The sequence below is a fragment of the Marmota monax genome, unplaced genomic scaffold (assembly GCF_021218885.2).
Source record: "Marmota monax isolate L192 unplaced genomic scaffold, Marmota_monax_Labrador192_F-V1.1 WCK01_AAM20220418_F8-fsc00191, whole genome shotgun sequence".
Classification (NCBI taxonomy): Eukaryota; Metazoa; Chordata; class Mammalia; order Rodentia; family Sciuridae; genus Marmota; species Marmota monax.
The window spans coordinates 2,698,006-2,766,732 of NW_026693537.1; the positions used below are offsets into that span (position 1 = coordinate 2,698,006).

At 38.7% G+C, this 68,727-nt stretch overlaps 1 protein-coding gene across 3 annotated transcripts; it reads right to left on the reverse strand.

Moving 5' to 3' along the window:
* Positions 1-19,638: 19,638 nt before the first annotated feature.
* On the reverse strand, positions 19,639-48,262 carry Tfap2b (transcription factor AP-2 beta). Of its 3 annotated transcripts, XM_046458585.2 has the most exons (9): positions 48,015-48,262; positions 43,275-43,733; positions 38,539-38,599; positions 30,894-31,113; positions 28,874-28,992; positions 26,723-26,864; positions 23,745-24,004; positions 22,646-22,708; positions 19,639-21,437 (listed from the first exon to the last, which is right to left on the reverse strand). In XM_046458585.2, exons 1-8 carry the CDS (start codon positions 48,093-48,095, stop codon positions 22,647-22,649), a joined length of 1,404 nt encoding a protein of 467 aa, XP_046314541.1. In that variant the 5' UTR covers positions 48,096-48,262; the 3' UTR covers positions 19,639-21,437; position 22,646. The 3 variants fall into 3 exon arrangements, with proteins under 3 accessions (XP_046314541.1, XP_046314542.1, XP_046314543.1); XM_046458586.2 differs by lacking the exon at positions 48,015-48,262 and adding an exon at positions 44,917-45,790 and having other exon boundaries at positions 19,639-22,708; XM_046458587.2 differs by lacking the exon at positions 48,015-48,262 and adding an exon at positions 44,917-45,785 and having other exon boundaries at positions 19,639-24,004.
* Between the last annotated feature and the right edge of the window lie 20,465 nt (positions 48,263-68,727).

Genomic DNA, 68,727 nt, shown 5'->3' on the forward strand with positions numbered 1-68,727 from the left:
CTATCCCCCCTCCCGTCCCCTCCCATCTTCTCTCTCTACCCCATCCACTGTAATTCATTTCTCTCCTTGTTTTTTTCCCATTCCCCTCACAACCTCTTATATGTAATTTTGTATAACAATGAGGGACTCCTTTCATTTCCATGCAATATCCCTTTTCTCTCCCTTTCCCTCCCACCTCATGTCTCTGTTTAATGTTAATCTTTTCCTCCTGCTCTTCCTCCCTGCTCTGTTCTTAGTTGCTCTCATTATATCAAAGAAGATACATTTGGCATTTGTTTTTTAGGGATTGGCTAGCTTCACTTAGCATAATCTGCTCTAGCGCCATCCATTTCCCTGCAAATTCCATGATTTTGTCATTTTTTAGTGCTGCATAATACTCCATGGTGTATAAATGCCACATTTTTTTATCCATTCATCTATTGAAGGGCATCTGGGTTGGTTCCACAGTCTAGCTATTGTGAATTGTGCTGCTACGAACATTGATGTGACAGTATCCCTGTAGTACGCTCTTTTAAGGTCTTCAGGGAATAGTCCGAGAAGGGCAATAGCTGGGTCAAATGGTGGTTCCATTCCCAGCTTTCCCAGGAATCTCCATACTGCTTTCCAAAATGGCCGCACCAATTTGCAGTCCCACCAGCAATGTACAAGAGTACCCTTTTCCCCACATCCTCGCCAGCACTTGTTGTTCTTTGACTTCATAATGGCTGCCAATCTTACTGGAGTGAGATGGTATCTTAGGGTGGTTTTGATTTGCATTTCTCTGACTGCTAGAGATGGTGAGCATTTTTTCATGTACTTGTTGATTGATTGTATGTCCTCCTCTGAGAAGTGTCTGTTCAGGTCCTTGGCCCATTTATTGATTGGATTATTTGTTAACTTATTGTCTAATTTTTTTAGTTCTTTGTATACTCTGGATATTAGGGCTCTATCTGAAGTGTGAGGAGTAAAAATTTGTTACCATGATGTAGGCTCCCTATTTACCTCTCTTATTGTTTCTCTTGCTGAGAAAAAACTTTTTAGCTTAAGTAAGTCCCACTCTTATTCACCAGTGAGAGCTAGAAATTTATTAGTTATAGAAACACAGATGAAATGCATGATTCAATTTTGCTCTTTTCAATAGGAAATAATTCTCTCTGGAAAAAAAAATGCTTCTTCCAGTTTTAAGAAAACTTTTTATGTCCAGATATTACAAACTTAAGTGTTGCAAGAAGAAAACAAAGAACTGTGGTGTTCAGCCAGATTCACCATTTTACCTCATTTGTTACCTTTTTTCCTTTATCTCTTTCCTCTCTCACTCTTTCCTAAAATATTTAATAAACTTCACATTTTATTCACATACCAAGATATCACATGGTACCCACAAATGAGCACAATTATGATTTGCCAATCAAAAGTAATATAAGCAAAAAATAAGCTGTACACACCTTTTTCATCATTGTACAATTATTAAAATCAGAAAACTTAACATTGATGCATTATTATTTTCTAATACATTGACCATATTTAAATTTAGCAATTTCCCCCCCCCCCCAAAAAAAAATCCTTTAAACAATTTATTTGGGGGCAGGGGAGTAGCAGGGATTGCACCCAGGGGCACTTAACTACTGAGCCACATCCCTAGCCCTTTTTGTATTTTATTTCTCAACCAATATTACTAAATTGCTTAAAGCATTGCTAAATTGCTGAGGCTGGATTTGAACTTGTGATCCTCCTGCTTCAGCCTCCCAAGTTGCTGGGATTACAGGTGTGTGCCACCATGCTTTACAGCCATTTCTTCTTTAGCCATGAGTTGCATTTAATTGCATGTCTCTTGAGTCTTCTTCAATTTGAAACAATTTCTTGGTCATTCTTTATTTTTCATGGCATTGATATTTTTGAAGAGTTCACACCACTTGTTTGTACAATGTACTTACATTTGAATTTATTCAATGCTTTCTTGTGATCAAAATCAGCGTACATATTTTTCACAAACTGCCAAACAGCATAGTGATAAATTAGCATTATTTTACACTCTAGCTACCATATTAGGAGATACATGCCCTTTTACAATTCATAAGAGATTTTCTTTTGTAGTTAATAAGCAATTAGTGAATTCATACCTTAAGTCTATGTAAGTAGCCTGACCTTCCTCAAATGGTACACATTAGTTTTAGGCTTCACTGATGACCCTTTGCCAAATAATTATTACAATAATGTTTGCAAATTAGTAATATTTTTAAAACTCTATCATTCCTCTTACATTTATTCATTGGCATCCTACTAGTCAGAAGAACCTTCTGCTCTCTCTCTCTCTCTCTTTGGCATTTATTAATTAATTGATTATTTGTATGAATTCATCAATTCTTGTATTTCCATGGATTATAACCTATTACACTCCTGACACATTTTGGTAAAAAAGTTATCTCAAATTTGGTCAACAGGAGCACCTCAAGCTGTCCCTTTTCACCCGTTCTTAAGTAGGCAAAATTCTAAAACTATGTTTTTTAAAAATTCAGTGTTCTGGGTAACACTAATTTTATGTATGAGCTATTTGTGTGAAGGGGGAAAATGTTTCCATTTTGAATAATTCTTGGATAAACAGAGATAAATAAGTTTCTTAATGGAAGCATTTCTCAAAACACTTAATATGCTAATATGTATGCTGAACTTCTAAGAGAAGAATATCCCATTAGTGGTTTCCAGGAAACTTTTTCCACAGGTGCATCTGGAGGTGCAGATTCTTCAGAACACTTTTTATTCATGATAAATTCATTGAATCTGAAAAGAATGTCTTATTTCCAACTTAACTCAAATTCTGGTTTAGAGAATAAGCAAAAAACAATTAATTATAACCTAAATCTAATGTGTTTTGTTAGACAGGCAGTCTCAATCCAGAAACCACTTCTAGCATCTACTTATTACTTTATGCATATAATTCTCTGATTTCTAAGGCTAATATCTCAGAAAAGATATTGTCATTAAACTTTTCTTAGCATTATCCTAAGCAGAATTGACATCAATCATGCCTACAGGTAAGATGAGATTTTTCTATAAAATACCAGCTAGATATTAAGTAGGAACAATGAACTCTAGTTTGGTAAATTTATTTCCCTCATGCTGGGGCAGTGAGTTGGATCTTCAGTATGAATCAGAATCTCCTGGGGCCTTTCCTGAGCTTCATTCACATGTTTCACCTCCAGAGACTCTTAAGTCTGTGAACTTATAACAAGGTTCAGAAAAACTGCGTTTTTAACATAAAACCCAGTTTATTCTAACTCAGGTGGTTCTTGGCCACCCATTGAAAAACAATATTCTCTCTCTCTCTTTTTTTTTTTTTTTTGGTACCAGATATTGAACCCATGGGCCCTTAACCACTGAGCTACATCTCAGCCTTTTCTATTTTTATTTTGAGAAGGGGTTTAAATAAGTTGTTTAGGGCTTAGATAAGTTGCTGAGGCTGGCTTTGAACTCCCAATCTTCCTGCCTCAGTCGCTGGGTTTCAGGCATATGTCACCACACCTGGAGAGAAACAATATTCTGCCACCTAAGTTGGGTGTACTAGTTTCCTTGAGCTGCAATAACAAATGACCAAAAATTGGGTGGTTTAAAACACCAGAAATATATTCTCTCACAGCACTGGAGTTCAGAAGTCTGAAAATGATATGTTAATCCCAGCGGCTCAGGAGGCTGAGGTAGGAGGGTCACAAGTTCAAAGCCAGCTTCAGCAAAAGCAAGGCTTGCTAAGCAACTCAGTGAGACCCTGTCCCTAAATAAAATACAAAAAGGGCTGGAAATGTGGCTGAGTGGTTGAGCGCCCCTGAGTTTAATCCCCGGTACCATCCCTCACTCCACAAAAAATGAGATGTTAACAGGGTGGATCTTTCTGAAGGTTCTGGTGGAGAAAACACTCTATGTCTTTCTCCTAAATTCTGTTCAGCAATCTCTGGCATATCTTGGGTTGAAAACAATTGGTTTAATCCCTGCCTCTGTCTTGACATGGATTACTCTGTCTGTATCTCTGTGCATTGTCTTCCATCTCTGATAAGGAAATCACCTTTGATTTTTTTTTTTTTTAATGTGTGTGTGTGTGCGCGCGCACATGCACATGGGCACTAGGGACATGCTACAAATGAACTACACTTTCAGGTTTCCACTAATGAATTTAAGATTCACCCTAATTTAAAATAATCTCATCTCAAGATCCTTATCTAAACTACAAATGCAACAATCTTTCCTCTGTATTGAATTACATTTATGGGTAGTATGGATTAGGACTTAAACTCATCTTTTGGGGACACAATTCAATCCACTCCAGCCAGGACAATAAAACATGTAAAGGCCATTTGCCTTCCTGTTTATGGCTTTATGTATAATCTTAGCCAATTAAATTTATATTGTTCTTCTTTTGTATGTAAAATATAAAATTGATTGCTATTTATTTATTTTTCATTTCACAGAAAGTGCTTGCTATGCTAATAAGTGAAAAAATCCATGGGTTGGGGATGTGGCTCAAGCGTTAGCGCGCTTGCTTGGCATGCGCACGGCACCGGGTTCGAGCCTCAGCACCACATACAAATAAAGATGCTGTGTCCGCCGAAAACTAAAAATAAATATTAAAAAATAAATAAATAAATAAATAAATAAGTGAAAAAAATCCAGATTTCTAGTACTCTAGTGTTGATAGCACTACCACTGAAAACTTTTCTATTTATTAACTTTATTGACCATCATTGCAATTCTAGGATGAAAATATAAAATGATTATGTCCATTATATAAATGAGTACATATATATTCGCTTAAAGCCAAAAATAGCTAGTAATTGGATTTAAAATCATTACCTAGTCCTTTGTACTTCAATATTTTATGTCTTTGGCCTATTCTACTTGGGTATGTTGACAATTGCATCAACCTACCACTGAGGCCTTTGTTTTCTGATTTGACCATTCTTTCTGGAACTAAGTATCAACTCTAAAAACTGAGGTTTGCCAGAGTTGCTGACTTGCTTCAGAGTAGAAACAAAACTGATACCCACGGAAATAAATATACAACAACAACAAAAAGATGAATAAATGGAAAGAGAGGAAAAGAAGGGAATCCAACTTAGTATTAAATAATCATTGTATTTTACTTCTCATTAAATCATCCAGCTTAAGAAATTGTATCACTTAGAGTGCTTGCTTCCCATGCACAAAGCCCTGGGTTCAATCCCCAGCACCACCAAAAAAAAAAAAAAAAAAAAAAAAGAAAAGAAAAGAAATGGTATCACTTTCCCTAGTTCACTTCTATGTTCCTCTGAAGGTATGTCTTTTCACTTTTGATATCCTCTATAGCAGGTAGTACATTGCCCCCTATATAACAGAGTTTCTTAACTGTGGTGAAATTTATTGAGTAATTCCCTCAGGCTAATAAAAATATTCATCAGCTAGATATAAAGTTTTCGGAATCTTTCTTCTTGCTTTGGAATTTCCTTTTGTTTAGGGAAACCATTGCCTTCTTAACTCATTTATACCTCTGAGAGAAATCAGAAGGCTACTTGAGAGTAGAGTTTGTCATATGTCACATTCACTAAGATCTAAGAGTATACTGCGTGTCCATAAGTAATTGCAGGTATGTAACCTGATGTGAATTGTGAAATCAGTAAACAGTATCTTTAAACTCCAGTGATTTTTCTACACCCTCTTTCACTTTGGTAGTAATTCCACTCCATCATCCAAAGCACAAGGAATATTTTATTATGAATACTACCCTTATAGCTAAACAGAAAATAAGCTGCAATTATCAATTAGACAACAACTGAAAATCATCCATACTAATATGCTTATTTTACCTGTATATTTGGATTTTTAAAAATCTTTAAATTATAATAGAAAATTGAGAACCGTTTCATGTCAAGGAAATCAAGTAGAAAAGATATCTTAGGAGAAAGTAGTCTTTCTTTTTTAAAAAAAATCTTATTAAATATCTGGATGATTTAATTTAAATATAATTATTTAGGGCCTCAAACATCACATTTTCAATCAGAAAGAGGTATTACCAGCTATTTTACTTAATGGCCAACTCTTCAGATCACTCTTCCCTATTTTCTCATTCTGTTTTTTATTCTTGCTGTCCTTTACAACTTTATATTTTCTTAATTCATATCTTTTTTTGGCAATGATTTAACATCTCTATCTTACTATGTTCTAAATCTTGATATCAAATATTAGAAAGCAGAGATTTAAAAAAAAAAAAAAAAAAAGCTCAGTGCCCTCTCTTCCTCCTGTATTTTCACCCTCCGTCTGGATATGTATTGTCCCTTAGGTACCAGAGGAGTTGAAACACACACACACACACACACCCCTTTAAAAATAATCTAATTCTTTATCTTATTATCTATCTGAATTATTGGAGCCAAATTAGTAAGTGCATTTTCTGTTATAATTTAGAAGACTTTGGTATGGCAAAATGTTCACTAGCAATTAAAAGACTTCCAAAGAGTCAGTTTAAAATCTCTTTTTAATTGCTTGACACTGCACTTTCCTCAACTTCCCTTTGCTCAACTATACCCATGCAGTCCATAATAGTCCACAGAATTCATTGTAGGGAATAAATGAATCAAAATATGTGAAGGCACACTATAAGCTATTAAAAGCTAAACAAATACAAACCATTGTCTTATTATACTTTTTAATGTTTTATTAGGGAATTATATTTATAAGCAATAGCAGGGTTCACTTTGACATATTCATTCATGCACGTAATATAATTTGCTCCATTGCAATCCCTAGTACTTCCATCACCCTCAACTTCCCCCCTGCTCTCCTTGCTCCACTCTACTGGTCTTCCTTTTGTTATTTTTTTAATTTTTGATTTATAGGTAAATAGAAAGGTAGAATTCACTGTGGTGTATTTGAACATGTTTCATAGTATAATTTGGTCAACGTCATCCCTCTTTTTTCCTATCCTTTGTTCCTCCCTTCATTTATTATACTTTTTTTTCTGAGAGAGAGAGAGAGAGAGAGAGAGAATTTTTTTAATATTTATTTTTTAGTTTTCGGTGGACACAACATCTTTATTTTATTTTTATGTGGTGCTGAGGATCAAACTCAGTGCCCCACACATGCCAGGCGAGCGTGCTACGGCTTGAGCTACATCCCCAGCCCTTATTATACTTTTTGACCAAAAATTTTTTTCAAGTGGTAGAGTGCTCGCCTAGCACGTGTGAGGTACTGGATTCCATCCTCAGCACCACATAAAAATAAAATAAAGATATTGTATCCACCTAAAACTAAATATTTAAAAAAATTCTTCAAGTTCACTTATGCACTAGTTCTGAAAATACCAATTAGAAGGACAATGTCTAAAGTAGAATTTTGTGATACCGAAAGTATATTAGATTTCCTCTATGTATTTCCTGGAAGTCCTAATCTGTAAATGAAGATGTGATTGGCTCAGGGATCTATATAAAGGGGAAAAGAGAACATGGAGAGAGAATGAGAATGAGAGAGAGAGAGAGAGAGAGAGAGAGAGAGAGAGAGAGACAGACAGACAGACAGACAGGAGGGAGAGACAGATTGATTTTCACTTAAGTCTCTGTATGAAGAAGTAAGAGGAGGACTATGAAAAGCCAGATATATTCTTAGATCTTATTGTTCTAATGAAGAACTCTGAAGATTTTTCATCCTGAGGGACCAACTTTAATGCTACTTCTACAGTATTTCTGATGACCCAGTGTCTTTTGACCAATATTAGGTGTTTATGTGCTTGTTTTTCTTCCCTAAACAAAGAGCCCGAATGCAACGCCTGTGCTTTGTTTTCTTTAATGCCACTATTGTGCATGAATTCACTCAGCAAGCTAGGGAAATAGCGTGTGGGTATTGAACACAAAGAGGCAGCAGTTTCCAAATGCAGCATCTGAAAGACAAGGCTGTCTCCACACTCTGCATGGGATGGAATGAAACTGTGTTTTGTCCAAAATTAAAAAGCCTGACCTGTGGGTCCTCAAAGGAGAAAAAGATTTCCTGTGAAGGTGACATCTGGATTCTCTCCTTGCTTCTGCTACTACTGCTGTTTTTACCACTATTTTCTATATTCCCATTTCTTTGCTGCAACTGTCAAAATTTAAGTTTGAAAATATTTATCCTGCCTTTTTGTGATAAATAGTTCAGGAAAGGAGGAAGCTTGTGATTTCTCAAATGGATATAGTCATCTTATTTTAAAAGGGTTTTAAAGGCCCCACTATTTCTTCCAGAAATTTTAATAAGCATATAGAAATAGCCAGCTGGCTAATCCTGGGAATATCCCTCCTCCCTGTTCATTTTATAGAAAGATCCTGTGGTCAGGAAATATAAAGCTTTCAACACATTGACCACAGCTAGGATTATAGCCTCATATGGTAGAGCTTTTTCCCACTGTCTTTTTCTGGGTGTTGGCAATATCCAGCCATCCTCTCACGGGTGTTGAAGTCACCTTCACCCTTCTCACCGGGGAGAACTTCAAGATTGACTGCACTAATGAGGGAGTCTGGAATTGAGACATTACATGTAAATCCATCAGTGTGATTGAACTTAGCATGCACACTGTGTGTGCTTGGTAGTTTCAAAGAGCCTAGCTATTAAAATGGCTTCATATTTTTATACCTTTTGGCACCCTCATAAAAGGACTTAAGGAAACAGAATTTTCCTTCCCCTGCTACAGATGGACTAAGGCAACTCTATGCTAAGAAGCTATAAAATAATTTGAAACATCTTAGGTTCATTGATAAATCAAATCAGTAGCTCTATAGATACTTTTAAATGTATAAAACATATATATTAAAAAGGTTATACATGTATGTAAGGGCAGATATATGGTGTAAAACCTATTAAGTTGCAAATAATATAAAATCTTGTTAATTTACATTCACTCACACTGGAATTTCTGATCTACTAAAAGTCTGACTAAGCAGAAGCTTGCCTTTACCATATCAATGTAGAAAAAACTTACTGAAAAATCAGTAGTACAAATAAAGATTACAGAGAGAATGTATAAACTCTTAAAGAGAACACACTGTTTTTAGTATCCTCAAGCACGTGGGGAGCACCCTTTATACATGGATAATTGTAAGTATACTTAACAGCATTTTTATATATTAATCAAAGTAGGCACTCTAAAATCCGCTGAAAATATATTAAAGTCAAGTTCGTTCCTTTCAAAAAAAGAAAAGAAAGAAATGAAATGAAATAAAATCCTCTGAAAGGAATCTTTATTATTGCAGCCCATTTATTTTTATACTTGAAAAAGGAAAGGCTGCATCATTTTTTAATATTCTATAGCTCAAATTTTCACAAATGTATGCACATCTTTGTTTAGATAAGGTAAATTAATAAGCTATTTATCATTTATGCTGTCTTTGTTGTTTTTGCCTTTCAAGTACTTTGAAAAACTTAGTACTTTATACTCACATGAAGTGTATAGACACATGCCTACATTTAAATTGTAATTACAGAAATTTGAAATGATAGGAGAACTAAGGATCTTATCAGCTCTGCCATATCCTAAAAGTTGAGGTTGACTTTCAACTTGAGCTTAGACTTCTTCCTCTGTAAAATCAAGGGAGGTGATTTTCCATCTCAGACTTTGTTAGGGTCTGTAAACAAGTCAGGATGGTGCCTGACTTGTTGCAAGAATCAAAACAGATGATGTTTTTTTTAAGCTAAAGGAAGTACTTCATAAAATGAAATGCAAATTTTTTATAATTATCTTCTCTATATAATGGATACTTACCTTTGATTTGAAAGGAAATGTTAATGAGGCATACTATACTAAAACATCCAGGTTTCAAGTTAATCAACTTGAATAATCATTACCTGAAAAATATATTGTGTCCTAGGAAACCAAGCTAAGTAAAAATAAAGGAATCTATAAATGCCTGCTTATCTATTTACTGTCAAGAGTACAGAGTTAGGATTTGAAACCATATTTTAGAAATATTTTAGATTTACAAACCTTTGTGGTATGTGTATGTGCGTATCAGTAAGTGAAGTTTAATGAAACTTTCACAACTGTACAGGATTTAGGAAACATGGCATGGGCCAGTCCTAAGAACAGAAACAATATTCCCAAACCAACACCCCTGCTACCTGGTTCATCTCCCTAAATGTAGCCAAAGCCTAGTCTGTTGAATGACACAGAGGTGGTACCCAAGAATTATTTGTTGTGCTATTATGCCTCTTGGTGAACAATCAGCTAACCTTAGGTAGACTTGGAAATGCACAAACAACATCCTTGTCCTTAAGGACAAAAGTACTGTAAATTTTACAAGGTAAAAACCAGGCCCATCTTGTTTACAGATATATCTTTAGAGTCTAGAATTTAGTGACTGCTAGGTAAAACTATGTTGGGGAGAGAGAAGAATCTCTTGAATGAATAAGCAACTACTATATGTCATGTTTTATGTAAGTTGGTTAAGATGTAGTTTTTAAATTTGAAATTTATAATACAAAGCGGCCAGAGACATTATAACACTCTAGAACAAATGAACAAGTGCCACGTTATGCAATAAGCTCTGCGAGCATGAAAACTTGTTTTGCTATCTCAGTTGCACATCAGAATCACCTGGGAATCTTTTGAAGCAATACCCATGTCTCAGATCAAATAAATCAGCGGATGGGACCTCAACACTGATGTTTTTATAAACTCTCCCTAGATTATTCTAATACATAGTCAGGATTGAAAACCATGGGCAGGAAATTAAAAATACATAATAATAATAGGAGGTAAAGAAGTTAGAAAGGAAAGTTTTCTCGGATGATATGACATTTACACTGGGCCTGTTTGTCCCTAGAAAAACGCTAGTTTTTTTCCCATCCAACTTTCCAAGTGTGTCTGTTTTTCAGTGACTATGAAGATGAGTTCTTCTCGTGCACTGCTCTTCCCAACCATTTGAAGTTCTAAATCCCAAGAACTGAAAATGGTATCAAAGAATTTGAGAGTCCCATATCTCACCGCACTTGGAGAAAAAATTCAATATCTCAATCTGAAACAAGGCTAGGAGAGAAAGAATGGGGACCATGTGGTTCTCAAGTAAATGGATTGCTTGGCATTATTCAATAATATTCACTTTGGGAATTGTTCATATATGGCCATACCTAAAAGTGGAGTTCTCATGATTCCATGAAGGATAGCATGATCCTAAAAATAAAAACATTATATTTATTGGTCATAATTTTCAACCACATTCACAGTTACAGTAACTTATGTTTACTTTAATTTATAATAATAAATGAACATCCTGGTCTACCATATTGGAAAGGGAAACCATGGGGTTATTATCTTATTACCCTGACCTTACAATCCCAACCAAATTAGAAAAACTATTTTCATCCTCTCCTTAGTATGCCAAAAATTGTGATACCAATATCTGATTTTAAAATACTGAATTTCAGTCCTGTGAGATCTGAATACTTTTAAGCTTTCTTTCTTCAAAACTACAGAAATATATGTAGAAAAATTGACACTGATATCTAAAATAAAAACTGAAGCTCTAAGAGGAAAGGGCACTTCAGATTCAGAGTTCTAATTGCAGTTCTGTCAGGAGGTACAGACATGAAGTTGGATATGAAATTCTCTAAGTTACTTTAAGATGAAGAGATTGGAATGGTAATGTTAAAAAAATGCTTTCCAAGCTAACAATAAATTCAGCATATTAGCAATAGTTTCCCAATGCATCCAAAGCAAGCCAGAGAATGTCATGAGGTAAGACAACACTAAGCATCTACCTGGTATTTCCAAACTACGTTTACCAATGCTAACATTAAAAATCACTTGAGGTGAGACTGGGTATGTAGATCAGTGATATAGTTAATGCCTAGTATGTACAAGGCCCTGGGTTTGATCCTCAGTGCCAAAAAAAATTAATATATAAAAATCATTTCAAGTTCAATCTTACTATACCACCTTTTCACATGTCACTCTAAATATATTAGCAATGAGGAAGTTCTACCTGGATAAGTTACAAATAATCCTGAAAAAGTTTCTCACACACACACACACACACACACACACATATATATATGTATATATAGGCATATGTATATATACAAAAAGTTATTTATATATACATATATATGAGTTATATACACACACATATATATACAAAATTTTGATGAGTATAGGCAGTCAACATAGATTTTATTTATCCCTAAACTTCTTTCCTCTATAACTATTTTTTATTTGAATGAGAAGGCCACAGCTCATGCTATACCTCTGCCTAAATAAAGCTGCATGTGCATAAAATAGATAGGTTACTAGGCAGTAGAAAGCAACATACAAAAGATACCATATTATTGCTGTTGTAGGTCCCATCATACTTATTCAAATACTATAAATCAGAGGATTAAAAAAGATGCATGGGTAAATTGACAGAATAGTTTAGTTCTAAAGACAGGGTACTTTGAAGCCCACCATCAAGGAATCTAACAGGTATATTCAATTCAGTTGCCTACTTATAAACTTAAAGGAAGCATGAGAGAATTTATGACCATTATTACCTGTGTAAACTCAGAAAAGTTGCTACTGAAGTAGTGTAAATTGTCACTCCATCCATATGTATTTCATAATTCCTTCTCTGAAGTTAATAAGATTTTAAATATTATCTACATGGCCCATAAACTCTTGTTTATGCCCTTTGTGGCCAGGTGCTTTTGGACCCAAAGACTTGTCAAGAAACAGAAAAGAAATATAACATGTGTTTGATTGGCATCATAAATTATATTATTAAACCAATCCAGGGTATGGATGATGGCAGGTCCAAAGAATTAAAATCACCCACATCTTCCCCTTAGCTGAGAAGGGCCACAAAGGACCTAACTGATTATAAGGTTAGAAATTATGTTTTCAAGTTCCCATCTGGAGGCATGTTTGTTTCTTGCTGTGTAAGTTTGCTCCTGAGTTCTTCAACGGCCTGTTTTTGAAAGAGTGCCACTGAAACAAATGCCTCTGTCTTAAGGACTTAAAAAAAAAATCATTGAAAACAATGTAGGGATATAAATGTCTGTGCCCACAGCCAAGATAAAAAATGCAAAGTCTGGGCCACCTTGCCTTTAATTTTCTAACTGCTGTTTTGTAAGGCTGTGTCATGCTTCTCAGTTCAAACACGCTTTGGCTCTTTATTATTCATGGACCTTTTTCTCAGTCAGTGGTGTTGAATAATAAAACAGCCCAGGATCAAATGGGCCAATTCTCCACGCCTGACACCAACTGCTACTGTTCGCTGGGCTCTGCCAAGCGTTGCCTCTGATAATGAGTGGGATTTGGTTAAACAGTAAATTAATGAATAATGAAATATCCAGGTTGATCAGTTAGAGAGCACGCTTGCTTTGCCCTGGGCTAAATGCTTGGGGCAGAAATTACTCTCAAACGGCACTTGCCTGGCTGCTGGTCTGGATAACTATTTTACAGCCTATTGCTTGACAGAATGCTGGGGAGGGGGGAGTCAGTGGGGAAGAGGAAAGAAGGACAGAGTTATTAACAGCAAAAAGGGGAGGAAAGAATAACCTAGTTATCACCTTGTAGGTTTCTAAACTGCATGTGTAAGAACAAAGTCACAAATATGATCTGGAGAAGTCAGAGTTCCAAAATTCCCAACACATGTTTAACATCAGGGAGAAATGATGAGTGAAAACAGTCATCTGCATGTGCTTGTGCACATATGTGATTAAATGTAGAACCATTCAGCTGCAAACTCATGTTTCCGTGTACACATTAAAGTGATGACATACAGGGAAGCCATCCGGTATCCAAGTGACAGGAAAACTCTACTCTCGTTTTTTAAGGTTTCATGCTCTGTTTTCATGCTCTGCTTCTTAGATACGGCCCTATCTACAAGTTCTAGAACATTAAAAATAGGATGGCTTTCCCAAATAATCTTCATTAGGAAAAATAAAAACACTCACTAGGAGTGAGATTCTAGGAGATGACGATAGAGATACAGTGCTTGAGATATTTTGTCACTTTTCAACCTTTAATTTCACCCAAGAGTTTCAAATCATTATATAGTTACATGCATGCATATGTGATAACTTTGCTCACTTAGAATTAGAGGTGTGTCCTTTATAAGAAGCAAACCCTGGATCATCAAAACCCCTCAGCAGAGGCCACAGGGACAACACGTACTGAGAAAAAGTGTCATTTCACTCCTCTTCTGACATTTGTTTTGGACATAAATTTCTCTAGTTGGTTATCTCTGGAATATCTTATTCCTTCAGATCTTTGACCCTTTCAACTGGCCTCAAGATAGTTGATTTTGCACTTTTACACACTGAAGGCTGAAGTACTTTTCAATAAATTAATATGTTGTGGGTGTTTGTGTTTTATTCAGTTGTTTGGATTTGGTTTGATTTGAGGTTTGTTTCTGATGGGAGAGAGAGAGGGGGTCTTCACAAAATTGGTGGGAGAGTGATAACATATTGAAGAACCTAATTCAGCAGTCTTTATAGCTAGAAGAAAACCCAGAATATTCTAGAGAGAAGTGGACTTCACCCTCTATTCCTAGTATAAAGGTAACAAATGAAAAAAAAAATGCCCACAAGCTAATAAAGATGAGGAAGAAAGGAGCAATATGGATTATCTGGAGCTTCAGTGTACACACTTACTACACTCTACTTGTGAAATGCAAGGCTTAGTGGAAGTTATTCCTCAGTTTCATCTTGCAAAGCAGTGTCATCCACAGAGATTTAACCTCTCTGCACTCACACCCAACCCCCTTCAAGAAAAAATAAAATGCTCTAATTGTCTTTATTACTTTCAGACATTGGCCACCAAACACAGATGTTCACTATTGAGAATTAAAGGAAGGGTAAAAGGTCACAAGGACCCAGATCAGTTTGATCCTTCTCTGGATTATTTGGCCCCATTGTCTTGACTGGGCCTTATCATTGAAGAAGAAAAGAATATTCATATTGAACATAAAAGTGAATGTATCATTTAGGGGACCCATTTGGTTGGCAGGTCTAATGCAGGCCCCATCTACTGAGTTCCTAAAATCAGGATAAGAGATAGTGTGTAACAACCTACAAGAAAGAATAAGTGTTGCCTCAAATCTTGGTAATTCCTATTTTTAAGAATATCTAGCCAAAAGAATTCTATATAGAAGGAAAGACCCTTAACATCTAAGAAATGAAGAAATGAAGAAAAAATTCCTTCTTAACTCATGGGACTCCCCAGCCAAAGAAAATTCACATTGGTAAACACTGCTTTACTGTGGCTGTTTTTTGTTTAGTATGAATAGTGGTGAGTTCCTACATTGTGATTGTGTGTGTGTATATATGTGTGTGTTGTGTATGTGTGTTGCTTGGGCAGTAAGCTATCTTAACTACAATCACCCAAAAAGGTCTCTCACCTAATCACTTGACAAAATCAAAGATGGTTACATTCACACAAAACTCATCTTGGTCCAAAACAGAGGTGCTTTCATCTCAAAATTAACACTGACATTTTTTTGTATGTGTTTATTCTTTGTTCAACGAGAACTATGCAATGGAGAAATGGGTTTGGTTTGGTTTTATGCTTGTTTTCTTGGCTTGGGCTTGGATTTTTCCATCTACTTCATTCTACTCTTCTTGCCCCTTTCCAAATCTAGAATAAGCAGTCGACAGTTTAGAAGTGAAATCTATCACTGTGCAGAAACTAACTAAAATCCCATTTCCTCAGAAACTCGACTTACACATCGCTCTTTCTTTGCCCCAACCAACAGCCACCAGCTCTTCTGCTCAATGAGGTGTGTCTGGCCTCTAATTGAGGGTCTGAATTCCAGACCTCAGGACCCCAGGGTTCACTCAGTGAGCACAAGGGCTCCTTGGGTCGGCTAGATCCTCATACCAGTTACCATAATAGAACCCTAAGAATTGGGAAATTTCCACCCCATAGAAGACTAACTTGACTTGCATGTCCACTCTCAGTCCCAGGAAACCTCCTCTTCTCATGTCTCCGTATGCCACTGCTCATGTGTCAGCTTATTTTTGCTAGCCCTTTTATAAGTGTCTGTACAACTTGGAACATTTGGCCGTGAAAGGAGATAAACCCTGACACACGCACCCCAAAATATTCCATGCATACATCCCGTGACCATGCGCTCCTCACAAATAAAGCAAATGGTTAGGTGAACATGCTTTGGCTAATGACATCGGACAGTCACCTTCTCGAAACGTTTGCTAATATCTTTGCGAACAGACATGTTAACGTTAACTGGTCGAGTTACAGATGACTGCCAGAGCTGCCTTCCTTGCGGTGTGGGCTAGTCACGCTTTGGTAAGTCCACCGGCGATTATGCTGCTTTTTAAAAAAAATTAAAGAGCATTTTTATGCAAAGGCTTCTCTCGGCAGCAGGTGTGATCCCTAGTTGGGCCTGGATGCCTTTCGCCTGAGTCTGCTCCAGAAAGCTGCAGCCCCTCGGAGAAAAGATAAAAAGCGAAAAACAAGGTGGGCACGAACCGATAGGTTTTCAACAAGTGGGCGAAAAATCGCCGCCTGACCTTACTGGATTGTGCCCAGCATGAAACGTTGAACTTCTGTGACAAAACTGCTCCCTCAAGCTGAGCATAAGTAGCTTTGGAAAAGGGGGGTGGGGAGGCTGCCCACGCCACTGCGATTTGCAGACCCCTAACCTTGATCCCAGGGGGCGCACAACAGAAACCCTGGAGCTCTGGCAGCGCCCAGAACAGTCGCGGTAGCTGGGGTTACGCCCCGAGGCGCCGTGGCGCGTGCATATGTGCGCGTGCGTGGGCGTCCGCGCGTGCGCTATTGTCTACACCCTGATGGACAAGCCCCAGAGCCTGCATAGATGCCGCAGCCAGCGTGGTGTGCGTGGGCTACGCCGAGGTTGAAGCGGTGCACACGTGGTACGCGCACCCGCAGACGCTCCCCGGGGTATGTCACTACTCTCCTGCCGAGCGCCGAAATTGCCCTTGGCGGTGTTTCTGTAAATCTGGGAGAAAGCCAGCCTAGGACCTCAGGGAAAGACGTGGAGGGTCCCAAACTAGGAAAGTGAACAGGGAAAGACATTTGATCTCATCTTGAAGAAGCCCATGAGATTATTTATGAGGTCTGATTTTAAAGTACGGACTGCCAGGGAACTGACCCCAAGCTATGAGAGAAGCTACAATCGCAAGAATGCTGTTTATGACGATATAAATCAACGTGAAACTTGTGATGGGGAATATGGAGAGTGCAAGTTTGGGATAAAAACAAGTCAGAGACTCGAGAAGAAAAGATAGTTTTCACTTTCCCTTTTCTATCCCATCCTCCTGTCTGCGCGCAGTTCTTTCCTTTCCTTAGAAGGCCACAATTTTAGTGGGAAGGGAGAGAAGGGATAAGCGCACCCCGCTGCGGGTCGAGTTTGCCCGAGTCTTCCTCAAGTTTGCAGGAGGATCTTTAGAGGACCAGGGAATACATGTAAATAAACAACATGGAAGATTTATGAGAAAGAGTTGAGTTTTACAGGACTGTATTTATAGAGCCAGCGCTGGCTCACTTATAAATAGATTAATGGGAAGCTAAAATTAATGGACTTGTGAGCTGCACGTTTAATTTCTGAGGTTTCCACATGACAGACAACTGCGCCTTAAAGTCCAAGCATGGAAGACAGCTTGCGCTGGGGAGCCAAAAGCGTCCTCTAGAAGGAGCATGTCCCCAGGCCAGCAACTCTGGTGATTCCTACCTCTTGCGCCTGGGTCCCTGGGGGAAGAACCCATGGAGGTGTTCGCAAATGAGGAAAAATAATGTGGTCTCATAAAAAAAAAAAAAGGATCTTCTTAGCATTATTTTTAATCAAGCTCTTAAACTGTTAATACTGGGCGTCAGGTGGTTCTTGGGGGTGGGGGGGGGGGCTGGCACGTTCCTGGCCGACAGGGGCCGCAGTGACGGGACAGCTCCCACAGGATCACCTAGAGACCCCTTGCAGGACTAGTCAGCGGCCTGGCTTTTCTACCTATATCTCTTTCCTTGTTGTTTCCATAACCTCATAAGAGAGTGACTGGGGATCTGTGACATGCAGCCCAGGGCCGTTTTGTTGGACAAGGATGTCTCCAACTTCCAACCCCTTATTATTCCCTTTTCCAATTTTTCCTTCTAGGTTTTTTTTTCTCCAGTTCTTTTCCTAGAGTTCGACCTCCTCAGGACCTTGGGTTTTACCTACTAAAGGAATATCTTGAACATTCTCAGTGCTAAGTGGTGGTGGGAGTGGAGTGGTGGTCTGGAGTTTACTTGTGGGATAATAAACTACTTGTCTGTTTATTTAGGACTACTGCTAGTCTTCTGTCATAGGATATGAAAATTACCCACAATTTCCTTTGTATAATCCCAGTGGTATCCAACCCCACACTCTGCAAAGCAAATGAAAAGGAAACTCAGTGTAACACAATTGAGCGGAGACTAAGGCATACACATATTTTCTATTAAGCTAAATGAACTGCATGCACTCTTATAATTGCACTTCCCTTGGTTTTCTTTGCTTCCTTGCTACTTTCCATTTTCCTTCCTTTTTCATGTTTTCTTTTATTTCATTGTTTATAATTCTAGACATAATAATGCCCCCTTTTAAATTACTAAGAAGAGGAAAATCTCACATAATAGATCCCATTGTGCTTCTGGTTTTGTTATAGGGGAGTCCAAATGAAAAAGATCAACTTGAAAAACAGAAAATTTGTATGGGATATACACTATTGGGTGCCAGCTATATACTAAGCACTGTCATATAGTTTGAGATCATGATCTAATGTTTCCGATTCTCCTTAAGTGTATATACATGTTGCTCTTTCTGCTTTTTATTAATTAAAGTATGCAATGTTGAAGGAAAGAACCTTAAGAGGCCCAAATTTTACAGATAAAGACCACTAGACCCTAATAGCAGCAGGGACTTGACCAAACAGCATAACATCTCGGATGAGTCTCCTTTCCTGGCCTGGGGAAAGATATCCCAGCCTTAGGATAAAATACAGATTGAGATATTTAGTCATGTGGCTTATCGGAACTGGACTGAAGCCCATTAAGTCAAATGAGAAAAGTTGACTTCCCTAGGCAGCCTCTGGGCCTAAGGTAAGAGACAACCTCCTAAGACATATACAACTCTTTTCCTGGTGAAGGGAGTCTTTTTGTTTATTTTTGGAGGGCCTTGTTTTGCTGATGAAGTCAGGGTTAGATTGAGTCCTGAAATGCCACAGCTGACTCTTCTAGATCCCAGGTAGTGGGGTATAGAAGCCCACACCACACCTAGGAGATTACTTTCCTGCACCATCTTCTAAGAATATTATACCAATCTGCCACCCCACTACCAGGGGAAGAAGGCAGGTCATCTTTAACTTAAACCCAGAATTCTTCAGTTACCTGGGAAGTAAATTTGACTTTTCATTTATCAGAGGGCAAAACAAACCAAAAGATGCAGTTAACGTGAGCTTTTATTACAAATCTGGTTGATAATGAGAGAGAAGTATCAATTTGGAATTTTAAAAAATAAAAAACACCTAGTGAAAACAAAAGTGTTTGTTTTCCTGATTAGCAAAATTTATTTATTGTATTTCTGTTATAGCAAAAATGCTGTATGTGCTTCATTAAGGGGGGAGCAAAAAGAAACTTCTTTATATGTCTTTTCAGTCTGTAGAATTAAACAATATCCATATTTAAGAAACTGAAGATGAGAACACAACAAAAACACAACAATCTTTTTATTTATGTAAATCAGGTCAACACTGGACAATAAATCAATTTCTACCCAGTACCATAACAGCTTGTCTATAAAGAACAGAAAAAGTCAGATAAGATTCTACCTAGGATCAAGCGGTTTTTTTTTTTTAACCACCCATTCACAGAGGTATAGATTCACAGATAAATAATCCCAAACTACTTGCTCGCCATATTTACACATTCCCATTAAATTAAGCATAAATAAATATATACAAACTTAACATGGATACCCTCCAGAGCTCTTCTCATGAAGAGTCAATAGATTGATATTTCTTGATTGTGTGGCAAAAAACAGTGATAGCCAATTAAGACCAACTCAAAAGAGGAGTTGATTTGGGCATTTAAAGGATAGTATTCACTCCGTTTAAAAAAAAAATTTCAGTATTTCTCTATGCCAATAATTTAATATACATCAGCAAAGGAGGGGGAACACTGGGCTCTTGAGGCAACATCAGATGGTTTAAGATTATTATTTCCTTTCCACATAATGTATTACACGTACAGGGTATCAGATGTGATGACAAATTTTCTATAAACACTCTAACTAGGAACGCAGTTGTACCAGTAGAACAGTATGTTGATGAGTTCAGGGTTTCGGGTTTTCCATTCTACCCAAGTTTTCATAGGATATGATATAATTGCTTGAGAGAAAGTGCTTTCCTTGGCCAAAGAAAACAAATCAGGCCTTTGAAAGCCTCTTCGGTTCTTTATGTGGGGGTGGAGAAAGCTAAGGATGTGGAGGCCAGAAAGAAGGAAAGAAAAGGCAAGTTAATTCGGGGGTGGGGAGAGGAGGAGACAGATTTACTTCCCATTTAGGGGTAGAAGTTAAAAAGGAGACCTTTCATGATTAAATCCTTACCCAGAACAGTCTTTTCCTTGCCCCCCAGAGACCAACTACATATAGGAAGGAGGTAGGATTGGGCAGACAATGATCTGGAGATGTTTAGAACCTCTAAAAGAACTTGCAGAATGGAAGTGAGAGAGCTCCGCTGACACATCCTGACTCCTTTCTATCTTGACCTATTTTGATTTGGGACCAAGCATTTAGAAGGGGGCATGCGGGCAGAGCTAAAATGTGAGTGCTGGGGTGGGGCAGAGAGCTGCAACTCACCTGTTTTTTTAAAAAACAAAGCTCAAAGGGTCTTGCCTTAAACGTTTTCCTTGACTTAAAAGGCAAACTCTTGCGTTAATCCTACTGTTTATTGATTTATAAGCCCAAGGAAACCAAATCTTTTAATAACTCAATTATCAGATAAACGTAGCAGGCCTGCCTAACGAAAGCATGGGGGCTGGGGTCCTACATGAAAGAAGTGAGGGAAGGAGAGGGGGTAGTGGGCTCATTCCAACCCCCGCCCCCTTTAGGAGCACGAGGTGGGGAGAGTTTCCTTCCTGGCAGAGGAGAAGAGAGGGAAGCTTCCATTCCCTGGACATTTCTAAGCCACTTCCCTCTGGGTGTGGGCGCCCAGGGTGGCTGCTGGTAGCAAAGGGCTTATGCAGCGCCGGGCCCCCACCCCCCCCCTGCAGGCCGCGGGGCGCCGCCTCTTTACCTACTGGAGAACGGGGCTTTCTCGGTCTCCTTAGCCCTTAGGGTGAGACCGAGAGCGAGATGGGCCCGTTGCTGCCGGCGGCCCCTGCAGCGGCTGATTTCTATGTCCTCAAAACGACTGGGCGCGAGTGGCCCACATGCTCTCAGGACCTGCACAGTAAGAGCAAGGCGCATCCATCGCGTCTCTCGAACGTCACACGCGTGGGGCGCGTTGCCCTGCAAGGAAAGGAGACGATGGTTTTCAGTGTGATTTCTCCCGGCCTTGTGCAATCAGAACACATCTAATGCAAGTGTCCAGGCTCTCAGTCAAAGGCACGGGCTTCTGAACAGAGCAAAGATGAGTGTCTAGACTTTCCATAAGGTCTTGTTCCCGGCCTTTGTGCTCCTTTCAGCTCAGTCTAGGACTGGGCACTGCAGACCCACAGGCCCGAAATGGAGCAAGGGGTAGGAGCTGGGGTGTGTTCTTACCCGTTGCTAGGGCCCTCCTGGAGACCTGAAACCAGCTCCCTAAATCTCCACCGCACTCTGAACTAAGCTCTCCGCAGGTTCCTAAGATCCCAACCCTTCCCACTGGCCCCAAAGCAGGGTAGAGAGTTGCAAAACTGAGAGTCCAAGAGATTTGAATGGATCCTATCTGTAAGTCCCTTGGAATAACATCTGGATCTTTATCTTCCAGGGCTGTTGCAAAGGTCCTAACTACTTTGTTTAAAAGAGGAGCTTGTACCTTCACTAAATTTAGAGACCTATCTCATCCACTACTATCCCCAGGGGATTTTTCACTGCTTTTAGGAAGATGCAACAATGGATTCCAGATTTTATTTCATGATAATACTACGATAGAGCTGGAGAGAGGAGCTGGGCTGCTAGAATTGAGAAACATTAAATGCATGAAACTTTATCCACTGGGAATATTCACAGTGTATCCAGACGGTAAAATTCGAAGCTGAAATACATCTCCTTTCATTCTGCATTATTTTATCATCATATGCCAAAACAAGTGCACGTCTGGGAGGGAAAATGCCTCATTCATAAAGCATCTTGTAAGAAAGCAATTGTTGCAGTAACATGGGAGCTTATACCACCCTCTTTCTCACCTCTGCGTGCAAAGCTATTTCTTTTCCCCCACTAAAACAGCAATCACCAAAGAGCCCAGGGAGATCGAATCCATTTTAAGTGAGGTCAATACTGTTAGAATATAAGGTTTTGCAAGAACCCTTACTCTTTTCCCTTAAAATTCGTTTTGCACCTCCCTCCCCGCGCAGGAATTCTAGTGTTGAGGTATGTTAACAAGTAGATTCAAAGCTGCTTCCATCATATTGGCCACTTTCTAAAGTATTCCCTTTGAGCTTCTTTAAAGAAGTGCAGAATTCTGACATACAGGCTTTGATTAAAAAGGGATCGGATTTTTTTTTTTTTCTCAGTACCTTATAGATTGTGTAGGAAGCCCAAGTCCTCTTTGAAGAAGCTCATAAACCATGCGGGCAAAGCTTTGGAAAACAGAAGAGAATGAAATGGTACATACCCCTCCGAAGGAATTACATACTAATCAACGTATTCATATTTTTTACTATAGTTCTTAAAATTGGTAGATGACACAAATATTATAACAAATGCAAGATTCTCTGTATGCAGATGCTGGCAAGGCTGGGAACTAGTAACATTTCTGAAAGGAACTGATGATGAGTCTGAATCAACTTTTTGGTCCGGATTTTCCTCAGGCGCGGAAAATCTACTCTGCCGGCCGGCACCAAAAGCTGCAGCCTCCACCTGCATCTGGGCAGGCTGCCTGCCCCGCCCGCCCATGCCCTCCCTAGTTATGCAAACCGACAGGGAGTTGGGCACCCAGGAGTTAAGAACGCTGGGTGGGGCTGGGGTATTAAAGGGACTGAAACAACGCAAAAGGGTTAATCGCACTCATTTCCATCCCAGAAAATTCCCGTAACAGTGTGAGGAAGGGAGGGCAACGTAGAAAAGGGTGGCTGGGAGAGGGATCAGGTGAGATGGAGGGCGGGGACTGCAAGTTTCCTTAAAAAAAAAAAAAAAATTAAAAAGTTCGTGCGTCTCAGTCAACCAGCTCTCAAAGCTCTGACACCAACGTTTCTCCGATTTTCTTCCAATAAGTTAGCGTTTCTCGTGTTTAGTCTTATGTTTATTTTCCAAAGGGAGGGGGTGTAAAATCATAGTTTTATTATCAGTATTACTAAGCTCGAAAGAACCGAAGTGGAAAATCCGGACGGTTGTCTCCAAGTGTATATCTTGAAATTGACACTGAGAACCGATATTGTTGCTCCGTTGTACGCCTCAGTTTTTTTTTTTTTTTAAGTTATTTAGCTTTCTTTTTTTTAAATTTTGATTGTATGTGTATTCTACCTAATATAATTCTTCCAAAGCCAATCCAATATTTTAAAGCTAAAATTAATTTTTTTTTGTTTTCCTTTTGTATTTAAAACATTTTTTCCTTCTTTTTTAATTTTTTTTTTTTTCATTTCCTGTGTTTCTCCTCCTTGTCGCCAGTTTTACTACCTGGGCCTTCCCCAGACGTGTGCCTGTTAGTTGTGGTGTTGTTCAAGAACATCTTGTCCATGCCTTTGAGAGCCTCGGTGAGATAGTTCTGGAGGGCCGTGAGCGCCGCGCAAATGGCCGGGGCGCCGAAACCGTGCGTGATGAGGCTGAAGTGTGTGAGGCAGCTCTGGATGCCCGGTTCCAGGATGGGACTGGGCCGGCTGTTCCCTATCGGTGTCCGGTCTTGTGCCAGCAGATCCGTAAATTCTTTACAAAGTTGCCTGCAGAGGGGTGGGGGGAGGAACAGAAAATCACCCTCAGTGTCGTTGTCATTGGCATTAGAAAGGAGACGCTCACACAAGCCCAGAGGCGTCCGGTCACCGAGGAGCGAGGCTAATGTGTGCCATTCCGCTCTGTTTCCTTTCCCAGTGCACTCCCTTGTTGAGCAGCTGGGACTGGAAGGAAAGAGGGGGTGAGGAGGTAATGCACCCCTTCCACTACCAAGCTTTGCCTACCCCCCCCCCCCCCCCCCCCCCCCCCCCCCCGCCACACACACTCTTTTTCAATCTTTCTCCACTCCAGGACCACACAGATTCTGCTGTGGGAAATTCTGTGCGCTTTAGCTTTGGATTTTGAATATTCAATACTTTTGAGCTCTTACCTGGTATTTCTTTAAAGCCATTTTCCCCTCCTCTCTCCTGCCTCTCCAACCTCTTGGTGATCAGGCACAAAAAGCCCTGAAAGATTTAGGCCCCTGGCCACAAGCCTGTCCCTGGCACTGAAGCAGATTGCTAGAGCCTTGCATGGCCCAGGGCAAGAAACTGTTTATTCTAGGAGAGAATGCTGATTTCATTCAAAGCACAAACTTGTTTACCTGCAGTATTTAAGGAGCAGAATATTTTCTTCCCTCTTTTTAAAAATTGTTTGTTCCCTTTTCTTTTCTGCAAGTGTGGGCTACTAAAAATCTTTGTATAACAGGATTGTTGTCAATATAAAAGGATTCACACATAGTTTAAATAAAACCTAAAGGTAGACTAAGACACTAGGGAGAATAGATTTTTATTTGTTGAAGGTTTTTATTTCCTTAAGGCACCTACAATTTTGAGAAGTCTCCTAGTCTTAGAAATCCTGTGTGCCTAACTATAGATTGAGCTTATTTGAGAAATTTTTAATATAGGAGGTGGAAGGGAGGGTATTAGCCCTGAAGTCAAATGGCTTGGCTCTGCTGGCAGGCAGAAGCACAGCATCCCACAGGCCACAGCCTTTCACAGATTGCTTGACTTCTCTTGGCAACTTGCCTCCACCCAGCCTATGGGTCTGTGGGGGTCTCAAAAGAAACAAATCTACAGCAAATCTACTCCTAGACCCCCACTAGGATGACCTGAGAGATACACCTGACCTAGACAGTAGGTAAACAGGGCAGGTTATTGGGTTTGAAGGATCCTGAGGTATCATTTTCCCAGGGTGTTGTCACTTTTGCAGGTGTAGTAGCTAACCAAATGAAGAAGACCTCCTCTCTCATCCACTGGAAGTAGCTAAAACACCCGTTTTAGGCGGTGGACAGAGAACACCCTCTGATGCCTACATGGGAAATGTATCCATAACTCCTTATAACTAGGAAGAAATAGGTAACTCCTCCCTCCTGAGTGGAGCAGTTCTTAAGCCAGAGATTCCTTGGAATCACGTGTGGGGTTCAACTACAGGCTCCTAGTCCCCATCCAGTGATTCCAATTTCGGGGAAGTGGGGGATTGGAAATAGGTCCATGCATACATAGCTTGGAAAAGATCCCTAGGTGAGTCCATGATGCCCCAGGTTAAAAAGCACCCTAGGCCTAAGAAAGCCACAAGGTTTCAAGAGAGGAAGAGTCACAAACATCCCTTAGGGAAATAGAGTCTTTTGTGGAATCCCATTATCTGACTTGCGTATTTTGGTTTGAGTTTTATTTTCCCCTAAAAGTGCCCTTCCTTAAAAAAAAAAAAAATCAAGAACAACTCCCCCCCCCCTCCAAACACACACACACAACCAGACACCAGGCAAGGGGTAGCAGGGCAATCTACTGACAAATATCTATACATTGTTAGTTGGTACATCAGAGAAAAACCTTATAAGAAGAGGGTGGGTGCCAAGTTTTGATCATTGGGAGAGATGGTTAAAGTCTTTCCTTAAGTTTGTACTCATTACCAAAGTGCCAAAAAGGAAATTCTGTACTGGGAAGAACAAATGCTTAAAGTCAAACATTTTAAATCTTCAAAGCCCCAAACCAGGGTCTGTAAGCAATTAAAGTTCTGGGACATTAATATTTTTTGACCCTGCGGAAAGGGGCAATCAAATTCCAATCACGTCTCAAAAACATCTGGACAAATTTGAGCAAATGATTTTTCAGCCTTCCATATATTTCTTTAAATTACGCTGTCAACGGAACAAACCGCGTCCTCGAGCACTAAATAAATGAGCACCGCTGTTTAGGCCGCGCCTGCTAGAGAAACGTGCGGGCGCACGCAGCGCCGCCCACTGCAGGCCTGAGCTGGCCATAAAACACCGACAATATGACACCGAAGCCAAAGACAGGAGTAAATCAAATAAATAGAAAACCCACTGTAAAAGTTCAAATGAGCTCTAGACCTAAATTTAGCCAGAGATTTACTATTTTCCCCTCTGGAGTTGTAGTAAATTTTACAAGTCTGGAAGATGACAAACAGCAACGTTGGGAACGTAGTAATTAGAGCTGTGGGTAGAGATGGTTACACTTGGGTGACACACAGACACCCTGAGCAAGCACACACGGCTGTACGGGTATGACAGGGAGATAGACATGAAACCCAGGGAGAAGTATGCACCCAGGGATTCAGGGAAGAACCGAAAAAAGACCCAGCTGAGAAAGGTCTGCCTGACATCCCCAGGCTTGTAGAAGAGAACTGTTAAAAGCCGGACTTGGATATAAAGAAGAGGACTGAGGAGAGATAGCTCATCAACTCTGGAAAGCGTTTGGGACACTCACTTGGTGGCCAGCAGCATGTTCTTTCGGGAGTGCAGGTCACTGGGGTCCGTGTGCTGCCGATTCAAATACTCAGAGACAGCTTTAGCAGGAAACTCTGTTTCGCAAATGTACCCAAAATCCCGAGCTAAATGAACAGCTTCTCCTGAAATGATAGTAGCAGAGAATCAGCAGCCAGTTCCTAAACATCTCATGGGCAGAAGCCACACCCTAGTCAACTGTTAGTATGGCCAGTAGAGGCCAGGTGTTAGGAGCAAAGGCAATCAAGAGACAGATGCCCAAAGCAAAGAGGATTCTCCAGTAGTAATGAAAGTTGAGAGTACAAACTTTACACTTGGCAATCTTTCCTGCTTTTCCTGAGCCAAATCCTAGGTAGACATTCTCTGAATAGCTATGGAGTCTCCTACTCATTTAGTCTTAAGAGAAAGGTGTGTCAATAAATTCAAGAGCCACCTTCCAACTCAATCTATAGACAATTGGTTGGATATACAAGCCAGATCCCCCTCCCCTGCCTTCTTTCTAAAGCATCAGTCACACCTACTTTAAATAAAATTTAAGTTACCACCATCTCCTATAATTGTATTAGGAAAATTCCTTATTAAAAACTAATATGTATAAACAAATCCATGTGTGTAAATGTTCGCAAATATTAAAGAATATAGCCTTCAGGTTTCTTGCCTTCAGAGGTTTCTGTCATCATATATTCCCGCTTAAAGACTTTCTATTGCACACGGATGCAAATAGAGAAAACCAGGACATCTAAAGTATTCCAGAGCTTATAAGAAAGTCCCTTTTGAATAAGGCATTATTACCCTTTAAAGCATAGCCTTAGGGGTTCAAGCAGGAAAGATCACAAACATGATCCCACAGCTACATTATTTTTAAGGAGCACGACTTACTTTTAATCATCATTATCATAATAACAACAAAGGACTTCAGGCATGGTGCTTACCAGGATTCAAACTGAAAACTGCCAACCAAGTACTGAAATTTCAGTGGGATTTCCAGTTTCCTCCCTTCTTGAAAATCTCTGTCTTGGGCAAAGGGTATTTGACTGTTTTTCAAAATGAAGATAGTGATACTAGCAATTCCCTGAAGGGCAAAATGTGAAACCCCCAGGCTAAGAGTCAACTGCTAATAAGTGTGGCTTGGAAATTTGGTGACTACTGCCTCTGGAGGGTTAGTCTGGGCCAAGCTACTTTGCCTTAAAGATGGCAAAGTGCAAGGCCTACAGCCTTGATGACTTTATGGCTGCTGTTTAAATATTCTAAGATTCCCTCCTCCAAAAATCAACTCACTACAGGAGTGTCATAAGATTTTATCAATAAAAAAATGGAGGAAAAAAATGACCAAAAAGCTGGATTCTAGAGAAAAGTCTACTTCTTCCTCTGTTAAGATCATCTGGCTATATTTCCTGTTTTCCACCTCATAAATTCAAATGCAGATATTCTTGTTCTAGACTATATAGATGATCATATTTATCACATACCATAAATATCATCCCCAAAGTAAACCTATGAGCAAATTAGAGTTGTCTTTTACACTTGTGGCTGTTTACTTCTCAATTAACAAATCTACATGGAAGATCACATCACGCTGACTCTCCTCTGTGTTTTCTCAATGCCCCTTCCTAATTTTATCTTGGGCATCATTGGCTTTATTAAGCTATCAATATTTCAATAAGTCCCAGGTGGTAAGCAAGAGATGGAGTCTTGGGAGTGACATGAAGTTTCAAATAACCATTAGGGATCATGTATGCAATGTGTTTTCTAGCAGTGACAATATAGAGGTATATCTGGAAAGAAGAGGGGCTATGGATTGCTGCATTCAGAGTTACTCTTGCAAGAGTTCATACAGAAGGTGTTTCAGACACCTGTGGCAACCGAGGAGATTCCTGCGGTGTCTTGGAGGCTGGACCTGATCACTCTTAAGAGCACAGGGACCTTTATATATGTCCCTTGGCCTCTGTGCAACTGCTGGTGCCCTCTAAGTAAAAGGACCTTTGAACTTCTCTCAAGCAGCCGCTTGACATCCAACTCATAAGGGCACAACGATCGCAATGATTTCCAGTTAATCATGAAACATGTAAAATGTCAACCTCCAGTCGACAGTTAAGCTCAGTCACTTCTTGAAATGGCCACACATCTTGCTTACCTTCCACCAGGGAGGTGAGTAACGTGACATTTGCTGCTTTGCGCCTGCCCGCGGGTAAATTCAAACCGATTTTTTCTAGCCTTTCTCGCAAAGATCTCCCCCCATTTTTCGATTTGGCTCTGAAATTGCAAGAATTAACATTCTGATTAACCTCAGAGTGTTCCTGAAACAAAGTTTAGACTTAGCAATCTAAAGCCCAGTGAAGCTTGAAGAGGTTTTAACTTGAGGTTAGCACCCACCCCCTTCCTTTTGGTTATTTGCTGATAGTTTGCTGAGGTTTGCTTAATTTCTGCAATACAGAGCATAAAAAAGGACTCCTTTTCTCTCTTTTTTATCTTGTGAGGAAAAAATGATACCAGATGGGAATAATTAAGATGTAGGTTGTGGGTCCAGAGAAGGTAAAAATTGCACATGCATGCGCGCGCGCGCACACACACACACACACACACACACTCACACACACAGGTTCATTTATTGTCAAGCAGTCAGTGAGGAGAGCAGTTCAGGAACAAGAGCAACCTTCCTGAGAAGTGTCAGGTGGTTCAGGAAGGCGAAGGCACAGTGAGCTCTCTGAGGAAGAGTCAAAAGTTTCAGTAAAACAAAGTTGTTTTAGGAGGAAGACTGATGTAAATAATGATGATGATCATTATAACAACAGAAAAAGTAACACTTTTCAGAGTTTGGTTGTATGACAAGCACTTTATATTATCTCTTTGAGCATCTGTTTCATACACACATTTGGGAGTGATGAAAACTTCCCCACTCTGAAGCTCAAAGGACTCATTTTTGAAAATCGAACCAGAGCAAGAAATAAGAAAGTTCTTGGGTCTCACACTGGCCTTCCTTAATGTCGCCTGAGGCTTGTATGTGCTAAAGACTGGGCAAAAATAAAAGAAAAACCCCAGTCACCACGGACTGCCCCTTGATGTACTACTCACACAGTCACTTTACAAAAGAAAGGAACTGTCAACCCCTAAAATGGGCTCATTTAGAAGGTTTTGTCTCATTAAGCAGGCTTGGTGGCCCTTGCCTGTAATCCCAGCAACTCAGGAGGCTGAAGCGGGAAAATGGTAAATTAAAGGCCAGTTTCAGCACCTTAGTGAGGCCTTAACAATTTAGCAAGCTCCTGTCTCAATAAATAAATAAAATAAAATAATAAAAAAGGGTGGGGATCTAGCTCAGATAAGTGCCCCTGGGGTCAATCCCCAATACAGCGAAAGTTTTGTGTCATACAAAGTCACTTTCAAGTGGGTGACAGTGCCAAAGAGTTTAGGTACTAGCAAGCCCTTTAGGGAAGACTTTAAATCTTTAAGCCATCTATCTCTTCTATTTCTACAAGAAGGATTCAGTTTGTGGGTTGGAATATTGGGAAGCCCCTAAATGGCCCAAGTTACAGTATGAATACGTCTAAAGTGGTCATTATTGACGGTGGAGTTATTAAAGTAAGGAGTCAAGAATCTAGAAGAGTTTTTTTTTTTTTTTTTTTTTCAATCTGCGGAGCACAACGCATTAGTGGGCTGTGAAACGAAACGTAGCTGGTAGCTAACTGTATTTTACAACAAAACAGAAATATTAAGAGTATAGGGAAGGTATGAAGAGAGTTTCTTTATGAAACTTCCATTTTACATCAGTGTGTTTGTGTAGGTTGAGGGGGGTGTCATTCTCCTAATAGAGAGCAACCTGGAGGTCCTAGCGGCTAGGAAGGGGGGGGGGGGGGCGGAGCCAGGCTCCAGCAGGGAAAGTGGAAGGTTCCCAGGGCTGAAAAATTGGCGGGAGAGCGACGCTGCGCGTGCGCGGTGCGCCCCGAAGGTGGGGGCAGCGTGGTGGGGAGGGCGGCGGCGTGAATGCGCGCAACTAGGAGCACGTGGCGGCCAGAGCTCTCCGCACGCTCCACGCAGGGACTACACTCCCACCGCCCAGTTGCTAGGCAACCGCGTTGGCCTGCCCCGCGGTTTCACATGAGCCTTCTCTCCCACACCCCAATAGACACTGGTATTTTTTTTTTTTTTTTTTTTTTTACCTTCTGAGGACGCCGCCCAGGAGAGATGCATTGAGGCATTCAGGGGGGGAGAGCCGCCTCTGAACTTCTCCCACAGTTACTTTGTACTTTGAAGTTGAACTGAGGAGAGACAAGCGACCCGGGACAGAGCAAAACACCTCGCCGGTGTTGACAGACATGCCTCCCAAGAAGCCATCTTTATTCATCATTAGAGAAGTCACAGATTTGGGAGGAACCGGAACTAGAAAGAAAGAAGAAAAAAAAAATGCCATAAAGGTGACCTGGTTTCAATCCTGGTGACCGGTTGATAGAATGTGTCATTGCATGAGAACACATTGCGTGAGAACACAGGTGAAACTCTGGGGGAGGAAATGTTTGTTCCAGTGGGGCTGCGGTGCATTCAGTGTGCTAGGAACAAACAGAAAAGCCGTCTCTCCTTGTAAACTTACCCCCAAGTGTGTAGACACCTGACTCGCTTACCATAGCCCCGCTTACCACGTGTATCAGGGAAAATACTCATCTCAGTGCTTGCATTTGGTGTGAAACGAAGCAAAACCTATTCTGTCCAGTGCTAGTGGTGTGACTGTGGACACCTCACTAAACTTCTCTGTTTCCTCATCTGTCACCTGAGAATAATAATGCCTAATTCATTTGGCGCTAAAGCTGAAGGTTATTATGACAATTCAATGATATAAAATGGTAATACCACTGGTCTTTATGGAAACTCCTTCCTCCTCTCTTATAGGTCCCAAATCAATGGTCATAACCAAGTAGAATCAGGAGAATGGATCCTGTCAGATGCTATCCCCGAGAAAAGACAGGCAATTCCACTGAGCTGAGAAGTTAGGCCCCAAAGAGCTGCTCATCTCAAAAGTGGGCCCCATTCTTTCCTATATAATAACAGCCACAGGTTCATTTAGAAATGAACCCAAATGCTCATCTCCACTGAAAGCAATTCCAAAGTGACATGAATTTTGTTTACAAATTAAAGCACTGGCTGGTGATTGTTTGAGGCACTTATGATTTACAACAGGTGCCCTGATCAATCAACCAATCACTCTAATTCATATGAGCAGCGGTCTTGCCTTGCCCCAGTTGTTTCATTTCGGCAAGTAATTGATAACAAACCGCACTCAAGGTATGTTTTATGCAGAAGTTAATAAGAGCTGACAGCTGGTTGCCACTGCTACGCTGGTGCATTCAGCCTCTCCAGCCTGTATTTCTGTTTAATTGTGTTTCATTGTCATCTGCACTTCAGGAAGAGGCTGAGCTCAGTGGGATTAGAAAGTGGGGAATGAGGAGCAGTGAATAGCCAACCTCCCAGTTGCTTGAAAGTCTTGCCCCTTGGACTTCTACACTACCCCAGCCCATTTTCTTTTAGGAACCCCAGGAGCCACTGGGCAAGGGTCTTCTGATCTGCCCTACACCTTAGCTTCTTCCATTGGGATGTGAAGCCCCAATGGAAGATACAATACAAATCTTCATAATAGTTTTGGTTCACTAGTTTAGGGAAGGTATTGAAACATGCATCTAGTATGAAAAAAAAAAGTTGTTTCCACTCTACCTTTTTGATAAAGCTCACCCTGTAACCCTGACAGGGTAAAAATATACATTTTTTATACCAGCTACAGTCTAGAACTCCATATATCAAACAAAATGTATAACTTCCCTTGTATGAAATACACTAATGAAGACAGTGTTTTTGTAACAGTTTATTCTTTCTACCACAGATTCCACTATTCAGACCTTCATGATTGTTTAGAGACTCCTAGAAATAGGCAGGTCCCATTTCTGTTATATACTATGAATCGCATTTGGCCTTTTACAAATACCTTGTGGAAAAGAGTTTTCCTATGGTGGGTAGATGAAAGCTCTGAATTGCTACTTCTTGGCAGACATATAAGATCTCTTGGTCTGTCCACAGTGCCCAAAACCTTGTTCCAGATGGATGAATGATGTTAGGTACCAGGGTGCATCTTCTGCCCTGTCACGGAGTAGTGGAAACACTACAAAGGGGACTTTCTTCTTTGTGATTTCCCATATGTTCTCATTAGTGAATCTGCTTCTTGGTTGAGAGTGAAGCAACAAAAAGTCAAAGTGTATTTATCAGATTTGAATAAAATCTGAAATTAAAGTTGTTTAACATAGATGGATGTTTGAGCTGGAAACACCCTGCCATTAATTCTTCTACACAATATCCACATCTGTTTTAATCTTATTTTTCATAGCATTGCTGATTCCTATATTTTGGATTCATATTTAAAGGTACTAGAAAAAATTGCAATTATGGGAATTAACATAAGGTAAAGTTGGAAAAAATTGACCCCCCAATATATATGATTCTTTGTAGTTTTAACATGATGAGAACTTTAAAAATAAATTTTATAAAAAGCTCACCTTTGATATTCAGCAACATTTTTATCACTAAATATTACTTAGGATATTTTAACAACAAAGAAATCTTCACTAAACTGAAAACACTCAGTGCAATTTCTGCTTCTACATTGGATAACCAAATATCTCCTGAACACTGGAACTGTACCTACTTCTTGAAGCCCCAGATGACAGATTTCTTGAAAAACCAAGACTTTAGAGACACTTTATAACCTGCCCTCTAATTTCACTATTGTTAATTGCCTGACTAACCTGACAAGACCAGTTTCCTTTGGGGAATGTATATTACTCCCTCCCTTGGGCTATACCTCTCTGCATATATATTATCAGGTAAATACCCCTAATCCAGCCAGTTTCTATCACCATACTGCAGTCTTAGAGGAGCTTCTCCCTGCCCTCCTCCACACAAATTAAAATGTGAGCAAATGTGATTAGATTATATTTCCATTTTCTGATTTAAGTTTACAAATTATATTCCTACACTCTATTCTGTATCCTCAGGTTCTAAACCTCTCTCCTATCCTGGCATACTATTGCTCCTCTGGGCTAGATTCTATACATTCCTTGTCACAATTTTCATCTAGGTCCATAGTTCCACAATTTTCTACTTTCTTCTCCACTCTCACACCTGTGTACCTCAGCTGATTAACCCAGTATTTTATTATTTTTGCTCTTTTTCTTCTGCTTTTCTCCAGCTTATCAATAAACCCAGAGAGCAACAGGGCCCGGTTGATTTGTTAGTAATTATGAGCAAACTGTTCCTGCTCACAGAACCTAGTGATGACTGAGATAGGTTTAAAGCGACAGCAGGAAATGGTAAGGAAATGGAGCATAGCAAAACTCAGCATGAAGCTTTAGGTTCTTTACATGTTTACAATTTTCTGTGCATACATTAAAAGTAGGGTTTTTCCCTCTTCAGTTCTCAGTTGGATGGCAAGGCCAACTTCTGGATTTTACACACACAAATGTCATTCCCCTCCTTCTTCCTCTGCATTATGCTGGGAAGAAGAAAAAAAAAATAAGGTTAAAAACAGCTCAGTGCTTCCTTAGAGTGACTACAGAGTTTTAAGATAGAGGAAAGTAAAATGATTATAGAGGAAATATTCTTCATTAGTGGACTATACAGAGCTAAAGTGTCAGTAGGTTAGCTCTTAATCTCAAGTTTTAAAACAAGTATGAAATTATAGCTTTGAGAACTTTGTTTCTCAAGATCCACTGGTGGGAAGAAGAGAAGAAATTAACCTATTTTACAGATTGAAGGGTTGATTTGCTTTGAAAAGGGCTCTGACTTAGGTATATAAACTACATTGGAAAGCAACCAAGAGGCTTAGCATTGGTTTATCATGGCCCCTAAAAGTGAAATAATTACTTCATGCCAGCAGAGAATCCTTTATTCACATTTACATCACTACCCATCACCTGAGCACTAAATTTTACTCCACATGTATAGCACTTGTATAAACATGAGCATTGAAATCATGGAAAGAAAAAGAAAGAATTCTCCCCCCAAAAAGCTGTAATATAAAAACCTACAAATATCCAGTGCTGGCAACATTTTGGGACAGAATCTATGAAGCTGAAAACTGAGTTGGGTCTCTTCACTTACTTGATGTGTAGAACCTTTAGACAGTAATTTTTCTTCTTTCTGTCTCTGTATTTGTGGGGTTTCCACACTTGGAGGAGAGCACAAGAGTGTCTTACCTTTTCAGTTTTGAAATTCTAGGAACTCTGTTCCTCCCTGAGCGACTGAAATGTATCTCAGGGTCTCTGTTTGATACATAGCTATTATAGGGATCCAAAGTCAGCCCCGGAAATGCAAACCTCTTTGAGGGGAAATTCACATCTTTAAGGGACTCTGACAGACTTTTGTGATTTTTACCTTCTAGGCAAGAAGGAATAATCTCTAAAAACTCCATTGGAATTCAGATTTGGCAATTTCCCTTGTCCCTCCTCCCTAAGAAAATCCACACGAATCAAAGTGTTTATGTGGGGAAGGGGCCAGAACTAACGGGGAAAATGGGATAGAATGGAGGCTGAACTGAAACTAACCAAACAGGATATCCCTAAGACCAATAAAAATGCCCCACAGTCACAGCATTTGAACCTTGGACTCCAGCCACACTAGCCTTTCCAAGAAATCTCCAGCATATTTTCTGCTGTCTAAGGTGTCAAAAAAATCTGTTTCTCTACCAAAACTTTTTCTTAAAATGTAGGTAAGTCTTTTTTAGTTAAGTTATATTATGGTGGCAATGATCATTTATATTAGCTGGGTACCCCACCCATTCCTAATCTTAATGGAACTGAGAGTTAAGAATGATTTTTTAATGTCTCGTTGGATTTTTAGACTGTTAATGTAGCGAATCCTTCTCATTATTACTTTATTGATTGCTCATTGACCAGCCCCCTTCAAATCGTATTAACCACCCTCTGCCGGTTTAGATTAGGAGAGTTTAAAAAGCACCTTTCATTACTACCCCCCCCCCCCAACTCCTGCCATGGAGTTGAGACTAGGCAGCTTAATGGGAGCTCTAATGGGGCAGCTAAGAGGAGAGGGGCCACGGTCCCTGCCGATTGCATTAATAGCTCAAAGGGGGCCAATACAGAAAATTAGCCGTAAACGAGCTCTGGAGATCTTCAAATGAAAGAGCCATTTATCACGCTGGCTACCTTCACTCCACTCGTTTGCTCTCTCTACTGGGAACAACTCATTTCCTCTTAACTAAATTACTTCAGAAATGTCAGCTAAGCCCAGATAGCAAACATAACAAGAGAGGGAGCCTATAATCTACGGGGTGATATCAACATGGGTTAAAAAAAAAAAGACTGCTTAAATTTTAGTAGGTGCTTTGCCGTAATTGGAATGAGAGAGACATAAATATAGAGAAATACATCCTTTATGCCCAAGTCTTATGGCTTCATAAACAGGCAGAAACACTCAAACCCAGACCAGTTGCTGCCCTTTTATTAATGAGGTAGATTTTTTTTTAAATCTAAAAGCCCATTAGAAAATAAATTAAGCAACTAAGTCCCCTGCCAGTTGTTGAAATTTAGAATATTCAGTTCAGAAAACTTCCTCACCTTTTTTTTTTATACAATTAATCTTGTAGAGACATCCCTTACTTGGGTGGGTATGAGGAGGAGGGTAGGCAATATTAGAAGTCCAGAGGGCAGGGAAGGGGCTAATGAATCCACAAGTTTATTTTAAGTGGCTCGTGGTGAGTTAGAAAAATAAACAAACCACTTATTCCTATTTTGCCTATGGCTCTTCAAAGATAAAAAGTTATTAGGATATTTTCTTCAAGTAATAAAGCAAATATCTCAAATATCAAATAATGGAATTGACCTAACATTCACATTCATAACATTCCCCCTGAATCAATTAAAACAAATGGGTGCTACTTCAATGTTTTAAGTTGTACCTTTTTTTTAATCTTTTGGGGGATATAAAAAGTACTCCAGTGTTTCCAAAAACATAACCAGCAACTTTAGTCAATATTTTCTTTTCTTATTCTTGGAGATAATCTTCTACATAAATATTCACATTTCCCTAAAAAACATATACAAGTGTGCAACCAAAGCATCATACATTTTAGAATATTTTCAGCTTCATTTTGTTAGGCAAGCTATGTTTCAAATATTTTTATTGGCCTGATTATTAATAACATTTCTGATTGGTCATATGCTGGGCATGTCCCACTGCCAGCCAAATGATGTTGCTAGGATACAGAACCCTGAGCTCAGTGGTTCTAACTTTCCATGAAAAGGGAGGGGGAAATAAAAGAAAACAAAATGGAAAATTAAAAAAAAAAAGGCAATGGAGAAACCCCTCCTTCAACCCACCCCAATCAACCAGCAATTAACCAAAAGAGAGGACCCAAGAGGAAATGGTGAAAGTGAGCTGTCAGCACAGTTGCAAGTCTAAGCACCAATGCTGAATACCTTAGTGAACCCAAAAGCTGGCATTAAAAACTGAAATGATATTATCTAAACAACAAAAAAAGAGATGCTTGGAGCAACACTGAAATAGCCACCACTACCCCCCCCAAAAAAAAAAAAAAAAAACACATTACTATTCTTCAGGATATCCATTCCCAAGCCAAATGGCATCATGTCAAATATTGCTTCCTTTGCCTACCTCTCAGAGCTATATAGTTCTTACCTTTGTAAAAGAAAATAGAATACCTCCCCCTTATCCTGCACTCCTTCTATTTTCCCAATTTGACTGGATGGATTGATTACTTTCTAGAGCATCTCTCCTTTTAACTATTTCTGTGAATGTCAGATGACTCCAAGTAAATCATGAATGACTTGAAACTGGGGACTGTTAACATGAAACATAAGGCAGGCTTTCTGGAGCATCAATAAGAAAGGGTTACAGTAGTTAAAACTGTTTCCAAATACCAGTTCCTGTGATAATTAAAGATTGCACTGTTTACACATTCAAGCTCCTAAATTTGTGGCATGTGAGTGACATTCAGGCCTTTCGGCAGCCACACTAATCGCCAAGCATTCTCTCAGTGACTGTCAGAGAAGAGGGGAAAAAATTAAGCAGCTGCAATACGCCTGAAATGAGTTATTGTAATTACATTTAATTAGTTTAATTAGTTAATTATTTTGCTTACAGCTGTACAAGAGACTGCAAACATTTGTTAATATCACATGCCCTTTAACAGTATGGGGTGATTCCACAGTCACACTAAATCATGAGTGCATATGTAGGAAGATTTAGATATGTGCATAGGCTGTCTCAGCTTTTCAGGATGCGCATATTTAGCAACACATTTGGCACAATTAAGAATAATAAGAAGAAACAACTAATAAAATACAGAGAACTGGGAACAAAATTACCACAAAAAAAAAATCAAAACAAAAACAAGGAAAAAATACGCTGCCTCAATGATGCAGAGTTTAGCTCAGCAAACTCCAGTTATCAATGAAATAATTATAGTATATTCTTGAAACCAGTGTTTCCTAGCCAATTCCACAAACTATGATAGTTCAATTATTTAAGATAAATCTAGAATGGCTACTGTATGTATTATGAGAAAAATAGCAATTGTATGTCCCTCTGTTTCTCTCATTGGGGTTTGTGTCTGTGGTTTTCACTCCTCCTGGCCACATTTCAAGGAAGAAGACTCCCTGAAATTGTACTATAATTCTGAACAAACATTTGTATTTTATAAAATATTGAGTTCCTCCAAAGTGAAAGCTCATCATAAAGACATTAAAGCATAGGAAAACTTTGCTTACTTTTGGGAGGAATATTCCATACCTTTTTTAATGACAGACTGGTCCAATAGATTCATGCCGCTGTTATTGGCATCTTCAACTGACTGTGAATATAAAAACATCACTATTCAAATTGACTGGATATTAAAGAATTGCACACATAAATCATGTCACTCTAAACTGGAATTTTTATATTTCCATTTATATTAATACACAAAGGGAGGTTTTATTATTATCATTATTACTTCCAAATCGACATAGAAATGAAATTCACCAAATTATAAATTCTTCCAATGGAAGAAAAGGAAAAAGGAGACTATGAGAGACATCTGGGATGCAACATTGGTTATTATATAAAACATAGATATTACATAGACATGTAAACCTTTATATTATTTGCTCTTAGGAAGTGTGAAAATTTGGCAACAGCTGAAAGATTTTCACCAATATTAGTTAAAAGCAATTTCTGTTTTCCATTCTATCCCAGTGCATCTTAACCCCGAGGTATTTTACAAATACATAATAGTTTACATTATGGGATTTTAATTAAAGTCTGAGCAATTTGAAATGGAATGCAAACAGTAACACATAAGAACATGTTTGGAAGCCTCCAGGACCGCACACCCACGGCAGTCTATACATGTTCCTGTGAGCTGTAAGATTCTTGCTGCACAATGACAATCCCTGGAGGAGCCTGCACCATGTACTCCCCCCTCCCAACTCTGCTGATGCTGCTTCTCAGCATGTAGCACACCTGGTAGGAAGACAGTAACTACAGACACACATAAAGTGCAGGGTCCTCCCAGTCAGCACCTAGGTAATCACAAGGAGCATTCATCTTCTGTGCCACAGTACCATCCCAGAAAAGGAAAGTTCCAACTCTGAGGATTGGCAGCACTTCTGAGGAAAAATAGTTGTTGGAGCAAGTTTCTTACTGTCAGGATGTACAGCAACTGAGTCTGGCTGTACATCCCAGTGTCCAAAAGTAGGTTCCCTCCCAAACCCAATACCAGTGAAAATAAATGCTTGATCTTTCTGAAATGTTCAACTAAGTTTGGACCAATTTGTCACCCACTCATAGAGAAGTATAAAGAAAAGGGCTTGGAAGTGAGGTGTTTTTTGTTTGTTTGTTTGTTTTGTTTTTTTCACAGCACCTCCCACCCACCTGCATCTCCAGACAGGGTGTGTATTCACCATAAGAAAGACTGTCTACCCCGAATAAGCAACACTTGGGAAATGGGATGATCTCATCATTGGGGGTCATTTGTTTCTTTTCATTTTTAATGGTCACCCTTCTGCTTTTAGAAAGGTGAGGAAAATTGTTATTTTTCTGTAAGAACTGTTTTCCGTGTTGCAACATGCCATGTGCAACTTAAGAAATAGTATGCTGTTAAAAAAAAAAATTCGCATAACTTGTTCATAGCTCTTCCGGCGACCTGGCCACTCTGACTCGCATCCATACCCGTTTCCCCGCTTACTATGTGCACAGTGTCTACACTATCCATGGATTCACACACGACAGAAACGCTCGCCTGTTCTGTGTGTGAGCAGACCCTCGCTTTCACGGGCCTGGACCTGTGAGCCCCACACCTCACCCTCACGTTAGTACGTAAATATGTATATACGCCTCATCAGCGACGTGGGGTAGTTGTGGTAGTTAATGAGAAGGCTCTTGTCTGATTTTCTATCTAATTACGGCCGCCTGCTGGGTTTTTGTACAGGATATTCACGCAGCATGCTGGCGCTTAATCGTCACAGGGAGGATCGTAAAGATTTAATTAGGACTGCATGCGGAAGCGCAGAAAAACAACTCAGACTCGTAATTACTAGACTTCTTTAGTTAAAAGTGATACCAGGGGTTGCTTTAAGACACAAGGGTGTTTGTGTGTGTGTGTGTGTGTGTGTGTGTGTGTGTTATGTTTATATTCATGGGTGGTAGAGGTGATTGAAGGGTAGAGAGCAAAGAAGTGAAGATGAAGGAGCGTACATGGCAACTGAACAAATCCAAAACTAAGTGTCATCTTGCTCCTTTTCTGTCTTTCTGTAGCCATTTTTCTTGAGTTTTTTTTTTAACACTACCCTCCCCACACACAATGGGTGAAATGTAGCATACCCAGAACCCAAACAGCGATTTGCTAGTTTAATAGCCCCAGTGAGTAAATTGAAATAGAAATTGACAGGGTTTTATAGTTTCATTTAAAAAAATATTAGAAGCATTTGGTTAATTAGTTCTCCTTCTCTTCTCTCACAGGGCGGTGGCCCTGCGTGTGTGCCTTTGGGTCACACAACATCCCCCAACCCTCGACCCACAGGCCTGGGCAATACCCTCCAGGTCTGTCTGGTCTTTGGCTGGAAGTATCCATACCCCCCCCCCCCCCCCACACACACACACAGAGGCATGCACACACATAAACATCAGGCTTTTGAGATAGAACAAGTGATTCTGAGGTGCAGGCCAAGGAACTCTCTTGTCCCTTTTAAGTACTAGAGGAATACAGACCAGACTGGTGCAGCCAACCCATTCTGAAGGTAGCTTCAAGGAATATTGAAATCCAGATAGGCCTGTGGAACTTAAGCTCCCAAACTCCAGATCCCTAACTTGCAAGTGGAGCAGACAAATTGCAGTCTCGATTTGGGTGTCTGATCCTATGTACCCAGCCTCTTCTGTCTTTTTCACCTTCCCTATGTTGTGCCAATCTCAGACAGGAGGTCTGTCATGGAGAATGAGATAGGGACCATCCCTGCACAGATTATTTATTCCTTAGGACAAGCACTGGGTGTATTCCCTGCAATCTCTGCACTGAGGGCTGTCCTGAGAAGGTCCTGCAGGACACCTTGCAGGCCACCTTGCAGGCCATGGACTGGGATGAAGCTGGAGAAAGAACAGGTGAGGAATCAGGTGGAGCACAGAGCATGAGAGGACTCTTTTCTAAGCTTTCTCTACCTCTGCAGTCTCCATTCTAGACAGCAACAATGATCTGTTCACACAAACACTCTAAATCCTTTCCCATGCTTTGATAAGGATATTTTCTGAAATGCTCATGTATCTGACTTTGTTTTGCACTCACTCTTTATATTCTGAAAAATACTCAAAACACCTCCCAATTCTGGCCCTAAAAAAGTAACTCCAAAGAAATCTCCCTCTTTAGAGGAAAAAAATTCAGTTGCCTGAGCCCAATCCCCTTGGCCAGCAGGGTGGAAGTAACATGGCTGGTGTTAGCACCACCAAGAGTAATGGTGATGAGTTGATCCACTTTCATTATTCAGCACTTTGAACCATACTCGGAAAGGTTAATTTAAAAACTTTTCCCCCTGAGACACACGTTACCCCAATGCATTAAAAAAAAAACTATGATATATTTCCTTTCTCATGTGATATTCCAAAATGAGCAATATCTCCAAACAGGGATAGTCAAGCTTGGTTAAATTAACAAACCATCACTCTTATTACAGTGGGTAAATCCAGCCATAAATCAGGTAATTTTTTTCAGGTAATTTTTTTCTTAAATAATAAATAACCGAGTTTCTTTTAAAACAATAAGCCATCATAGACCATACAGAGACAGCATTTGTTGCTGTCACATTTTATATTGTTTTCAACTAGGCAAAGAACGAATGGCATACCCTATTCTTTTTCCCTTTTCATTTTGCTCTACTTCAGATGTAAGTATAGAATGATGTATAATATATACAACTATGCCAATGAGATCCAAGTGTCAATTAAATACCCTTCAGCTATATTTATCTTTTCTGTAGATTATTTAAATGGGGAAGGGGAACCTTCTCAGAATCACCCAGACAGTTTTTAGGAATCATTTCTTTGATGTTTCTTTGTTTAGTTTAACAAGTATTTGCAAATCAGGTTCCATTGTGTAGGTTGCATATGGAATGGTGGGTGGGGGAGTGTTTTGAGTCTTTTGTTTTAAGAAATAAACACGTGATACCCTTTCAACTGGGATATTGGCATTCGGGAGAGAAGAGTATTAATGGGAGAACCAAGGGACCCAAGAGGAAGGTGGATTATATTGTGTCACAGTCATTTAATGGACCAAGAAGTGAAAAGAATCTCCAAAATGATATCTGTCTTCATAGACTCCCAAACCAATTTGTGGCTTTCTGTGTCTGTCCCCTACAAATATTCAATCCTTGGATAAGGACTTTGAAATCTTATCTTGGGAAAGGACTCTGCACTTTGTGGGAAATTCAAAGCAAGACCTGGCTTAAACAAACAGCTCCTGACTTTCTTCCAATGTGAATTGTCATGCTTAGTTAAATCTTTGCAAATCCAGCAGGAACTTCTGGACCCTACAGAGAAGGAGTCCTTGCACTTTCATGCTAGGCATCCAGGTCTTCACCTGCTAAGTCAGTGGACAGGCCCACTATGGGGTGTGTATAGTGGTGTGATAGTGGGGGTGGGGTAAGTAGCATGCCAAGCTTGCTCACACAAAGCAAGAAGAAAATTTGCAGGAGTTGGGCAGCTGAGGCAAGAGAAGAACATTAGTTTTGATTTTAATGATCCTAAACTATAAAAACTCATATATTTTGTCTCTTTCCTGATTTAAGTTCCAAGTGATTCTGGCTTTCACAAATAGACCTCCAGAAACTGCTGCTGTATGTATATATACATATACACGTGCATGGTTATATATGTCCTGTCCAGCTTGTCCTGTTCTAAAGATGAAAACAACTTCCTTCAAAGGAGACAAAGCTGCCCCTCCCCTGCTCTTACCCGTCCCGAGGCATTCGTTATTTATTATTGTCTTGTTTGTTTGTAATTACCTGGACGTCTTCCATACCAGGGTGGCCGAGGCCGTGCAAGGAGAGGCTGTCACCCATGCCCGCATCCAGGCCGTGGTGAGCCGAATGAAGCAGCACGTCCGGCCGGCGGACCGAGTGGTAGTCCCTCCGAGGATCAAGGCCGGAGAGTTGGGGCAAGGCGGCCCGAGGCTGAGGCAGGAGAGAGCCGGCTTCCGAACCCACTTCTTGCCGCTGCCGTTGCCCCCAGGGGTGCTGTTGGGGTTGATGCAGTGGGTTCAGGGAGTAGGGGTCGTTGACGTGAGAGTAAGGATCCTGGCTCTGGTGGTAGGGGAGCGGCTGGTAGGGAGGCGGGAAGTAGGGCGGCTGGAAGTCCGATGATGGGGTGTGGGACAGCGGCGGGGCGCTTGAGTAAGGTCCTTGGGACACCGAGCCCAGCTGAGAGAGCCTCGAGCTGTGGCTCGGGACGCCATCGTGCCGGTCCTGGGAGCGAAGAGAGGAAGAGAGAGAGAAAGAGAAAGAAAGAAAAAAAAATACAAGGGACAAATGGAGAAGCCTGGCTACTCCTGTAAGCCTTCCAGGGACAGGGGAAGCAGGAGTCTGAAACTTGGACCCTAAGTTGACTCTGGGCCACATGATTTCAGCAATTCCAAATGGGAGGCTTTGGGGAGGAAAGAAAAGGAGGATCACCCACTAACCAACATTTGAGCCTTCTTTTGGGAGTGCAAAGCAGGCAGAGGGGTGAGAGTAAAGGAACTGTGTGAACATTAGTTAAATGTCTTAATTTTAAAAGTAGGAGACTTACATATATAGTGTTTGCTCTTCTGCATGTTTTAAGCTATTTTTTTTCCTAACTCTCCCAGAGATCCAAACATAACAAAATAGAAATCAAATGTCTGTGCTGCTCCCCTGTTTAAAAACCAACTTCTGCCATCACTGGCAATACAGCTGGCTAATCAGGAATCCCTTTCCCAACCTGGTGATTCCAAGACCTCTGAAGAATCTGCCTGATCTGAGTTCTCAATCACCCCTCCCTCCCCAGGAGGAATTAAATAACTTAAATACTGTTTGATTGAAACGGATCTCATTTGAAATCATATCCTAAGCCCACGTTAAATTGAGTTGTGGTTTGCAGGAGTTATTTCTTAGCTTGCTTTTCTATATTGAATATTATTATACTTCAGGGTGTTAAAATGAAGAACCTGAAGTTGGGAGGGGGGAAAAACCCAAACAACTTATTCTTGGTCTTTTTTGGAGTGTAAGCCAAGTGAAAAGAGAAGGGGGAGGCGTATTGGGGGCACTTTAAGATTCTCCCTCTTCTTTGTGTTAATACCATGGTAAAGTCCCCATGATTCTTTTTGCAGAAAGGGCCACCTAAATTTCCAAACTGCAATGGCAAATAAAAAGTTTTTGGTTCAGCCTCCCCCCCTCCCAGCTGACTCATGGAGCTCAGACTGAGAACACACAATGCAGAGAGAAGCAGCTGCAGCCTCGTCCAATTATGGTGCTAAATTACCAAGCCAAAGGCGCTCAAAGGAAGACAGAGGGATAGAAAGTGAGATACACACACACACACACACACACACACACATACAGAGATGCAGAGACAGAGAGACAGTGAGAGGAAAGAGCATGCAATTCTGGTACAACGTGAATCCAAACTCACCATGGATGAATAGGTGTGGACTAACATCTGGAAAAAAAAGCCTGGTTACTGCTCAAAATCAAACAATGATTTTTTTTAAAAAATCAAGGAGTCCGGTAGAGAAGTAAACTGGACACAAGAGCTGAGCTTGAGGTGTTTCCAGGACAAGCCATCAAAAAAAAAAAAAAAAAAATACCCCCCTCCAACAAGATTCGCGATGCCTGTCACACACAGATAGAATCGTTCATCTGTGTCTTGCTGTGTTTTTGGCCTCTTTTCTTCTGCGGTTCTTCGGGGCTTGGGATGCAGTCCTCTTCCACCCGAAGCTGGGCTCAGACTGCTCCGGCGCCCCTTCCTCCCTCCGCTTGCCTACACCGCCTCATAATAATTGATATTCATGACTATTAATATTACACGAGTACTTTAAAGGGAGAATGGAGGACAAATGGAGCGTGAAGCAGCAGCGAGCGCAGAGCTCCCCTACTATTGTAAATGACGTTCATTCAGTGGAGAATTACTAGATGTAATCAGACGAGGGGGCTGGCAAAGGCAGACTGGGGAAAAAGTTTAGCAGGAAAGAGGCAGAACTTCAATTAACTGAGCCGGGACACGCGCAAGGCAGCCTCTGCTCCTTTGGACAAGCCAGTGAGGGAAAGCAGCACTGAGGGCTTGTTCAGAATGTAGGTATCCTTGTATAAGGAGACTTTCCTAATGGGAAGAAGTGATCGCCCTGGATGCTTTGTGTGAAGCAGATTAAAAACCAAAATAAAAAGGCATTGACTCCTCATTTGGAGGGAAGATAAAAGTAAATTGGTGGACACAGTTATTTACGGTGACATTTGCAGACTTTCACTGAATGTGAAAGATTATGCTGAGTTAAAAAAAAAAAAACAGAGGTAAGGATGGGGGCTTTTAATCCTTGGGCAGACTTTTCCTCTTTAGTGTTCAGATAGCCTGCAATTTTTACCTCCATTTAAAATATACACGATCAATCTTCAAGTATACTAAACTTATCCTTTCCAGGCAAAGCCAGGGGCAACAGAAAACCTTTTTGGATGTTTCAAGAACCCGTTCAACTGGCCTGACTGCCATTTCTGTTAAAGTTCAACCCTAGTCCAGACTTAAATAGGCTCCTTCCAACAAACGGAGGGTTCTCCTGGTTTTTGAGTATAAAATTTAGGCACCCAGGAATACCTTCGATATTCTTTCTCTCCTTCTCTCTTTTCTCCCTCCCCCTTTCTCTCCTCTCTTTCCCCCTCCACTTCACCCCTCCCTTTTCCTCTCTCCCTCCCTTTCTCTTCTCTCCCTCCCTCCTTTCCCATTTAGCCGTTTTATTTTTCATAATCAAAGAAGGAGTGTTACTCTGATTACTTTAATCCCTCTGCCTATACCCAGAGCTATTTACACGGTGGCCCCAGCCCTTCCAATATCACGTCTACTTTGGGTGTTCATAGTTCTAATGCCCTCGACTTTACTATTATCCCGCCTGTTAAGGAAAGAAAAGGAGGCAGAACCGAAACAAACCCCACCAGGCGCGGAGGCGCGTCTCTTCGCTACAGTCAATACACAACCATAACGAGGAAAGGGAAAACCCAATCATCATTCAACAGAAAGAAGAATCTTTTTCTCTCTCTTCTCCCTCGCTCTCTCTGTCTCTCACAACACAACCAAAATTAGGATTTAGGGACGGCAGGAAGTGAGGGACACTGGGCGCGGGCGCTGGGCGCTGCTTGCGGAATGCTCGTCGGAGCCCCAGGCTGTCTTGTTAGCCCTGGGCAAGCGGCTTCGGAAAGAAGCCGGCCGGCGGCTTGGACGAGTCGCCCACTTTTAACATCCACAAGGCGATTCCCGCCGGTCTTTCAAGAGTCATCCTGGAGCTGCAGGTTTCTTGCCCGGCCCTTTGGGGAGCCTCTGCGTCCCGACACAAACGCTTGGTCCAACCGGGCTTTGCCCAGTTCCTGTTGCCTGGGGATGTGCTTCTCTTCTGCCCTCTTCTCTCCAACTTTTTCCTCTTTAAAATCTCCACTGCCTCTCTCGTCCGCTTGACCTCCCCCACCCTTCCCTAACTCCGGTTGGCCGTTTCCTAAACGCCCTTTTCGAGGCTTTACTGCCTTTCTTCTTCCCTCATTCGACGTCTCCTCCGAGCTTTCGCTTCGGCCTTTTCCCTCGCTCCCAACTGGAGGTCTCCCAGGCTATTCCTCCCCCGAACAAGGTTCCGCGGGCCCGGCCTGCCGTCCCTTCCCGTCCCGCCTCGCGCCCTGCGCCCCGCCCGGACGCCCGCCTCTCTCGTTAGCCATGGAGCTTCGCGGCCGCCGCGTCAATCCTAGCCCGAGATGGAAAAGGGCATGGGGGAGCGCGGTCGGGCCCCGCGGAGGCGTCAGGCTCCGGCTCTGCGGCGCGCAAATTCTCCAGCCCGAGAGGCGTTGCGCTAGCCTCCGAGGAGATAATCGAGTGCACAGAACCTGGGCAAAAGATTTCGTTAAAAGTGCCCAAACATAGTGAATCTGAGATCTCTCTTTGGATCCACTGACCAGCAAATAAGCAAAACACAAGAAAACAACAACAAAAAAATAATAATAAATTGTCGGCTACGGCTCCTTATATTGTGATCTATCCATCCATGCATCCGTCTGTTTTACCTCTCCCCCTCTAATTTTCAGTCCTGCACTTGGATCTGCTTGTTACAATTTCAGAAATTTTATTGAAAATAAAAATTAAAAGCCTGAGTCTGTTATGAAAGAGGCTTGAAAACTCAATTCTCTCCCATACTCAAAACGAGAAGAGCGCCTGCCTTCACCTGAATCTCTGTTTTCTCTGACAGTTTACCCACATCAAGTAGCACCACATTCCCCATCATAACCTAGGGGGAGGAGGAGAAGAGAGAAAAAGAAAAGAAAAGAAAAATAGCTCCTAAATTAAAGTTGCCAGATTTCAAACTTAAAAGTTCTTTTTCAGAATAGCGAAGTCTCCCAGAGTCTTTCTAAAAGTTAAAGAACGCTGAGAAAAGCAACCGGAAATCTACGAGTAAATCGCTTAAAAATATATATCAGTTGGGGTGTCAAGAAGCTCAAATTCTCTGTCTGCAAAGCTCTAAAATGCATCTGGGGGTGTCGGCTCACCTCATAGATATCCTCGTACTTGACATTCTCCACGAGCTTCCAGAGCATGATGGCAGCCTGGTCTCTAGGAGGTGAGTGCATTCATGTGAGGAGCAGATGTCTGGCTTCTCAGGACTCCGCTGTCTGTAATGATCCATCTATAATTGGAAATGGGGGATACACACCAAATCCGACGCTCCTCTCCCATCGCAACTTATATCTGTTGTCTCAAACAATAGGCTGGAGAAGTAAGCCTCAGCAGAAAGAAAAACAGTATTGCACACACAGGAGTTAGATGCAACCCACAGACATATATATTATAAAAAATCATAAACACGCATTTACACTCAGATACCCACATTTAGTTATATAAGCACCTATGGGTCATACAGAGTCTACAGACACTAAATGTGCATTTAAAAGAGAAATAGTTATCCAGGGTGATTGATAAATACATTTTAAAACCTCTATATTAAAAATGATGAATCATTGTAGCCACTGACTAAAATCTTCAACAATTCATAATGAGAAACCAGAGGCCATCAGTCCTCTAATTTTCTATGTAGATTTTTAAAGGGGGGGGGGCATTACTGAGCTTTTTAAACACAAATCTCTTATCTATGTGTGTACAGGAGGAGAGTATTTGAAAACTGGATTTGGTGATTTTTTAAAAAGGCTCTATGTATTGATGATTATACAACTTTTTTTTTTTTTTTAACTTTGTCACTATGGAACAAAAAAGCTAACTACCACAGGGACCATTTCAAGTATTTTTTTTTTTTTGTCATTTTGCTTAACATATTTGGAAACTTTAGCAATTTTCTGAATACCTTAGTCTATACTGCTTGTTGATTCAGAGTTTGTAGTATGCATTTTCAACGTGTTTCATGCATCATTCCTTTTGGCTGGAGTCTCCATTTTATGAACTTTTTGTTTTCAGATGTTAGAAGCAACAAATCCACATGCTCATATAATGTTAATTTTGAGCCTTCTTCACAGAAGCATAGGACATTTTATATTTACATCTCTTGTCTATCACTTTGTAAGTGGTTTTAATCATGAAGAGTCAAGAAATAGTCATATAAATCTTTGAGAAGATTTAGGCTGTATGTTCTTCAAGGATATAATGAAAAAAAATTAGGCTGTCAAGAGGTTTTGGCGTATTTTTTTAAAAGATATTTTTCTTAATAAAGTGGCTCATATATTTTGTAAAGGAAAGCATAAATAACAACAAGAACAAAGTTAACCAAACCTCATAAATAGGTGTTCTTTCAGATACTTGGTTTCTAATTTATCAGGAAATAGATACTCACTTATCCCTTTTTTCCCACCCCCTGTTTTTCTACTGCCTTCCAGGGTGCGGCAGGAAGACTCCCTACAGCCAGAAGGGTGGCACTGGGGAAGATCTTTGCCCCTGGGGCAGAAAATAAATGGCAGGAGGGAAGGAGTGTTGGGGCAATTTGAGGTGGAAGTTATTAAACCTGATAAGAGTGAATCTGCAAAGGGTGATTGTCTTTAAATCTGCAATTGCTGGGCGCTGCGGTGGTCCAGCACAGACAGACACTTCTCAAACAGAGGGCTCCTGACAACCACAGTGAATACGGATTCAATAAAAACGGAGGAGATGCTTCATGTAGGACAAAATGAACAATTCTGCAGATTTTGATTATTTTTGCCATAAGTCAAAGGAGAGAAACATAAAGGTGCTTCAACGGGAACTTAATAAACCTTTTTCTATGTTTCCAGTTCTGATTTTTATGTTTTATCTTTTCTTCCTTCTTCTCTCTTATTCCTTTCTTTCCTCTGTCCTGCTATACATCCTTCTTTCCTTTCTTCATTTTTTTCTTTTTTCTCTCTCTCCTTCTTTCTGCCTCCCTTCTTTTCTTTCCTTCATGCCTTCTTTCTTTTCTCCTTCCTTCCTTCTTCTTTAAGTATTAACATGTTAAAGTACACAGAATCTGCACAGGTTTTCCACTAGGAACACAGGCGAAGACTTTCTTTTTTGCTTGGAGAGCTAGTTAGGAGATGGAAAAACATTCTTCCTAATTTCATTATGTTATGGGACTTAAAATGAGTTCCACACACCTTTCTAGAACTGAAGTCAGTCCCAGATCAATATATTGAAACACAAACGCTATAGACTTGAAAATTCCAATCCGTAGTCACAAACTCATTAATGGGGAAAAATGTCTTCTCCTTTTCAAACCAACAAATTCTTTATATTATCTAAAGATCATCTCAGCTCAAATAAAAAAAGTATTTGGAAAAAATCTTAAATCTTTCTAAATACCTTTAACACATTTCAATCACTTTTTATGTCATTGATTAATCTGAAATAAACGGTAAAGTTTAATAAAACAAAACAACCTCTAGAGATCATTTTATATATAAAACTTTAAAATATAATGTATTGTGTTAGTATGACTATTTATAACCTTATGTATGTATAATTTTAAATTTTTGTATGTATTTTATTTTATGGTAATATTAGGTTTTTAAAAATGTAAAAAAATCGTGAAACATTTGACTAACATTTATTTTAAATCTTCAGGCAATTAAAAAGAATAAATCCGATTTTATTAAGAATGAAACACAAACCTAAAATTATATGCAGTCATGCACATATATGTAGAATCACTCAAAGAAATACATATCGATAATAAAAGTCCTAGTTAATTTTTTGACGTGGACATTATTCGAAAAATCCTAGAAATTTTAAGGAAAACCATTCCCCCCGGTGCGTTCCCTAAGTCATTGAACGGGCAACATCGCCCTCTGTCGGGATTTTATAGACGCAAACTCTGAAAGGTCGCTCATTTCTTTTTCGGTGATTTTTTTTTTTTCCCGGCTTTTAAAACCCTTTATTACCACGAGTATGTCAAACGTTCATTTGTTATTGCATCTACTAATTTTCACATGTTTCAACATGTGAAAAATTCAAATACCTAAAAAATCAATCTCTACTGAGATAATTTATCCTAACTTGGACAGGTCTCTCTTGCTGTGCCATTCTATTACATTTCGCTATTAGCACGCATTCACGTGACGTAGAAAAAGATTCACGCAAGTTCACAGTAAATGCAATCGCAAAGGCAAAGCAACTCTGGAGTTCGAAAGAAAGTTAAAGACGACGATATGCATTTTCACCAGGATTTCTCCTTGCCTTAACGCTCCAATTTCTTTTTCAGGGCACGCACAGGCTCGCTCACCTGGCGGAAGAGCTTGAGACATCTTTGATAGTTATAACTGTATTTACCCCTTTCATCCATATTTATTTTCGTTTATAACAGCAGAAAGTTAATAATACCCTCTTTTTTTTTTTTTTTCAATCTCAGACGGAATATTGTCCAATAAATGTAGGAACCAAAAAGCGAAAGCAAATCCACCTAGCATGGAGCCCTCTGCTGGCAGCTTTTGGAGTCGGTTTATGATTTTCTATAAGGTTAGCAAAAATATGATGACATTAAATCGCAGTTAACTTTTAGCACTTTCATTCCTTTTTTCTTTTAAAAGTATAATTATGAATTATTTGAATCTCTTTAATTTCCGTTCACTCTTCTTGTCTTGGCATCTATGGCCATTTCCCTTTGTACATACGGATGGACCATTTTTCTTTTTCTCTATTGCATAGTCTCCCCGGGTTTCCCTTTTCCATCTTCCCAAACACAAAGATAACAAAGTAAGAAAAGCTACGACTTAGAAGTACTAACTTGGGCCCTGACTCTTTTTATCCTAGGATAAAAATGGGAAAATTTATTTAATAGACTGAAGCTCAGTGTACTGATCTATGAAATAGGAAGGATTGTGATTAAAATAACACTCGTGAAAGAAATAATATGCAATGCAATTTCTTTGTAAACAGCTTTATAAACAACATCTTCTCAAAACACTGAGTTGGGTTTCAGGAAAGTGGAGGTTTCTAGGCTAGGAACTTGCATTTGTTTCTGGCTAGAAACTGGAGGTTAGGAGCCCCAACTTAGGTCTTCTAAACAGATACTCAGTACTTTTCCCACAGTATCATGATGCTGCCTTTGTTCCTTCCTTCTGAAGTTAGTAAAACAGTAATTTTAGATTATTAAGGTTTTTCAGGGTCATTTTTTGGCCTGGACTTATAAATAGGCAAAAAGAAAAAAAAAGGAAGAAAAAAGCACTGACTCATTCCAATTTAACTCCAATATTGTTCTGCCCTTACCCATCAGAAGCATTAATGTTCGTAGGGTTGGTCAGTAAGATGTTACTACTCTACTTTTTATTGTGACAGAATCTTTGTTTATATATATATATATATATATATATATATATATATATATATATATATATATATTTTTTTTTTTTTTTGTATTATATAATATATAAAACAAATATATATATATATGTGTGTGTGTGTGTGTGCATGTGTGTATGTATGTGTATATGTGATATATATATATATATATATATATATATATATATCAGAGGTTGAACTCAGAGGTGCTTAACCATTGAGCCACATTTCCAGCCCTTTTAATTTATTTTTTTAATTTTGAGACAGGACCTTACTAGGTTGCTTAAGGCTTGCTAAGTTGCTGAGGCTGGCCTCAAACTTGTGATCCTTCTGCCTCAGCCTCCCAGGCCCCTGGGTTTACAAGTGTGCGCCACCATGCCTGGCTGTTATATATTTTAACATCAGTTTAAAAAACTTGCTGTTGAGTGGGTGAAATGACAAGCACCTTGCCCTCAGCTCTATAGGGCTTTGATACTAATAGGTTTGAGTGATTTTTTGAAACAAATATAGGAGCAATTAATACTTGCATAACAATATTTAATAAATTAATTACAGGTAAAATTATCTCTAGATTAATTCTTCATGATTATATAGATTGAGGCCAATACCAAATAGAAAAATTTTATATTTTAATCATAATATTAATCAATGCTATATTTGTGAATTTTCAGAGTAACATTGAGTTGAAATTGCCTGTAAGTGTGACAATAATAATTGTTCAAGAGAAAATTATGTTCTCTTGAACTTATGAGAAGAAATTAAAATTTTATTAAATATTTTGATGACTTTTCTGATTAATTTTGAGGGTGCCAAATGGCCAGTGGGATACTTTTCAGTTTTTATCTCTTGGAGATAAAGGGGTTAAAGAATATAAGATGGAGGGCTGGAATAAATGATGCAAACAACCATAGAATGGTGGTTTTTGGTACCAAGGATATTTCACAAAATATGGGAGAGGTGTGTCTCCTCTGCCATGACTAATGCAAGAGGACAGGTGCTTCCACCATTGTGGACATTTTGCATGTTATTGCTTTAAGAAAGAGTGATCTTGAAGGGTGAGAACACTAAACAATTTTGTTTCAAAAGGCAACCAATAGACCAATACATATCTGTGAGTAAAAAAAAAATTTGCAAATAAAGGCTTGGAAAGATGGAGAGCAGAAATATAACCTTTAAAGCATGAATAAACACATACAATGTAAAACATCAGAGCTGAAGTATTTTATAAGTAAAGGGACATTTGGGAGAAATTAGCATTACATTGGAACTACTTCCTAAAATTCACATTTATGCACTTTGATAAAAATAGAGAATAATGCTTATTTTATGACTTTATTTATTTATTTTTTAGTGTAAGACAGGTTTTTTTTTTTTTTTTCCCATTCAGTTATGAGCTATGTTTCCTTGGACAAGTCCTTTGGCCTTTTTTTTGGTAACAGTTTTCTTATTTATAAAATGAGAATTTAAATCTCTTCCTTAAAGTTGACATTCATGAATATAAATGACATTTATGAAAGTATCAATTGGTAATTAATGAAAAGTTTTAAATAAAAAGTTTTTTTTTTTTTCTGAAGTTGTGGCAGCAAAATCTTAGCTCCTTGAGACCCTGTGGTGGAAGAGTTTAACAGAATTGTCCCCGATTTTTTGATAAATACTGATCACAAAAGAATTTTTAGTAATATGACCTTAGAATAAAGTAAACAATGAAAGGATAAGAATATAGTGTCTCAGTCTGTTTGGGCTGCTTTAACCAAATACTTTACAGATCTGCAATACCTTCCAGTTTAGGTATAAGAAAGATGGCCATTCATTCCTTTTAATTATGCTGTTATTAGGGAAGAATGTAAAAAAAAAAACTTTTAAATTTTTGTTTTTTATACTTTATTTTTTTTGGTACTTGAGATTGGACCCAGGGCCTTGCACATGCTTTGCCTCTGATGTACATTTCCAGCCCTCAATTTTAGAGTTTTTATGTTGTGCTTTGGACCATTTTCTATTTCTTTTTTCCTCTCCTTTTTTGTTGTTTGCAGTTATTGTAATTTCTTATGCATAGCCAACCTTCCCCAACACAAAATATCTTACACTTAAACAATAGTAATGTATTGCAGACAGTTCCAGGGGCTTCAAAGTTCAAGAACACGATGCCAGCAGATTTAGTGTTTGGTGAGGTCTCCTTCCTCATAGATGGCATCTGCTGTATTTCCTCAGATAGTAGAAGGGCAAAGAGGGCAAATAAGGTCCCTTGAGTCTCTTTTATAAATGTTCTAATCCCTTGGGTTATAGTTACCTTCCAAAGGCCTCACCTCTTAATACATGTTCAGGTTTAGATTTTAATGTAAGAATTTTGGGGGGACACAAATATCTAGACCAAAGCACAGAGCTTGAGGGAAGAGGATATTATTTTAATAGTTTGTATTTCATACGTACTGTTAAAAAAATCTAAATCTAGAAAAATTATGTCTTAGCATATTAAAAGTTTGATCTTGAAATCATGGGCAGTGGTATTTGATGAAGTGTGCAGAATGTAAGCAATGTTCAACACTAAAGACTGAATAATACTTCATTTTTCAGAAGGGGAGAAATAGATAGTAGCTATTAGAAATTTCACCTAGAGTCTTCCCCAGAAAAATGGTAGCTTAGGTTGTCAATGTGTCACTAATATCGATATGAACTCTGGAAGGAAAAGAAGAGATCTATGGGAACCATTCCATGTGTTCTTTCCTTTTGTTATAAATTTATATGCTGAGTATTGGAGACACAGTGTCTCTGGACCTCATGAAAACATTTTGAAGTTTTCTTATTAGCTCTCTTATCTGAGTTTGTTTGATGATATGGTATTTGGATGTAATCCCCCTTTTAATGAAGGACATGAAATCTGGAGCAGGACAGATGTGTGTGAATTTGAAATCTGCCACTTATCCTCTTGGTTATAGGATAATGGTTAACTTCCCTGAGCCACGATTTATTTATATGAAACATATTCCTTTTATGGAATATATACACAGTCTTAAGTATAAAGAAAGTGCTCAGAATATTGTATACACTATTTTTTCTTGTACTTTTTTGTGGGGGCACAGGGAATTAAACCCAGGAGTACTTTACTGCTGAACTACATCCCTAGACCTTTTTTTTTTTTTTTTTTTTTAATTTTGAAACAGGGTCTCATTAAGTTGCCAAGGCTAGTTTCCAACTTGTGATCCTTCTGCCTCTGTCTCCCAAGTTGCTGGATTACAGGCAAGAGCCAACATGCCCAGCTATATATACTATTTCTATCTTAGATTTGTAACTATTTGAATAATTCTATCCCAATGAGTTTGATCATTAATGAAAAACAATTTGAGTCAGTAGTTTTAATAGCTCATTGGCCATAGGACTTTGTCTTAGCCTTATTCTTTCTAATATTGCTTACAAAATTGCTGACTTGGAAAAAGAATTAAAAGGCATGTTCATTATATTTCAGGTACTAAACATTGGAGAGAACAATGTCTAAATTGGATTACAGGATGAAAATTTAAAAAAAAATATTTTGACCAACTAATACTCAAGGACAAATCCTAAAATCTGTAATAAAACAAAACTAAAAGTCTCAAAAATATGAGCAAGGTGGCTCATGGACTGTCAAGAGAAGATATGAAAAATGCCCAGTTTTACTGCGCATGGTGAGGCACGCTGTAATCCCAGTGACTCAAAAAGCCAGCCTCAGCAACTTAGTGAGGCCCTGAGCAATTTAGTGAGACCCTGTCTCAAAATAAAATATGAAAAAAGGGCTGAGAGTGTGGTTCAGTCTCAAAGGTTATGTGCCCCTGGGTTTAATCCCTGGTACAAAAAAAAAAAAAAAAGAAAAAAAAAAGCCCAAATTTTCACTAATAATGGTCTTTATAATATCTGAAACATAGTAACCATGTAAATATAATGCATAACAAATTATTCAGATGAATAAACCTTTTACTGAGTGAAATTCCAGGTTGAAGTAGTAAACCTGGTTCAGATATGTGGAAATTGTAATCCTACATTTTTCTGTGCTGGTCAAACTGTACCTCAGGTGTTCTATCCAGTCAGGATATGTTGATTTAAGACTGTCATTGATAAAAACAAGTCTTTAAAAGATAGTAGCCAGATTCAACAAAATCATTCAAGGCATTTCAGGGGAGAAAGAGTTGAAAAAAGTGGAATGGGAACTTGGGCATGTGAATGCTGTTTGCTAGTATTGGAGGGGGTCTTGGGGAAGGAGTAGTAGACTGAGGGAAAAGTTACCTGTCTTGTTCACAACTAAACTGCCAGTGCATAGTGCAGTAGCTGGTCTAAAAATGCTCAAAGTATTTTAGGTGAAATAATTCTCTTTAGCTCTAAAGATACAAAATAAGATAAAGAGAGATGTTACCAGAAGGCAGATTTAACTCAGTATGAGAATAAAAATTTGAAGTATTGGAAAAGCAGACTTGATTGTGGTGAACTGCCAGTCCCTGGAGGATAAAAGCAGAGCCTGGACAACCTCTGTAAAGGATAGAGTAATGCTGGGCAGGAAGTCTACCTGTCTAGCTGTGGGCTGGTGGTCCTATCCACACGAAGACATTGGGATTCTACTAGAGGTGCTCAGCTTGATATTGCATTGTGAATGCCTCAGATTAATTGTTATTACAAATTAAGCAATATATGTGGGAGATTCCATTATTTCTGCATCTGTATAAGTCTTATTGGATTGGGGAATTGTACACATTTACTGAGCCCATGTTTCCAAGTAGTGCATGTTATCTGATTCCTATTTGTAGAAATAACTTCATAGTAATTATACTCACTAGCTTTGTTGGTCTATCAATTTTCAATTGTTTTGCTTTTGTCATTGTCACTTTTTTCCATATTTAATAAGATTCCTGTGGATGGCTGCCTAGAATGAAGAAAAGAAAATTTATTTATTTAGGACATGGATGAAGGACCTTTAAGGTTTTCATTTTCGAGGGAGATTCTTGAGGGACATTTGTTTGATCTTTGAAAGACATAAATCCTTTGCAGAAGATTTATCCAATGATCACACTCAAAACCAGACTTCTTTGAGGGAGCCTCAAAAATCTTTTGAGTGATTTGAATTTAAGCACATGACTAACAGAGAAGGAATCCTTTCCAAGTCTTTCCTTAATTGTGGAGGAATGTCAAGATTCTTCATAAAACTTTCACTAGTATTTATAAAGAAAGTATAAAAATGTTCTTTTCCTGATGTTTTATAAAACATTTTATTAACCTCATCATCACAACCTAAACAAGGAGTAAAAACCATTTTTAGATTCCACTAAACATAGGCCCAATCTGTTTTTCATCCTCTCCTACTGGTTGCTTTGAGAATTTGAGTCAATATGTGAAGTATGAAGCTTTCAGCATGAAGACTTTCTAAAGGCTTCCAATGAGTTGAAGTTGAGATTTCAATTAGGTCATATTTCAGATATAATTTCAGTCAGGTCATATTTCTAGCTTGATGCCTACTTGGGGCCCATTCTTTTTTCTTTTCTTTCCCCCCATCCCCCATGTTTCAGTGGTGCTTTGGGTGGAGCCCAGAGTCTAGGTCATGCTAGGCTAAGTGCTCTACCACTAAACTACACCCCTAGTTCTTTTTATTGTTGTGATGGGATCTCACTAAGTTGCTTAGATTGACCTCCAACTCATGATCTACCAGAGTAGCTGAGATTATAAGCATGGGACACACCACCCGTGGCTTAGCCCTGTTCTTTTAACATATTTCTCAAGTGCCTAATTTTTTTAAATGCATTACACATATAGATAAATTAGGAAGAAAAAGTTTTCATAAGAAATATTCTGTTTTAATCAAATAAATGAAACATTATAGGATGAGATGTGTTTTAGACATTAACCATGAAACTACATTAAGTGGTATTATAGTTTCTAACTTAAAGCCTTAAGTAATTCACCACATTCTATCTAGTGCTTAGGTACTCCAGTTCCCACAAATTTTACTTTTTTGCTTAGAAGTCTTTTTTTTTCCTTTTAATAAAAATCAGGATTTGTGACTAGTAAATTATATGTATGTGTATGTGTGGGAGAGGGAGAGCCTCCTGTTCCATAATAAATTCAGAGATTCCAGGTTCTTCATTTTTTAGGAGGACTTTTTGCATACTATGCCAGTATTGTCTTTCTCCCATAAAGTCTCACCCTGAGAATTTCTAAATCTTGATACCACTTGCTGGTTGGTCCCTATATCCAGGGCCATATAGCTTATCACCTTCATGGCTTTTGGTCCAAGGAACGTGAAATATGTTTGATTGTAAGCTGATGGGAAGGCTCACCTTGACCTGGACTCAAATATACTATCTTAGCCTTGGCTGGTGTTTTTACCTCTTTGGTTCTCAGATTCCACTGGCCAGATTCTGTGATTGAATGTTTCTTCACATTGAATGACAGCTTTCCTAAGCCCTTTTTCTGTGGAAATAGAGCTCACAGAAAGAGCTGGATCAGGCAGCAAACTATTAGCTACTTGGAGATGTCTCAGGATTTACAACTTAACTCTAGAAATTTTTCTCATTCTCACAAACCTGTAATGAAAGGTTGACAATGGCTAATTCGTAACCTAGTATCTTTGAGCAATGGGTCTTTCTCATGTTGCTGTTATTTTTGCAAGTATTTTTCATTTTAATTCTAGAGATGGGGACAGTACTAGTAAATAAGAAACATGATTTTAGACAGGCTGATGGTGTTGGCTCCAAAGTGGCCTTATTCCCAAGCAACTTGAAATAAAAAAAAGACCCTGAATAGAAAGAGAGGCCAGAGGTCTTCTGCCAATTCTGGTCTTTTAAAATCAGAGTGTCTTAAAATTTTTATACAATTATTATCATCTGGTGAGTTATTCTATTGTCTCCAATAGAAGAAGGAAGTCATTTCTTTTGGAGTGATTCTTAATATACTCTAGTACTACCAACTCATACTTGAAAAAATACATTAGTTTCTATGTAAAACAGTTATCAGACACTTCTGTTAAACTATCAATTTGTGGATTAATTGTGCCAACAGAAACAAAGAGTTAATAGCATTATCTCTTTTTACTCCATATTTATTTTCTTTAGCCTGATTAGATTCTTCCTGCTTTAATAGCAATTAATAATGATGCTTTAATTTCTACTATGGTTCATGCTACCCTTAAAATCTCTTTACTGTGATTAAAGTATAGCTTCCTTCCCTCTAGTAACCTAACACTATTAAATAATAGCGGCAACTTATTGAGACTGTACCTTGTTTTGTGCCCTAAGCCAAGCATAGTTAAGTACTTTATCTTGTTTAATTTAATTTTCACTGTGTGTGTGTGTGTGTGCGTGTGCGTGTGTGTGTGATATGCTGGGAATTGAACTCAAGGCCTCATACATACTAAGTCTGTGCTCACCAAGAAACTGCATCCCCAGCTTTAACCACAAATTCCACAAAAAGGGCATGAATACTTCAGTTTCTCAAATGAGGAAGCAAAGGCTGGAAGAAATTAATCAATGTCCCAAAGTTAGCATAGAGTCAGTAATGGATGTATATGGGGTATTTCAGCCAAAACTTTATTTCAAATCTGCTTTCTTAGCCTTATAACCATGGGCATTTATCAAGACACAGAGTCGGATTTTCTCTGATTTCCATGAGTTAGTGGTTTGGAAAAGGGCAAAAATAATTCACATTAACAGAGACAGTAAAATAGTAGAATAATAGAAGGAGGAGAAAAATAAATAAAATGGAGGGAAAAAAGACAAACAAGCAAACAAAATATAAAAATTGGAAGAAAAGAAAGAAAACAGAACTGTGTTAATCTGTTGACTTTTCATCTAGACAGTAGTATTCAGTGTGGGTGCGAGGATCTTGATCACCTAAAGGTATTTGGAAATGTCTGGAGATATTTTCCAGTTGTCACAAATGGGCAAGAGGTGGTAGTGGTGCTGGCTTCTAGAGAGTAGAGGCAAGGGATGCTGCCAAACATCAAAGGATGGGTAAGATAACTTCCGCAACAAAGAATTAACAACCTGACAGCTCTGCTAAGTTTGAGAAACCCTGGTTTAGGGTATGTTTGTCCAACCTTCCCTAGCCAACACCAATCATTAAGAAAGCACATTTGGTATAGCGATGCATGCATACACATGTTCATAGCAGCACAATTCACAACAGCCAACTGTAGAACCAACATAAGCGTCCATCAATGAATGAATAAAGAAAATGAGGTATATGAACACAATGGGATTCTACTCGGCCATAACAATGAGTGAAATTATGTCATTTGCAGGAAAGTGAATGGAACTTGGGAACATCTCATTAAGTGAAATAAGCCAAGCTCAGAAAGTGAAGGGTCATTTTTTTCTCTCATATATGGAAGCTACCAAGGAAAAAGGAAAAGAAATGTGGTAGGTGATCTCATGAAAATCCAAGGGAGATCTGTAGAGTAGAGGAAAAGGACAATGGAGGGGAAAAGGAAGAGTACAGGACAATAAAGGGAATGATACTGACCAAGTAATATTGGTATATTGTGTGCATGTAGAAATATGTAACAACGAATTTCACCATTATCTATAATTATAGTGAACCAATATAACATGGGAAGAAAGAATACTGGGGAGTAACTTCATAATTTTCTTTTCTTCTTTTCTTTGTTCTTGGTACCAGGGATTTAACCAAGGAGTGATAAACAACTGAGCTACAACCCTAGCCCTTTTTAAACTTTTTTTTTTTTTCATTTTGAGACAGGGTCTTTCTAAGTTGCTAAGACAACTTCATAATTTTTAACGAGATCTTAAGTCATAATCCTCAAATAAATCTAGGATGCACAATGAGAGAAGACTTAGTACTGTTAATTTATTTTTTCCTAAAATATCTAAAAGAAAAAAAAATCATGTAATGTAACTTTAGAGCAATGTGATTTATATTTTAACATAAATTGAATATATATAATATTATACAATGTAAGTAGGATTCAACTAAATTTACTCAACTGTTAGAAAGCAGAATTGGGCTGAACAATCAATTGTAAATGTTTGTGCAATAAGTTTAGAAGCTCAACATAAGAACTGCAACGAACATAATGAATTATTATGACAGGCTCATCATTTTATAGAGGAGGGAGTAAGTATACAAAAAGTGAAGTAACTTGCCTGAATCACAGTGGCTGGGTTGGGACAAAATTTCTGTTGTCCCACTTTCTGATTTTAAGCTTCTCCCTTCCATCAAACTAGCTTCTGAAATTTAGTTACCCTTCTTATCTTTCTCTTCAATTTCTCTGGACTATTGATTAAAAGCATTCAAGGACACAAGCATATATCTTAATATACAGACATTGAAATTTTAGACTTTTGAACTGGGTGCAGTGGTGCACACTTGTAATACTAACACCTGGGAGGCTGAAGTGAGAAGATCACTTCAGCTCAGGAGCTTCAGGTCAGCCTGGGTAACATAGTAAGAACTTATCTCAAAAACAAAAACAAAACCCCACAGACTCTCTTAAATGTGATGATTGCTGAAATATCTCCTCTTTCTTCAAAAAATAAAAATGTATCAATAATGAAGTACAGCATTTGATTGTACTCCTGTGTAAATTTACCATGATGGTAGTTTGTGAATTTATTAAACTGCACGTAGTAGAAAACTGAATTCTATGTTTCTTTTCATTTAGTGCAGCATGAAATGTGTCTCTCATCAGTATAACTTAAACATGGGAGAAAATATCTCAACCATTAAAACAAAATACATGAGTGAACTATGTATTAGTACACAAACACTTATTTATATGCCTTATTGTTTTGAACACCTTATTTTTGTTTTGTTTTGGTGCCAGGGATTGAACCCAGGGGTAGTTAACACTGAGCCAGATCCCCAGTCCTTTTTAGTTTTTATTTTGAGACAGGGTCTCGCTAAGTTGCTGAGGCTGGCTTTGAACTTGTGATCCTCCTGCCTCAACCTCCCGAACCATTGGGATTATAGGCATGTGTCACCATTTGTGGTGAGTATGTTATGTTGTGAAAATAATTACTACCATTTATTGTTTCTCTGTGCTAGGCAATGGTCTGAGTGCATATGTTAGATGTATTAACTCATGCCCTGTACCAGCATCGTAGAATCTGGAGATGAGAATATATGTCTTTTGGGAGCATGTATTTAATTAGCGAAGCAATGCATGGGAGTTTGAAATCCAATTGTACATGAAGATGTCTGATCTAGTCTAAAAGAAATGGATGGAGAAAAAGCCAGTACTATTCAGAGCACGATCTTAATCACAATCTCAATCACAGAATGAATGATTGTTCAAGAAGGTGGATGTATCACTAGAACTGAAAGGAAGCAGAGGAAAGAGAAGAGAAGAGAAGGGAGAGAGAGAGAGAGAGAGAGAGAGAGAGAGAGAGAGAGAGAGAGAGAGAGAGAGAGAGAGACCCAGAAGGAATTTGGGTGCCAGATACTGTGACAGTATCAAGAAATCCCTTCCAAACTGCAGTTGAAAAACAATGTTAATGCTATTGAAATGTATTTGGCTGATAGATGTTTTCCCTTAGTTATATTCAAAGGCAAAGTTCTAAAACTAATGAAATGATTCAAGGTGAATTCAACTTGACTCACCTGAACACAGGACCTGAAGCCTTCATGAGCTCCCAGCAGGGAGCCATCAGAGTCAGCAGGGGCTTCAACCAGAGGCCCTTCAAGCAGGTCTTTCTGGATATGGGAAGGAATAGTGTTATTGTTGTTGTTTTCTTTAGCCTACCAATAATCTCATTCAGTGGGAGATTTAAAAAGAAAAACAAGAAAACAAACCATTATTTATTTCTTTGCATGACCAGGAATGTGCATAGAATTATGGATTAATTAGCTTCTTGATATAGCCAAATATGCTGTGTTCAGAGGAGAAATTCACTCATATATCAAGTACAGCCAGGTGATTAAAAAAGTAGCAACAACACCACTTTTGCTTTAGTATTAATACTTAATTACTTTAATATAATAGTTTATAGTAATTGTAATAAAATTGTAAAGTCTTGGTATAAAATTTGATATGTAGTTCATTACAACTATGTTAAGAAATATTTTCTGCTTATTTAGTAGGATAATTTCTGGAGGCTTCATTTAGTTGAACTAACAGGAGAAGTTGGTCATGATCTTAAAGCAGAGAAATGGGCAGAATGGCATGGTGAAGGGGCATCTTGATCTATGTAGTCAGTGAGAGGAATCACTTGTCATTAGGGAGTAATCTACACTGTTTTTAAAACAAGTCTGGCTCTGTTTCCACTTGCTGATTTATGTTTGTTTTCACCTCTTTGACTTTTTTCCCAGTGGGTTTACCTGTCCCTGTCACTGGATCATTACTCATGGACTCTTTAAAAGGACATTATTAGAAGCTGTTGACATTTTCTGCCTATAGAATTTGAAGTTACAAATAAGTTGTGTTAAAATCATATTTTAAAAACTGCATAAATGGGATCTCTTGAAACCAGACATTCTAGACTAATCCCTGATATATAGTGAAACAAAATGAATGAAATATGTTGAAGGAAGATAAATAATAAATGCTGATAAAAATGTTTCTTTTCATTACCATGTATCTTGGGTTTTATAAGAAATGAGACTTCATAGGACTCTGAAATTTTGAATTTTGGCACATTTTAGTATTAGACAATGGGAAAATTTTAGCTTTTATTTTCTATGCAAATAATAGCAATAGTATGCTTTGGGCATTCGTGGGGAAAGAGACAGAAATTTCATTTTAAGAAACAGTTAAAAATCCAACTTTAGGAACTTCTTTAAAAAAATAATACAGTGAGCAACATTATCTTTTTCAAAAATTTGCAACATTGGCTGGGAAATAAATTTCCTCTTCAGCTACTCAAAGTTTGGGTTTACATTTATATATATAAAATAATGAGAACCTAACTGGCTAAATATAATGAAGGAAATTAGGGAAGCCCGAAACCTCAGATGTGATAATGAGTGGAAAAAATACTTGGTATGAATCATTCTCTTTGTAGCACTGATCTTTCTCTTGAAAACACTTTTTATCTGTTTCTTTATTAATCTTTTTTTATTTATATATGACAATGGAAGGGATTACAATTCATATTACACATATAGAGCACAAATTTTTTGTATCTCTGTTTGTATACTTAAGTATATTCACACCAATTTGTGTCTTCATACATGTGCTTTGGATAATAATGTCCATCACATTCCACCATCATTTCTAATCCCATGCCCCCTCCCTTTCTCTCCCACCCCTCCGCCCTATCTAGACTTCGTCCATTCCTCCCATGCTCCCTCTTCCTACCCAACTATGAATCAGCCTCCTTATATCAGAGAAAACATTCACCATTGGGTTTTTTGGGATTGGCTAACTTCACTTAGCCTTATATTTTCTAACTCCATCCATTTACCTGCAAATGCCATGATTTTATTCTCTTTTATTGCTGAGTAATATTCCCTTGTGTATATATACCATATATTTTTTTATCCATTCATTTATTGAAGGGCATCTAGGTTGGTTCCACAGTTTAGCTATTGTGAATTGTGCTGCTATAAACATTTATGTGGCTGTGTCTCTGTAGTATGATGTTTTTAAGTCCTTTGGGTATAGACCAAGGAGAGGGATAGCTGAGTCATATGGTTGTTCCATTCCCAATTTTCCAAGGAATCTCCATACTGCTTTCCATATTGCCTGCACCAATTTGCAGTCCCACTAGCAGTGTATGAGTGTACCTTTTTCCCCACATCCTCTCCAACACTTATTGTTGTTTGTATTCATAATAGCTGCCATTCTGACTGGAGTGAGATGAAATCTTAGAGTAAGTTTTTTAAAAAATGTTTTATTTTTAGTTGTAGTTGGGAACAATATCTTTATTTTATTTTTCATGTGGTACTTGAGGATCGAACCCAGGGCCTCCCACATGCTAGACGAGTACTCTACTGCTGAGCCAAAACTCATTTCTCTAATTGCTAGTGATGATGAATATTTTTTTCTTATATTTGTTGATTAATTGTATATCATCTTCTGAAAAGCATGAGTTCAGGTCCCTGACCCATTTATTGATTGGATTACTGTTTTTGTTTTTTTTGGTTTTTAGCTTTTTGTGTTCTTTATATACCCTAGAGATTAGTGCTCTATCTGATGTGCTTGTGGTAAAGATTCTCCCATTCTGTAGGCTTTCAATTCACCTCACAGATTGTTTATTTTGCAAAGAAGAAACTTTTTAGTTTAAATCTATCCCATTTATTGATTCTTGAATTTAATTTTTGTGCTATAGGAGTCTTATTAAGGAAGTTGGGGCCTAATCCTACGTGATGGAGATTAGGACCTACTTTTTCTTCTTAAATAAGGTGGTTCAACTCACTACTTCTGTTAGAATTGCACATGGCTCATCACTCAATTTTAAAAGATAGACAAAACAGTTGAAAAGAAGGCTTTTTACTTGAATGGTTTTAGCAAAGTATGAAAAATAAAAAATGAAATTAGATTTAGTTATGATTTGAAATTTTTAAATTTGTTCTTACTAGTTATACATGCCAGTAGAATGCATTTTAGCACATCATACATAAATGGAGTATAACTTCTCATTCTTCTGGTTGTACATGATGTAGAGTTACACCTGTCATGTAATCATATATGCATGAAGGGCAATAATAGCCAATTCATTATACTATCATTCCTACCTCATACCCCTCCCCTTAGTTAAGCATTTCTGAAAGGAATATTGAATCATATAAAAAGGCAAAGGGGTTTGGGTTGTGGCTCAGTGGTAGAGTGCTCACCTAGCATGTGCAAGGCCCTGGGTTCAATCCTCAGCACCACATAAAAATAAATAAATAAAAATAAAGGTATTGTGTCTAACTACAACTAAAAAATAAATATTAAAAAAATAAAATGACAGAGACAATAAAAAATGTGAAGAGGGCTTTAAAAAATAAAAATAAAAGGCAAATATGTCAGTTTGAGCTTTTGTTTGATGATATTAACATTGATTGCTTGGTTTTAATGGTGTCTGCTATGTATTTGCACTATAAAGTAACTCTTTTCTCCCCTTGTGGGTAGGGAATACAGGGCTAATGTTAATTTGAGAGATATACTACAAAATAGCTGTCAATAACATAAAGGCTGAAAACTTTCATATTGCAGGAGGTTAAAGAGATATAATAACTGAGTTTGGCATGGTGGTGTATATCTGTAATCCCAGTGGCTCAGGAAGCTGAGGCAGGAGGATTTCAAGTTCTGAGCTAGCCTCAGCAACTTACTGAGATCCTGTCTCAAAATAAGAAGGAATGGTAATGTAGCTACTGGTAAAGCACTCCTGGGTTCAATACCTAGTAACCCCCCTCCAAAAAAATTATGCAAGACATAATCTGATTTTTTTCTATAAAAGATGCTATCGGTATAAGTGGAGTAAATATAAATAAGGTTTTAGATTATAAGTAGTATTTTATTAATAGTAAATTATTTTGCAAACTGTGTTTTTGCATTTAGGAAATATATAGTGAAATCTTTGGGGGCAAAGGAGCATGATGTCTGTAATCGATCCTTAAATGGATATAAAAAGAAATGAGGTAGAATGTTAATATTTAGATAATCTGTAAAAAAGTATATGATAACACACTTCAGTAACTTAAAAGGCAGGAGAAAATTTGCAGTCCTGATAGCTGATTCTTGCTTTGATTTCTTGACTAATCTTGGGGGAAATATTTAGATCCTGTTCTATCAACTCTCTCATCATTGATCACTTTGTTTCTGTTCCTGTTTGTAAAGACTTTATGCTGAGAATTTAAAATGTGGTTTATTATTATCCTTAGTGAACTCAGTTTTACTGGGTTTTTCCAAAAGGTTATCTTTCCCAGTCTCTGATGGTCATAGTTATTTGACCAGTGAACTGTAAATGTCAAGCTTCTGGAAGGCTGTTCAATGAGAATTGAACTCAATTGAGAAGGGTACATTTAGTATTTTCTGTTTTTCTTATCTATGTTGCAGTGCAGGCATGATGCAGCAGTCTTGGACTATTAAACTTTAAAGATGGAAGCCAAAGTTTAGATGGTAGAGCTGAAGGACTGAAAAAAACATAGGCCACTGATGAATGGAACCACTATATCAACAACTCTGGATTAATTTTTGAACTTAAAAAATATTTATTCATTACTGAAGTGGTGATGATTGAACCCTGAACCTTGACTAATGCTAGGCAAGCATTCTACCATTGAGCTGTATCTTCAGTCTTCAAAATCTTTTATATAAGAGAGAGAAAGAAAAAAAAACACCTTTTTTGTCATGTAAGTCACTGATATTTTGGATTTTCTTTTAAACCTATTCTGATTGAGCATATTATTCTGAGAGTTGCAAAAAGATAGTTTCTCCAGGCACTTACTATATTAAGGTATCAAATATATATTAATGCTGGGCATGCCTGTTATCCCAGCTACTTTAGAGACTGAGGCAGGAGTATCTCAAGTTTGAGATCAGACTCAGCAACTTAGTGAGACACTGTCTCAAAATTAAAACATAAAATAAAAAGGATTAGGGATGTAGCTCAGTGTTTGCCTAGCACATGAAAGTTCCTGTGTTTAATCCCCCAACTATCTATCTAACTTTCTATCTATCTATCTATCTATCTATCTATCCACACACACATACACATATATGCATATTTTATATAAATATATTTTCTTGGTCTTTCAAGTTTGATATGACTTATGAGAATACTATGTGACTCATTTTCAAGCTAGACCAAGCTAGATAGCCTGAGAGAGGAAGGTCTAAACAAAAGTTTTTCTTTCCTTTTTGGATGTTTTCAAATTGATACAGGTAGAGGATACAGAGTGGTGGTCATGGCAAGTTTTAGTAGGTACACATGGTTCTCCCCTTTTCCAAGACTTTAGGAGTTAACTAGGTATAGAAAAGGGAGGCTTCTTATCATCAGGAGAAGCTGACAATGCCAGGACATGCTTAGTCTAAAGAGTCATTTACAGTAGAAAATCAGCATCCTGCAGTTAGCAACTCTGCTTCATGGGGGAGACCTCACTGCTCTGTCACACTGCACCCTTGCATGAATTTCAGTGTTCTTCCATGTCCTTTACTTAGCTGATGGAAAATTTCCCCCATTTGTTATTTTATAATTCTCATAATTTTGTAACTGTTTCATGATTTCAATTCCCATCTCTAGACTTTTCTTACTCTGCATACTTTTAATATTACTTGGGAATCAGCTTATGTTCTACCTGTTCCTTAAATTATTTCCCAGTTAAGCAAGTGATTATTGATTTCTCTAGTTGTGGTTAGAGCCAACAGCACACAACTCAGCAATTTCTCCTCATTATGTTTCATAGAACAGCCATCTCCTTCAAAATCCTTGAGGCTTATACCAGTGGTATATACCACAGAGGCGTCTTATATATTTCTTTTCTGTACATAATTTTCTGAATCCATGGTATTTTTTTAAATTTCAAAAAACTGGAATTTGGTGGATAAAAGATATTTTAAAAATGGTTAGCTGG

What these genes read in the sequence shown, in the direction of transcription:
- Tfap2b (XM_046458585.2), bottom strand. Translation starts at nt 48,095, where the DNA reads ATGCACTCACCTCCTAGAGACCAGGCTGCCATCATGCTCTGGAAGCTC. An exon ending in CTGGTATGGAAGACGTCCAG is followed by an intron (nt 38,600 to 43,274) that starts GTAATTACAAAC and finishes TTATATTCACAG; the next exon opens with TCAGTTGAAGATGCCAATAA. An exon ending in ACTCACCTCCCTGGTGGAAG is followed by an intron (nt 26,865 to 28,873) that starts GTAAGCAAGATG and finishes CTATCATTTCAG; the next exon opens with GAGAAGCTGTTCATTTAGCT.